Below are 72,089 nucleotides of genomic sequence, written 5' to 3'. Positions count from 1 at the left end.
CATTCACTTTATTTCATAGGGAAAACATTGAGGCATTACCTTCGAAGAAACAAAGTAATATGTCATAGTTACACCTAATGAGTTGTTATTGAATTTGTCCAGACAAATCAAAGGCTTCCTCTCATGTAGCTAGTAAATGCTGACCTTAACCATTATGTTAACTTGCCATTGATATCTTGATCTTACTGACAAAACTGAAAGTGCAAAGCATTATGTCAGTTCTGTGTTGAACTACTGAATGTGTAAAACATGAAAGAAGTAGACACTGTTGACTAGAAGTAATGTTTATTTTATTCTTACAAATGGCTACTTAAACATTTGTCATTTGTATAAAACCTTGTTTATCTTTTGATTTGTATCTTAATGAACTATTCCTGTTAGGAAGTGTCAGGTTTGTGTGTGTGTGTGTGCATGTGCAATATATTTACTCTGCTATTTTATTGTTTTGAATTTATAGAAAGTGGAGAAAATAGGTTTGCATCTGTCTGATCAATTCCTTCAGGCGCTAGTCCCCTTTAATTGCAGTACTGATTGCAGTAGGTATAACGGGACCTGTGATTTCATACAACATACCATGTCAACCTTCAGAGGAAACAAAAGCTTTGTAAGCAAGTGGTTCAGGTTACTGTTTATCTTATGACCCTATGAAATGTGGGTCAATGTGTCATGTGGGTCACATGTGTCATCAATAGTGACACGCCAAATATTCAGATTTCTTTGGCATGGCCTCTGAAAGTTAAGACAATTCTCTGAATCTTTATAGTCTTGAAATTTCTCCATGCACGTTTCCCTTGAGAGTGTGTTTCTTGTGTTCAGCAAGGTCAGATAAAAAGCAATTTTTTCGCCTATCTCTGGTTCCTGATTGACCTTATTGTTTTAGATAACAACAAGCAGAAGAATTGTGGAATACTAGGAGCTCATAATTTAATAAGGGAAATAAGTCATGGATAAGATCAGTGGCAACCCAAGACGGTCTGTTAGTGGCATATCTGAGACTGAGACATTAGAGAAGAGTGATTCTGGAAAGTGGATGTGGTAGGTGGTTGGACCTGTCTCAGCCACTTTTTAGCTACTTCCTTCCTGGTGACTTTGGGCACTAAATATAACCTATATAACCCTAAATTTCTTCATCTGAAAAATGGTAATAATAATAATATTCAACTTCATTAGGCTGTTTGTTAGGAGAAAATGAGACAGTGCTTATTTTTAGATAATTGTAAGCACTCAAAAAATGTAAATGAAACATCATGCCTGCAGTAGAGGAAGGAGAAGTTACTTTTACCTCATATAACTAGGGAAGAAGTCAAGAAAGAAAGAGAACCTAAATGTAGAACATGTAGGGTTTCAAAGATTGAGATGGTGGGAAATGCTTCTTAAGTGATGGATATCAGTGGTGTGAAAATGTAACATATGACCGCAGGAAAGTGAATAAAATATTTGGAGCGATATCTAATATTTATGTGTATCAGTACTTAAACTTTTCACCAAAAGACCCCTAAGGGCACAGGGGAATCTCTGACTCTAGAGAAGGAAACACCACCACAATCACATCTACCATTGCTACAATAATAATGAGCATAAGGGTGGGATGGGGAGGGTGGGAGGGAGACGCAAGAGGGAGGAGATATGGGGATATATGTATATGTATAGCTGATTCACTTTGTTATAAAGCAGAAACTAACACACCATTGTAAAGCAATTATACTCCAATAAAGATGTTAAACAAACAAAACAAAACAAAAACAAAACTAAACAAAACAAAAAGAATCGACTGAGCTCTGTGTTTTACATTCACTGTCTCAGCTGACTGCCAAAGTCTCCATGAGTTATTCTGGCATGAGGTACGGAAAGTGAGGCTCACAATTAATGTTAGTGGGTGGTGAAACTGAGACTCTTGGGAGTGTCTGGAGATTTGGTCCTGGGTGTCCAATTTTTTGGAAGTCTCTTGTTTTATTATTATTATTTTTAATCATGAAAATGTTGAATTGCACTTCATAGTATATGCATTTGTTTTTATATAATAGGTTTTAAAACACTTTCTTTGCAAATGTTTTCATCTGTCTACTTAGTAGGTTAATAGAATAACACAGACTGTCAATTTCAGAAGGTCTTATATTTTTTCAAGTGTCTCCTTTCAAGGATATTAGAACGTAACCTTGAGAGAGCTTCAAGCAGTTTTTAATTTGCTTGTTTGATGGTGCTTTTCACTATATCGTTTCTAGCCAAGACTCTTGATGCTTTGTTTGCAAAAAGAAATAAAAAAGTCTGACGCTCTTCCTTCAACGTTTGCATAATTAATCCTTAAATTTCATTTTCATGCAGTTATTAATTAAGGTTTTGTGATAACAGAATGCCTTTGTATAAGACTTTCTTGAAATTTTACAGTTTTTCAGTTTATGATTTACAGTTAAATGCTTGTCATGAGGAATCATGAATCTTCTCTGAAGAAAACTTATAAACAGATTCCTAAAGTTCAAATTTAGAATCACTTGAAATATATCTTCTATGAAATTAATAGAGGATAATTTTAAGGAAGTGGTTGTAAATATCTATATAACACAGTATTACATTCTAATTAATGTTATTTGCCACCTTAGAGAACAGTATTGTATTTTAGTTGTAAATAATTATATTAATCTCTGTAATGTGTGCTTACTACTCACAAATTATTTTCTGTTTATACTTTAACTGCAAAAACAAATGCTAGCTTGAATCAATTATGTTTAATATCTTGATTAGCAGTGTGTCTCTGAGAATTAACAAAGTTTGCAAGATTTATGAAACTCAGGAATACTTTAAAACTGCAAAAAGCTTTCATTTATTGATAGTCAATAATGGGTGGAAGTTAAGTTTAATCTAGTAACTAAAAACAGGCAAAATATGTGTCTAAATAGTACTGATTCTGGTTCTAATTTAATAAGAACTTGAATTTATGGAAATGTACCCCTTAATTTTGTGAGACTGTGTGTCCCTAGGCAAGTGAATTATGATTACATTTACGTGTAACATTTTATAGTATAGGTGTAGCCAGAATAGAGAGAGAAAAAAAATTTAAGGAACCATCATGCCTATGATACTGATTTTTTTCTCTGACGTGCAGCCAAAAATTTCCCTTTGTCTAAGAGGAAAATAAGGTTGACATTTTGGTTGTGATTACTTAGTCTGGAGAATTGCTTAAAGATAATACCCTCAAATACAATTTATTTAAAAATTAAACGTAGCACTTTTACTTTTAAAAATATGTTCTTTATGTGAAAAGAGTAAACAATGTGATGGATCAATAATTTCTGATAAGGTAGTTTCAATTCCATTAAACCTGAAGTGATATTCTTAAATAGCCTCTACTTTTGAGGAGTTTAAGTTTAGCAACATGTAAAAAATAATGTAAATAATTTACGTATATTACTTTGTTTATTACATTCTACATATATACTACAAGGGAATGTGTAGTAAGGTTGATTGAGATCAGGAAGTCTTCACAGAGGAAGAGTCAATATATGAATAAATAGAACATGAGGAGATATTAATTTAATGAATACAGCATATGCTAAAGCATGGAGAAATAAAATAATATGACATGTTCAGAGGAATGTGAATTTGGCATTTTCAGAAATTAAGGGGGGAAGGACTTGGTGGATGGACATGAGACTACAGGGCAATCATGTTAAAAGATGAGTAGTAAGATAATTATAATTGAAATTAACAAGAAAAATACTTGTAAAGATAATTGAAGCTTTATTATTTTGATGACAGAGTACCTTAGAAAAGTTTTTGGGTCAGCTTTGCAAGATAGGATAGTTCACACTACTGGAGTGGAAGACAGATTTTACTAGTAGTGAGCCAGGTAAGCGGCAAGCTAGTTAAAAGTTTAGTTTCACAGTTTAAATGGGAAATGCTATAATGCCTAACCTAAGAGAGAGGTGGTAAAGATGGAAAGTAGTACAGATTGAGGGCCACTTCAGTAAGATCTAGTGATTAAATTAACATGGCTTGTGAGAATGAGTCAATTGGCTTCCAGAAGTGTGACTTTGGGGAGGGAGAAGGATAATAGATTCAGTTTTGGACACACTGAATTTGAAGTTCCTCTGGAGTACACAGCCTATATAAGTCCAGGAGAAAATCATGTGTATGTGTTGTGACCTTGGAAAAAAGGACAGAACCATAATAGTATATTGGTGAACATATCATTCAGAGTCCCAACAGGAAACCAAAAGCACATTCAATAATAATTGGAATAATTCCTGGAGGATGCATTACAAAGAGATGGATTACAAAAGTGTAGGGAGGATCAAAGGAAACCAAAAGGATATTGCAGGAATCTGTGACTAACAGCAATAAAATTATCACAACTTCTAGACCTAAATGGATGAGAGGAGTTAAAGGTCACCTAAAGCGAGATGTAAAGGTATTTAAGGAATGCAGGTCACCATGAGAGAAACAGTGACCATCTGTCGAGGGACAGAGCCAGCTTGAGGAGACCTCACAGGAAGGGAATAAATAGCCTGACCTGATTCTCTTCTCTCTCCATGAACCCTTGCTGGTGATCCCCATTAACCAAACCTGGTCAGAAGAAGCCAGAGTACATGGGAGCTCATTGATATAGTCTCTATAGGTCAGCTACTTAGGGCATGGAGCAAGATAGAATTGGGAGTCAGTCTGGAAGAAAGAGGGGAAGATATCCATCATAGAACCACCAAGGGAGGCCTGCCACAGGCAGAGTACTCCTGCCACAGGCAGAGTAACAGAGTACTCTGTTATTACAGACATTAAGTTATCTGTAATAACTTCGTTATTACAGAAGAGCTTGATGTTGGGTTGCTCATGGAAAGTCTGACTGGTCATAATATAAAATATCATGGGGAGGCCAAGAAACATGAAGATAAGGCCAGTAGAGTGTATGTTGGATATTGTAGGTGGTGATCTTAATAACAACAGTTTTTGTGGGGTAGTGTGGAAAGAAGTTATATTGCAATGGGTCAAGAAGTGAAAGGAAGTAAGGAAGGGAAAGCAATGAGCCTAGTCTCCTTTTTAAAGACGTTTTGTGAATTAAGTTATAAAAGAGTGGTGACTAAAGGGGTCGACAGGATGTGAATTCCTTGAGGAAGTTTTCAAAGGATACACATTTTATCTAACATTTTAATGCTATAATTTTAGACTTGGGAATTTAAGGATCATACTTTAGGAAGGCAGCAACATCCAGACTAAACAAGGCTGTTATAATCCTCAATGGGGCATAAACAATTACAATGTATATCTCTTTCTTTTGAGTCACAAAGCATATGTGCCAGTACCTGGGCAAGATAGCATGTGAAGTATTAACTGATGGTGCTCTTAGCCTGGTTTTCTGGGCCATGTGTTGTCCCTTACTGATCTTGAAGTTAAATGGAAGTGTATATCTGTGAACACAGTCCACTGCTGAGAAAAGAGAATCGCCAGATCTTTTTAAGCACTAGGTTTCAAATGATACCACTGAGTGATGAGACAGTCCAGTGTGTAGAGATTTTAATAGACAGAGTAGTTCCCATCTTCCCTCCTCAATCCATATTACATATATACAAAAGCTCTGTGTACTAGTGAAAGTCAGTGTTGAACAGTGGTTCTCAGTGGAGGGTGGTTTTGCCTCTCCCAGGGGACATCTGGCAATATCTGGAGACATTTGGTTGTCAAGCTGGGGATGTACTACTATCATCTAGGGGGCAAAAGCCAATAATGCTGCTAAGCACCCTATAATGCACAGGTCTTTCATACACACAGCAAAGAGTTATCCAGCCAAAGTGTTGATAGTGGGGCTCTTGAGAAATTCTGGTGTAGAGTTCTGAGGAAGAAGAAGAAAGTGCAAGAGACATGTATACTGCCCCCTCTCAATGATTCATCTAAAGGAGGGGGAGATATTCCAGATATTCCTCATGTAGTTATGGGGTTTCAGAACTAGAAGAAACTGGGGTTCTATTTGACAAGTGAGTGTGTGAATGGCAACCCATAAAGATGTCCTACCACACTGAAACATGGATAAGGGAGCAAGAAAGATGGCAGCATGAGCAGGAGGTCTGGACATAAGAAGGATTTCAGATCACCCCCTGAATTTCTAGAAATTCATGTAGACACAGGGAGGCTGAGAGTAAGGATAATGTGTTTGCTAGTAACAAAAGACAACACAGACAGAGAATCTCACTGAAATCTCCATAAGGTAAGCGGTACGGAGCCACCAGCTAAGCATGTGGGAAGCTGCGGGGCCTGTGCTCTCACAAGGAGCAGCAAACACAGGGGTTCTCCTCTGCTATAAATTATCATCCCAGATCTAAACCAAAGACTCTTCTGCCAGGAACAGTTCAGGGCAGAGAGGTGGAGTTGTATCCAGTTCTAGCTGCAGGTCCCAAGGCAGCTGAATGAGCTTCTAGGAGTGTGCAGTCAGGGCCCAAGTGAGGCAATTAAGAGAGCCTTGCAAACACCTTGGGATGGACTTTAAACAGATGGTGACTGCTTTAAACAAACCAGAGCCAGAGAGAATGAAAACCTCAAGTGGTCTCAGTGAAGATGTCTGTATGAAGTAGGGAGGTCAGGGGCTTGGATTAAGTTGAAAGAAGTTCAATTTCAGAACATCTGAATTTTATTGACTTATATTCCTGCTATTTTAAATCCACTACACATTTAAAAATCAGTATTGGATATTCAATTGTTACATTCCCCTTATTGAAGGATTGACTTCCCTCTTCCCTTTTTACTAGGAATTAAAGTTATATATGAAAGCATTTTACATTTTGTGTTCATACCAATTTTAGAGGTACTTTTCTTGTACATATTATAATTTTCTATCACAATATATTTAGTGATTACACTATTCTGGGATTATCTTTTGACAATTGGCTACAATAGAATTTGTCTATGAGTGTTTTCATAATACTATAAAATCAGTACTCAGTTTAAAGAAAAACATCAGAAAATGAGGAATCTGTAAAAGACAGTATCACTGGGCACCTAAATTTTAGAAGAATATCATTAGGGGCACAGTTTTATTAAAGAACAAAATGCAGCTTGATTTTATGGAGAATTGGTAAATAAATGAAAAGATTATTTTTGTAAACCTTTTTGTCTACAGTAGCCATTTTAAAAGCTTATAAGAAGCTTATAGGAATACTGTGGTATATTTAGATAAATTCAGGGAGAAAACCAAATGGTGAGAAAATGTTTATCCTTCCCTTCTCCAGTTTCTTTTCTTATTCCCTTTAGGAGATTCCTTACTCATATATAACAATTTCCTGAATGCATACAAGTGGCCCTCTTTGCAGTCATCCTTGGCAATAGAGATTTCCAACTTTCTTTTTGGTCCCGCCCTCATCCACATTCACCTCAGTAACCTGATTCCCCTCCGTACTTTACACCCTGCACATAAAGCCATTCCCCATTGTTCTTTTTCAGTGATACACCTTATTGTCAGATTTCTACTGTAGAGAGAGAAAGGGCTGGGAAGAAGGAAGGTAAAGAGTTTAGAAAATGTGGGATAGGCAACAATGAAATGATGATTTTGAAAGGACATATTAGCTTCAATCTCAAATGTGCATTTCCCTCTCTAGCTCAGATCTGCCACTGCAAAAGATTTAAAAAAATAGGCTTTAGCTTAACTGTGGAAATTTTCTGGGTTTCAGTCTATTACTTGAGCCAAAAATCTGGGGATTTGGTCTGCAGCTCATTGTTTTCCTGTAAATATCCAGTGCCCTTAGAAACATCTGCTCACCCTGCAGTCCTCGAATGCCTCCTTCCTGGCATACTGTTCTGTGGCAGTAGCTCAGCTTCTCAAAGCCTTCAATGAGCACTTTGTTCCAGATTACTATAGGTGAAATGTGAATTGTAGATGTGTTATGTCTTGCTGGGTGTTGAGATTCTCCTCTTAGAATACTAGATGAACTTTTGGTTTGTTTTCAGCCCCAATTAGCAAGATGATTAATTTCAGATTTCTTCTTATTTAGCAAGATTGCTAAAGGTTAGACCACTGGGAGTACAACACTGGACTCCCCATGTAGCACGGTAGCCACTCCAGTGTTCCCTTCACAACCTCTTCATGGTATCATTTTTCCTCCCACTAGTCAGAATTCTTTATTTCAGAAACCACAGATGGTCTCTGGTGAATTTAATTTGCCAAGCAAGTTATTTGGAAAAAAAAATAAGCAGATATGATAGGAAATCTAGAGAACTAGGCTCAGAAAAACTCAAAAACCTAACTGCCTAGAAGCACAGGCAAGGTAATCTAAGGAAACATTCATGGATAGAGGGCCAAGGCTGCCACTACTGGACCTTGGATTCTGTCACTGGCTCTGAGAGGCTGCCTCTGGCACCACCTGACTACTTCCCTTAGACAGCCAGAATCAATTCTAAAATTGTTCTGCTTCCCTGGCATGAGCACCTGATGGAAGAAGCATAGCTTCCAGGAATCTAAGAGAAAAAACTGTCTGAGTTTTTAGCTTCCTTATTGGAAGGTGGTCTTAACATTTTCCCAAATTAATACCTTGGTGGATTCCCTCAGATATAAATAAGGGCAGTGGGCTGGAAATAGTCCAGTGCTTTTTCAGATCCACTCACCACTTTTTTACACCTGCTCTATGCCCGGAGATGTATAAACTCCATCAATCCACCTCTTATTATCTGGCTTCAGCTGGGGTCAGCCAACAGAAATACCAGGTGGGAGATCAGTAGGAAAGGAGAGAGATCAGGGTTTTTATTCCCTTGTCTTCCTCCCAACAGGGTCTCCATGGACTGGTTGCATCCTTGAGTGAAGTGTTAGCGTCTGCAGGGGGTCTTTCCAGTTTTCTCTAGCCTTCTGTGTCACTGGGATCCTACAATTGCTCCTTCCCTTTGCTCCTTCAAGTCTGTGGGTGGTGATGGCATGAGGTACTGCACTATCCCTAGTGGTTTCCTGGTACACTTCTCTCTTTTTTGTAAATTGCTCCTTAACGAAATCCTCCCCAAATTATCCTAATTTGAATCTGCCATCTGTTTCTGGCTGGGACCCCAAATGATACAGGCACCCTCAAAAATGGCAAATGTCCTCTCTAAAGGATATGGTCTAGAGCAGGGCTGTCCTGTGAGGAACACCCCATGCCTCCTCTCTCTTTTCTCCACCATGGTCCTTTTCTGCCTTCTGAAACTGGAAACCCCTCAAGAAAAAGAGGTAATCTCAGGACTATTTTACTGTAATAGATGCATGAAATGACTTAGAAAAAAGACATCCCAAAGCAAAACAATGTGAAATAGAGAAAACTGGGAAAAAATATTATGGAAGGAAGGAGAGTTTTCACTCTGGAACCTCTTAAGAAAGACACAAACTGGTTGTACCAAAACATTACATTATATTCTTTACTCATAGCATAGCACCTTATACTTGGGTGTGGATCTGGGCACTGGAAGGTAAGATGAGAACAGAGTATTGGCCATCATCTATTGTTCAGTGTTAAATGAAATAGTGCTTTGTACACTGCTTATGTGTACAGGCTATTATGTTGGAATGAGTCATGTAGCCAGTTAGTGAGCTTAACAGACTGATTGGCATCTATATATAAAATCAACATATTTTAAAATTTATAGACTTAGGAAGATGTCCATATGTTTAGCTTTCAAAGAGATACTGTGATTTTTGTGCCTCAGTGCCAGAATCTACCAATCTACCTTCAGTTTGGTAGCTAAATGACACTATCATTTTTCCATTTTATATATTATGTTGTTATAATGGTTTAACGCATGATTTTTTCCAGGTGTAATTTACTCTTGAACAGAGGATATCAAGAATCTAGGGGAGAGATTTAAAAAATGGGGAAATTTCAGACACCAGAACAAGGGGATAGTTGATACAATATATTTAGAGAGAGCAGTTTTGGGGAACTTTTCATCACACTGTATGTATACAATTCCCTATTTTGCCTAGGCATGTGGCTAGAGGTAGATTTCTCTACCTGGCATCATCGTACCCTTCCCAGCCTTACGAGAAAGAAAAGATGTTCCTTGCTGGAGCAGATGTAGCCAGTGCCCCTCCCACATCCCCTCTGTACACACATCTACACCCCGAAGGTTGCTTAATGTGAATGCCCTTGAACTCTCTGCTTGAGGACTTCAGTGTAGCTGTAAGGGCTTGTTCTATACACAAGGCAAGCTGAAAAGGCCAGAGAATTAATGCTCCAGACAATGACAGAGGGAGACTTAGTGGGTAAATACCTCAGATTTTTCACCCCTTGATTGGAATAATAGCATCTCCTCTGAGTGCCCTAATAGGATTGAGCTCACTTCCCCAAATTGGTAACTAGACTGATAACCCACCTTTTATCGGTTTCCTGCCCCTTCCTGTCATACTGTTCCACTCCCCTACTGGTACTTCCTAGGATAACCTCATAAATTACCTACACTTGAATCCTTGTCTTAGAGGCTGCTTCTAGGGGAATCCAAACAGACACTTGGTGCCAAAAATGGTAATGGTAAATTATGGGGTAATGGTAGTTATAAGGATATGGTATTGATTGGTATATGATAACTGCAATAGAAGCCTTATAGGATAAAAGTGACAGACCTGAGGCAGTCAACTATCAACTCCAGGATTGGTATGACATGAAGACCCTGTCTTCCAAGCATGGGAGGGCAAACTGCTGACAGCAGTACAAAGAGAGCTGAACTCACAGCCCTGGCAAGATTCATACACTGGTGTCAGGGTCCTGTTAGGGAAAGAATGGACATTGAGAGATGGGATGAAGATTTTCTGGTGGACACTTTAGAGGAAAAGTATCCACCAAATGAGTTACAGAATCTATGTAATATGTACAGTAGGCACTGGGAGAACATGCTTGAAAATGAATGCTAAAATGCTAGACTGTGATAAAGGATGGGGAGTGGAATATAAGACAGGAAAAGGCAGAGTTTATTGATATGAGACACTCTCCTGAGATTCAAGATTAAGGTCCTGGAAGAGACCCAGCAAACTAGTTCTAGTATTCTGTTGCAATGGTGCCCTAGCATTTGGAAGAAATGACAGCCCATGGTAAACGAGGTGGATTTGCCAGAACTTCCTTGGAAAATATTAATGAAGGGATTAATGGTTTCAGTAAGGTGGGTGTGTTAGAATGGCTTTACTATGTAATACTAGAGAATCAATCGACTATGTTCTCTGGTGGGGTTCAGAGAGTACTCCTTTATCAAAAGTAATAGGGAATGTGAGAGTAAAGGGCACATTAATATTGTTGAGAAGTAAGAGCTATCTTCTGTAGACAAATTTATGTTAGGGAATGAGAATGATGGTAATTGTAGAGGCCATGTAACAGTGCTTAACTTTCAGATATATGGGTGTAATTCTTGTAGTAGGCAGTAAGGTCAGAGTAACAACCAGAAGGCATTGATCTTTAGTAAATACAGGATATCTAATTCACTGGAGCCTAAAGTAACAGGAAGGGGGAAGCACCAATTCCTATGTATATAAGTGAAAGTAATAGAGAGTCCTCAATACGATACCATCCATTAGAGACCAGTCAGTCACTTGAAGGCAAGTTGATTGCATTGGACCCCTTATATACTAGGGGAAGAGACAATTCATCTTTGCTGACATTGGAAAGTATCTCCAATCTAGTTTTACTTTTCTGCCTGCAGTGACTCAACTAGCACCAATGTCCAAGGATTTGAGATTGCACATAACACTGCCTTCACTTTATGACAATGGACACTTGACCATGGGACTATTCTTATGGGACTATTCTATTCACCATAAACTATTCTTCAGAAACTTCCAGCCTGATAGAACTTAAACTGGGCCTCTAAGAAACTATTTCAAAGTTCTATCCATATCTCTGATAATGGATAATGTCCTTTTACTGATTTCTTTCCCTTCTCTGTCTTATTCCTTCACTCCCCATTGGTGTTTCCTTGGATCACATCAGAAATAAAATACTTGCACTTAAATCTGTGTCCCAGAGTCTGCCTCTGTGGAATTCCAAACCAAGAAACATAGCTGACTTAAAAAAATATATAACTAGATGATGTGTGACCTCTATCAGTTAGGTACAGATTCAGCTGCAAGTAATAGAAAATCATACAATTAAAATCTTAAATACACAAAGAGTTGTCTAATATAACAGCAGATTTGAAGGTCTTCAACCCAAAGCTGGTACAGTCTCTCAAGTATGCCAACAGGGACCCAGGATCTTTCTTAGGTCTTCACATAAACATACTATCGCCTCATGTCACAAAAAGGCTGCTATACCTGTAGGCCTTGCATCATTCTCCAGTCAAAAGACAGTAAGAAACATTGAAGGGAAAAGACAGAATCAGCAGGCATCTACCTACCTTTGTCAGTAGGACAAGTGAGAACATGGAAACCCTCAGCAGCAAGGAAATTTGGAAAGCTGGAGCTTGAGTAGTTGAGTTTTTAACTTTTACAGACTTTAAAATAAAGCCATGGGAGAAAGAGGATGACAAGGGAGGTTCAGACAGTCAGCCCACAGTGTTACCATATAAACAGGAAAACTCAGAATTTGTTTTTTAAAAATTCTACCTAAGTTCTAGTCTAATTTTTTCATTTAAATAAATAAATATAGTTTCAATGTTAGACTACAATAACTCCCTAGAATTTTTAAAATGAAAGCACTTAAAATAATGAACTATATTCAGTTGTAAAATTTTCATATTAATTTGGAAAGTATATATCAAGTACTTACTAATTGCCTTCCATGAACACAGCAGACAAGGTTTATGTTCTTCTTGAGCTTCTGCTCTATGTATGAGCTATTCAAACTGCCTGGTTGAAACAGAGTGACTGATATAAACTTTTTCTTCTTTTGGGCCATAAAAATATGTCATAAAAATTTGCAATATATTTTGTTCTAACTGTAAGAATATTTTTGCCCTCTTAACTGAAAAAAAATCAAAACTTATTTTTTTGATTCTTAAGATTGTCAAGCATTTCCAAATAACTTTTGATGCTTATGTCTCTCCAAATACAAAGGCAACCAAAATCTTTAACTTCAAAAACTGTAAATTGTTAAAATTTTAAAAAGCATAAAATCTAAAAAAAAAAAAAGTGAAGCAGAATATACCTGGTTCTGCCCATAGCCTTGAGTTATTGGCTACATCTCCACAGGCAACTGTTTCCTACAACTTGCCTCTCTGCTTTGTAGACTCATGCTTTCTGTTAAATAGCCTCAGATGAGAACTGACACTAAAATCTGGAGCATTCAATTATTTTTATTTTTTTGTGGCAGCAAATGATTTTTTCTGTGCCAATTTTGTCTGTTTGGCTAACTGTCCTACATATTTTTTAATTGCTGTTTTTATTTGCACTCATATATTTTCACACCTTCTAGAAGTAATGTAACAGCAAGATTTTTATCACCACAACTGGTGGACACCTGGGTCATTCCTCTGACCATTTAGAGAAATATCCCCAAGCTGTAACAAGGCTGATTCTATGTGCTCACTCACTTCACTCTGCAGCTTCTCTGAGAACTGTGTTTCTGTAGTTAAAAAATCACTATGGAAATTTTTCATATTTAAATGCATAAAAGTTAAAAACCAAAATAGTATAAAATTATAAATAATATATAAGTTTTACAGTGGTCTTTAATTTAGCAAGAATAGTCTTTAATTGTATCAATAGAATATTTTATTTAAAATATGTATTACAAACACATAAATATTTCTGGAAGTTTAACTTTTTTTAAATTACAGCATTTTATTGAGGTATAATTGATATAAAAAATTGTAAGATATTTAAAGTGTACATAGTGGTGATTTAATATACATATACTACATTGTGAAAAGATTCCCCCCATCTAGTTAATTAACATACTCATCACCTCACTTATTTATCTATCTTTGTTGCTGTAGTTGAGAACTTTTAAGTTCTACTCTCAGCAAATTTCAATTATATAATACAGTATTATTAACTATAGTTACCTTGTTTTACATTAGATCGTCAGATTTTATTCATTTTATAGCTGAAAATTTGTACTTTTTATCAATCTCTCCCTATCTCCCCGCATACTTTTCCCCCGTGCCCTGGCAACCAACAACTTGTCTACTCTATATTTCTATGAGTTTGACTCCTTTCTTCTTCTTCCTCTCCTTCATCATCATCTTCTTCTTCTTTTTATGACTCCACAGATATGTGTTACCATGTAGTATTAGTCTTTCTCTTTCTGGCTTATTTTAATTAGCATAATGACCTCAAGGTCCATCCATGTTGCAAATGACAAGATTTCCTTTTTTCTTATGGCTGATTAATATTGCCTTGTATACACATAAACAACATTTTCTTTATCCATGCATCTGTTGATGGATTCTTAGGTTGTTTCCATACCTTGGCTATTGGGAATAATGCTGAAGTGAACATGGGAGTGCATATAATCTCTTTGATATCATGTTTTCATTTTTTGGATATGAAAATCTCAGAAGTGAGATTGCTGGATCACATGGTAATCTTATTTTCAGTTTTGGGAGGAATCTCCATACTGTTTTTCGTAGAGGCTGAACCAATTTATATTCCCACCAACAGTGTGTAAAGTTCCCCTTTCTATGCATCCTCACCAACATTGGTTATCTTCTGTCTTTTTGATGATAACCATGCTAACAGGTATGAGGTGATATTTCATTGTGGTTTCGATTTGCATTCTCCTCATGATTAGTGATGTTGAGCACATTTTCATTTAACTGTTGATCCTTTGTATATTTTCTTTGGAAAATGTCTATTCTGTTCCTTTGCCCATGTTTCCCCCCCCCCCTTTTTTTTTTTTTTTTTTTTTTTTTGCCGTACACGGGCCTCTCACTGTTGCAGCCCCTCCCGTCGCAGAGCACAGGCTCCGGATGCACAGGCTCAGCGGCCATGGCTCAGGGGCCCAGCCGCTCCATGGCATGTGGGATCCTCCCTTACCGGGGCACGAACCTATGTCCCCTGCATCGTCAGGAAGACTCTCAACCACTGCGCTACCAAGGAAGCCCCTTTGCCCATTTTTAAAATTGATTATGTCTTTGCTATTGTGTTGTATGAGTTCTTTATATATTTTGGATATAAAGCCCTTATCAAAAATGTGATTTGCCAATATTTTCTCCCACTTAGTAGGTTGGCTTTTCATTCTGTTGATGGTATCCTTTGTTGTGCAGAAGTTTGTTTGTTTGTTTGTTTTTAGTTTGCTGTAGTCCCACTTGTTTATTTTTGCTTTTGTTGCCACTGCTTTTGGTGTCACATCCAAAAATCATTTCCAAGAGTGATATCTAGGAGTTTACCCCCTATGTTTTCTTCTAGGAGTTTTATAATTTCAGGTCTTACATTCAAGACTTTAATCCATTTGGAGGCAATTTTTGTGTATGGTGTAAGATATTGGTCCAATTTAATTATTTTGCATGTGGATGTCTAGATTTTCTGGCACTGATTATTGAAGAGACTGTCTTTTCCCCATTGTGTATTCTTGGCTCTTACATTGTAAATTAATTCACCAAATATGCATGAGTTTATTTCTGGGCTCTCTTTTCGGTTCCATTGTTCTATGTGTCTGCTTTTATGCCAATACCATACTGTTTTGATTACTATAACTTTGTAATAAAATTTGAAATGAGCATTGTGATGTCTCCAGCTTTGTTCTTTCTCAAGATTGCTTTGGCTATTTGGGGTCTTTTGTAGTTCCAAACAAATTTTATAATTTTTTTTATTTCTTTGGAAAATGCCATTGGAATTTTGATAGGAATTGCACTGAATCTGTAGATCACTTCAGTAGTATGGACATTTTATCAGTATTAATTCTTTTGATCCATGAGCACAGGGTAATTTTCCATTTATTTGTACTTCCTTCAGTTTCACCCATGTCATATAGTTTTTAGTGTGGAGAGATTTCACCTCCTTGGTTAACTTTATTCCTAAGTATTTTATTGTTTTTGATGCAATTATAAATACCTATTTTATCTTTTCAAAAACCAGCTCTTAGTTTCATTGATCTTTTTATTGTTTTTTTTTTTTTTTGTCTCTATTTCATTTATTTCAACTCTAATCTTTGTTATTTCCTTCCTTCTACCACTTTGGACTTATTCATTATTATGTTTCTAGATCTTTAAGGTATAAAGTTAGGTTGTTATTTGAGACCTTTATCTTTTCTTAAAGTAGGTATTTATTGCTATAAATTTCCCTCTTAGAACTGCTTTTCCTTCATCCTGTACATTTTGGCATGTTGTATTTCCATTTTCATCTATCTCAAGATTTTTAAAAAATTTATTTTATTCAAGTAGAGTTGATTTACAATATTGTGTTAATTTCTGCTGTACAGCAAAGTGATTCTGTTATATATATATATATATATATATATATATATATATATACACATTCTTTTTCATATTATTTTCCAATACGTTTTATCACAGGATCTACTGTGCTATGCAGTAGAACCTTGCTGTTTATTCATTCCATATATAATAGTTTGCATCTGCTAATCCCTAATTCCCAATCCATCCCTCTCCTACTCCCCACTGCCTAGGCAACCACAAGTCTGCTCTCTATGTTTATTAGTCTGTTTCATAGAAAAATTAATTTGTGTCATAGTTTAGATTCCACATATAAGTGATATCATATGTTATTTGTCTTTCTCTTTCTGACTTCCTTCACTTAGTATGATAATCTCTAGGTCCATCCATGTTGCTGCAAATGGCATTATTTTATTCTTTTTTATGGCTGAGTAGTATTCCATTGTACATATGTACCACATCTTCTTATTCCAGTCATCTGCTAATAGACATTTAAGTTGTTTCCATGTCTTGGCTATTGTGAATAGTGCTGCTATGAACATATGGGTGCATGTATCTTTTTGAATTATAGTTTTGTCAGGGTATATGCCTAGGAGTGGGATTGCTGGATCATATAGCAACTCTATTTTTAGTTTTTTGAAGAACCTCCATACAGTTTTCCATAGTGGCTGCATGAGTTTACATTCCCACCACCAGTGTAGGAGGGTTCCCTTTTCTCCACACCCTCTCCAGCATTTGTTATTTGTAGATTTTTTATTGATGGTCATTCTGACTAGCTGAGGTGGTGTTTTGGTTTGCATTTCTCTAAAACTTCTCAATGTTGAACATCTTTTCATGTGCCATCTGTATGTCTTCTTTGGAGAACTGTCTATTTAGGTTTTCTGCCCATTTTTTTATTGAGTTGTTTGTTTTTGTTATTGAGTTGTATGAGCTCTTTGTATGTTTTGGAAATTAAGCCCTTGTCGGTTACTTCATTTGCAAATATTTTCTCACAGTCTGTAAGCTGTCTTTTTGTTTTGTTTATGGTTTCCTTTGCTGTACAGAAGCTTGTACGTTTGATTAGGTCCATTTGTTTATTTTTGCTTTTATTTCTTTTGCCTTGGGAGACAGACCTAAGAAAACATTGGTAGGATTTTAAGTTTTTAACAACTTAACTTTGAATGCATTCTAAAGCTCTACATTTTTACCCCTCCTTCCTCCCTACAATTATTGTTTTGATGTCACAATTTATGTTTTGTGTATCCATTAAATATTGTGTATTTGTTGTATCCATTAAAAAATTGTGTATCCATTAAAAGTTATTATAGTTATTTTTAATACTTTTGTCTTTTACCCTGCATGCTGGAGTCTCAACTATAGTCAGATCTTTCATTTTCTTGACCTTTATGTATGAAATGGCTCCTGATCTTACTTATCTTAAATACAATCATGTTAAGTAGATACAAGCATTAGTCAACTTCATGAAATCTTCTGATGTAGTCATACCTATCATTTATTAGTAATTTTTCTCTTTATTTTGTAGTGAGATTGTTATATGCATACACATATATAAAGGAATGTGCACAGGATAGTTATATTATCTAAAAATTTCATTTCAAGTTGTGCTACAGGACAAAATTTAGTTATAAAAAGCAGTTGCTAGGTCTGGTAAGATTTAGAGCCACTGGTCTCCAGGAGTTTGCTTCTCAACTGCTTTTTTAAAAAAACACATAATAACAACTAAAAAATGTATGTATTTAAAGTCTCCAAGGTAATTATTTGATATACATATACATTGTGAAATGATTACCACAATCCATTTAATATATCTATCACCTCACATAATTACCAGGTTTTTTTGTGTGTGGTAAGAATGCTTAATATCTTCTTTCTTAGGAAAGTTCAAGTATCCAATACAGTAGTATTTAACTATAGTCACCATGCTGTACATTATATCCCCAGAACTTATACATTTGCTTGTTAAGTACTGATCTAGCACATTAGACATAAGGATCAACCTTATTAAGGAATCTTCTCTATGAACACTGTAAATAGGACACTGACAGCATTTCCTTTTTAAATTTTTTTCTTTTTTAGTCTTTGGAAACCAATCAAAAGAAAGCAAAAGTGAACACATTCTTATTTAGATATTAAAATGTTACCCATCTGGTTATAATGATGTCTAGGAACTCTTTATCCTTTAAAACTTTAAGTTAAAAAATTAAGTTGATAATGCATATCTCTCATTTATAAAGTAAAACTAGTAGCGAGAAACTTATCTATATTATTTCCATGTTTAAGAGAAACATCTTACAGTCACCTTCACTTAAATCCTACAAAAACCTTTCATTAATTTCTCATGTACTTTGCTTGCCTTTGTTTTAAAAGATTAAGGATGAGGACTGGTAGGCAAGCAAGGCATGGTGATATATACGGAACAAATTAGATACAGGAAAATATATTATTACCTTTGCATTCAAGGGCAATATGATCATAAGGATCTCTAACTTCTTTAGTTTGATATGTTTGAATCTCCTTATTCCACAATTTTTATTATATTTTTGCAAATGACCCTTAGGACTTCTTTGAGGTATAAACTTCTATAATTTCATGATATGTATGAACTATCTACATAATTTAGTAAATAAATTGGCTTCTGGTAGGCTATAAAATTTTTTACACAGATAATCTAAAGTCCAGCTACATAATATGTCTTAATTGAATCATAAGAATTCTTCCTTTTGATAGTGTAAATAAGTAGAATATATATGTGTCAACAATACTGCAAGTAAATGAGCAATTGTACAGTAAAAAATACAAAAAAATTTATATACATAAAGTACAATTGTAAAAATGTTATGGTCTAAACTGTGAATGAAACAGTCCATCTATTATGAGTTAACTGATTCCAGAAATCACAATAGTATTTTTTTAAGGGAAAAACAATACTTTTTAATATTTTCAATTTTTTCAAAGTGGGTTTTGAGGCTGTGGTGTTCTTTCAAACATGAGGAACACACAAAACACACAAATCAGTCAATTTTATTAGCCAAGGAATTTTCTAATGCCTGAACTGCCCTAGAAATTAACCTATTGTCAATATATACTCATCAGCACAATCTAACTGAAATTTCCACCTGATTTAGTTGATTAGTGTTTGTTAAATTAGTCCATCTATTTCATTTGTGTTGGCAGGAACACCTTCCTGTGTGCCATGTGATTGACAGAGTTGGTTGATGGAAAAATGAGCAATAACTCCTCTTAGCATCTCTTTAGCCTGAGACATCCTCATTTTCCATCTTTGCACTTTTTTGGGGGCCACCTATCTTGCTTTCTTAAATGCTCATTATGTTCATTAATAATACCAGGAGAAGCTTGGAACCCTCTGGGTACATTCCCTTCTCTCGTGAAGGCACTGATGATTTATACATCTTGTTTCTGAAGAGACTGAATGAGAGAATGGAATGCTATATATTCTGAATCAGCATTGATAAAGTAGTTCCAGAATTATAGTCTCTGCAACAGACAGAGTTTGGGAAGGAGAAAGCTTAGTCGTAGTATAGTGGCTGACAAATAAGCACTCCACAAATACATTGATAAATCACAGATCCATTAGGTCAATTAAAAAAATATTGGTGTTTTCTTGAGAAATACCTCTTCAATACTAACAATGCTTCACTGCCCAACATGGGATGACTCCAACAAAAAGTCCAAGGTCCACAGTAAATAGTCCTTCTGTGTTGGTAAAGAGGATGCTGTAACAAGCAGCAGGCATCCAAATCTCAATTAGGCTTCTGTGCTTGCCTTGTGACTGAGAGTTTGGAAAACTTAGTAGAGAAATAAATGGTTTATGTAATTTCCATTGGCCTTCACTACAGCCACATAGGTTGCCACATAAATTGACTTATTGTTGGCAGCAGCTGAGACCGGAAGTGGACTACCTATATTTGGACCCATGTATCATGTTATGACAATGAAATTAGGTAACAATATACACCAGTAATCATAATAGTCTTTTGCCTTAAAGCTAAAAACACACAATCCTTGAACTGGAACCGATTATTCTATTTACGTAATGCAATGAATGCTATTTCATCATGTCTTGTTAGGTTTTACAACCTTCAGAAGAATTAATGTCTAATGATTGATTGGTTTTATGCTTTTGCTGGCCAACTCATATTTTTTTAAGTCTAATAATTTTCAGGAGCATTTGCTGAAATTTCATAGCATAAAGTATTTTAAGCTAGGAAAAGAAAAAGACCAGAAAAGAACTTTGCCAAGGAACATATATTTTCTATTTGACCAGAGACATCTAGCCAGTGTGGCACAAAAGAAAAATGTCCCATATTAGTGCTTTGTTTCAAGACATATACAATCATAATGTCACATCTAACTCCCTTTTCCTTGATCTTGACATGTTAGCAGTGTTCCAGACAATAAGTTATTGAAAGGCTGTTTCATTACCTGACATTAGCCTCAGAGATACAGACCATCATCCTATATTTTGAGAGGAACATAAGATAGATCAGAGGACATTAATTTGATGGAGAAACACTCACCCAAGTTCTCCTAACACCGTGTTATTACCTGTTGCTGAAAAAGAGATAAAAAGTCTCCAAAATGACCCTTCTTCCACTTCAACAATCTAACTCCCAACAAATTACACTGCTATAAAAAGAATGACTAATTATGTTTCCACTAGGTACTATAAAGTGTCCAATTATGCGTCTAATTAGAAGGGAAGGACTGTAAAGTAATGGGTCTTTATTTAGAAATGTTGTTATTCTCAGGACACCTTCTAAAGTGGCTTCTGTGTTTTGTTTTATGTATTACATTTATTCTACCTTTCTGCAACTTGCTCAGATTTATCTCAATAGGACAAACATCTGTCACATCTTGCATATTGCTTTAAGCTGATGGTCCCTGACCCCTTAGGCAAATACAGACAGGTGGAAAACATACTGGCTATTTCACACAACATCTGTAGTCACTTTAGCCAGTCTTTTTTTTTATGGTTTATCACAGCATGGGAGGGCTGCAGAAACTAAACTGCTTCTCTCTCACTGTAGCAGAGAGGGAGAACCAGGTGGAATTCCATCCTCTGCTTGAGCAACTCTGCACCACTTAGCCTGTACAAATGCTGGCTAAGGAAAAGACCCCCTTGGTTACAGGACTGATCCTTAAGAGTTAGGAGAAAAGAGAGAAAAGGTAAAAAAAAAAAAAAAAAAAAAAAAAAAGGACAGTGTACTACGCCTTTCAATTAAGTCATTATCTTTATTCTGTAACTCCAAAGAGGTTTAATAAATGACCACACACAAAAACACACACACTCATGCACACACACACACACATTCATACACAAAATGTCTTTAGCAGCAATTTGACATGATTAATGAAGCTGCTCTGGCACAGCTTGAGGACAGCATATTAGTCACAGTTAATGACTCTTGCATAGCCTCCTCAAAGAGCAATATATCCTATTAAATGTTTTTTTAGCATAGAACCAGGAAAGACCTTAAAATATCCTATGGTCAATGACCCTATTTCCAATATTGGTGAGGGGATACACCCTAAAATAGCCAGAACTGATAGATGAGGAGGAGGAAAAGGAGGAGGGGGGAGAGCAGGATTTTTTAAGCAAGACAAAACAGTAATATAGATTCACCAAATACCCTTCATGACTGTTCTAGCCTATAATCATTATTTAGGTCAAGAAATATTTCCTTGTAAATGAGTTTTTACTTTAATCCAAGTAAACTACCTCTTGTGTAGACAACAATGGAAACGGAGAAAAATTGCTCAGCTATTCTCTTATGTATGTACTTAATATACTTGGAGATAGTTATTAAATCATCCTCTTGTCTTCTGTGCTATAAACTAAACTTCTTTAATCTTTCTCACTGAAATGAATTTCCATATTTTAAAATGTTATTATTTAAATTTTTTGAACCATCTAATATTTTCAAAGAGTGGGAAGGAGACTCCTCTATCACCTGGGAGTTAATTACCTATGTTGCCTTTAAAAATAAAGATTCTTGGGCACCACCAGCTACACGTGGGCACAGGAGATCTGTGGTTGGGGCCCCAAGTCTGTGTTTTTAACAAGAATCTTGGGAGATCCTCATACGCATTGATGTCTGAGCACCAGTACTCTAATTTCTCTTCAATTAAATCATCCAGATACCTTTTTCAGCAAGGCACAGAAGATACATGATCTCTAGTAAACTTTTCTATATCATAATTTCACCATATCTGTTTTTTTCAGTTTAATCAAAGGATAAATGTAGGCCCCTCCAATCTATTTATACCCTTCCAGCTTTTCATCAATTGTCCCTCATTATTCCTTCTGAAAGTATTTCATCTCTTTCTAGCATGTCCTCCTAATATGATTGCAAGGCAATTCCTATCATTTCTTATTCCTTCCTTTCCGGCCTAACCAACGTATATAACATCTCCTCCAGCCTCCAGGCACCTGTATTTCTCATTTCTTTGCCTTTACTCAGTTTCCTGTAACTTAAAAAAAAAAAAGTTATTGCATTTATTTATTTTTAATTCATTCTTAAGTTTATGTCTCCACATCATTATTTTGTTTTGTTTTGTTTTGTGGTATTTTTTGTGTGTTATGTGGGCCCCTCACTGCTGTGGCCTCTCCCGTTGCAGAGCACAGGCTCCAGACATGCAGGCTCAGCAACCATGGCTCACAGGCCAGGCTGCTCCATGGCACGTGGGATCCTCCCGGACCGGGGCACGAACCCGTATCCCCTGCATCGACAGGCGGACTCTCAACCACTGCGCCACCAGGGAAGCCCCATCATTATGTTTTGATTTCCCATCTATTTTGCAAGTATTTGGGACCAGTGCCCTATAAAACTTTCTTTATTTCACAGATCCTGACATGATTATTTGCATACACTTCTCATGTATATGTATTACCATCATCTATGAGACCTTTTAGAGGATACACAAGAATACCCTCTGAGGAAACACCAACCAAATCAGCTCTGCTTATTTATAAGCTAAGATATAAATTTTATACTAAGATATAAATTTTATACTAACATTCTACTCTTCCTTTTATACTACAGCCATTCCTTCTTGTTTCTCGCTAGTTATTTTCTGCTTAATCCACTGCTTCCTGGCTTAAGTTCTTACCATTGTCCCAGATCTACTTTCCCAAAGAACACCATCATTTTGCTAAAACCCATTCTTGGTCTTTCTTGTTCTTGATCACTTTTTAATATTTGCTATTGGTGACCATTTCCTGTTTCAAACTCTTCTTACTTTGTTTATGCACTATTCTTATCTCTCTATACTTGCAAACTGCTTTTCTTCCTTTTTTATTATTACACACCATCTTTGGGTTTACCTAAAGTTGAGTAAAGGCCTCCATTGTGTTTACCTTTTACTCCATTTCTTTGGCGAACAGGGTACGTTTCTATAATTCCCGTGAACATTTCTTAACCAAAAAACCCCAGGTGTTTTTCTTTGGTTATAGCCTTTCTCCAGCATTTCAGTCCTCCATCTCTACTGTCATTATATCTCTATCTATAATTCTATTTTTTCTTCATATTCTGTTGGATATTTATACTTGAATGTACACAGAACCTAAAATGGATAAAGCAGAGTTCATCATACTTTTCTGGAAGTCAGTTCTTTCTCTCTGTTTCCTTTTTTTTTTTTTTTAACTGAAAAATCAGCTCTCAATCACCATGTTGCAGATTCAAATTTGAAGTCATGGTGATTTTCTCTCCTCACTTCAATTATTATCAGAAGCTATTGCTTCCTTGCACCAAAGCTTGACCAAGTCATGTGCACTCTTGGAGTTGAATGGGAATTTGACACTTCTTTCAACAAATACTCTTTAAATATACTGTCAATATCTATATTGGGATGCAACTCATTTTCTATTATTAAGAAAAGTATATGTAGAGGGAGATTCACCTACTAGTTACCTTTCATTGCCCAAAGCAGCATCAATATTCTGTAAAAAGATGTGGTAATATGCTGTTACTCCAATTTTCTCATGTGATTTTTAAACTAGAAATTTTCTTGAAAATCCTACTTAAAGATTTAAAGTTTAGACAATAATTTCTTCATTGCTGGTACATCCCACATTATATGTTTTCAGAAATTTAGCCAATGGTGATCAAGGAATTTAAGCAGCTACATCACAAAATTTCAAAACATATATGTCACAACATTCTATCCCATCCTTGTGCTTTCCCCCAAATTTGGGAGTATTTTTTAATTTCCATATTAAAAGTGTGCTGTATATTTGATGAGACTGAATCAATTTACCTTTTTTTTTTGTTGTTCAGTGCTGATTTTATGGGTTGGCATCTTCAGAGGAAATAGAGTCTTAACTGACTTACCAATTAATACACCTTTGCTTCTTCCTACTCTACCTTCCTAAAAACCATTTTACACCTAATCATAGGGTCTCAATTATCTTCTTCAAATTTGCTTCTTAATCTGGCCTTTATGTACAACAAAACTCCCTTTTCATTTTATTACTAAAAATTAAATCTCTGTCTCATTTTTCCTCAAACACAGTTGTGTTAATTTCAACACCTGGTCTTTATTTGTGTTGCTCTCTCTGTTGGAATGTCAACAAATATTTATTGAGCAAAATCATTAAGAATATGGCCTTTTGAAGTCAGAAACAACTGGGATGAGCTCTCATTCTATCACTTCAGGGCAATGTGACCTTGCATTAGTAATTCAACCACTCTAAAATTCACTTTTCTCAGCTATAGCTTAGAAATAATAGTGCTTATTATATAATCACTATTAGATGAGAATATTAAATGATGTGACTTTTTTATTATTTGCACAATTCCTGGTACAAGTAAGTGCTCAACATTGTTAGCTCTTTATTATTACTAGTAGTAATAGTAGTGGTAATTGTGATCTGATAGTAACAGTAAGGTAATCATAGTCATGTGCAAAGCATTATACTAGATACAGGAAATACGCAGGAAAGGTGTTGCTCTTACTTTAAGGGAATCTACAGTTCACAGAGGAAAAAAGAAAATTAATCCAATACTTAGAATAGACTGTACTCCACACAGCAGGTAAGCCTAAATTAATTTCAACATCTTGAGAAGCCTCCTCAATGGAATGAGGCTGTGAGATAAGAAAATATCAAAATTAGTTATGTTAATTGGAGGAGGGGAGTGGGGAGAAAAGGGATGCTGAGGCTGAAGGAGCAGCGTGCATGAGGGCCTGAAAGTTGATGCATATTGGAGGAAAGTAAACAAGTTCTGCATCTTTGAAGCGTGGAACACCTGGAAAGTGAAATTCTCAAGAGAGTAATCCAGAGAGTCAGTACGATCCAGATCATGGGCTTCTTTAAGATTTATGAAAGAATTTGTATTCTATTGGAAGAAGATAAAGAAGGGTGTTGAGCAATGGAGTGACTTGATTGAATTTTTGTTTTTATATATTGTATTTGTTTCCTAGGACTGCTGTAACAGATAACTATAAACTGGGTGACTTAAGGCAACACAAATGTATTCTTACAGTTCTGGAGGCTAAAAATCTGAAATCAAGGTGTCAGCAGGCAGGGCCATGTTCTCTGTGAAGGCTCCAGGGAAGGATCCTTCCTTGCCTCTTCATATCTCCTCCTGGTTCCTGGCAATGCTTGGTGTCATTTGGCTTGCAGATGCATCCAATTTGTCTCTATTATCTCTCCACTGTCTTATCATATTCTCCTTATTCATTTTTTTTTTCTGTGTCTAAACTGTCCACTTCTTATAAGAATACCAGTCATTGAATTAGGGCCCTTCCCAACCTGGTATAGCCTCATGTTAATTTATTTCCAAATAAGGTAACATTCAAAGGCTTAAAGGTTAGCAATTAAACATATCTTTTGGGGGAACATAATACAACCCACAACACTTATTAGTATGGTGGTAATTTGGAGAGTTGATTCTAGCAAAACAATTAGAAGCAGAAGAATGGTTAGAAGGTATTAGCAGGAGAAAAAATTCACTGAAAATTCACTGAAATCCACAGATTCACTAAATTGAATTCTGGAAGCAGAATCAACATGACTTGCTTATTGATAATTATGTTGGGAGAGTGGGTAAGGTAGAGGAAGTTTATGATGATTCATGGCTTCTCATGTGGGCAAGTGGATGAAGGGCAACACTGAGAAGGGAAAGAGTGAAGAGAAGTTGAGAGACCATGAGAGCGAAAGACCCATGATTTCATTATCCAAGTACCTGGTCTATGTCTACAAGGTGCTAAGTGGCAGATACAGCAGTGAGTCACACAATTATAGGCCTGCCCTCCAGAAGCTTATGGCCTTGGCTAGTCACATAAGAGTTGATTTCTGCTTTAGTAGAAATCCCATAAAAGTTTAGGGTCTAAATCATACACCCACTATAATCATCAATGTTTTATAAAATTGCAGCTGCATCTGCTTTTCTATCTGTTGATTCTCTGTCTCTTCATTCTCTGACCTTAATACTTTCTCAAGCAAAGATTGTATAATCTTTTGGTGTGGCAATTTTCTAGTTATAATTCATCTGCCTATGAAATTGCCTTTTGTATCACCTGATCTTTACTGTCTGCATTTCCCTTCTTTCTTGCTATACACATGGATTCTGACCCTATGATGATTCATTCTTCTCAATTGACTTTCTCGTCTTTCCTCCCAGCTAATGAGATTAAATAAAAACCTGCTTCAGCCTATGCAATTTATCCAATCCTTTACTCCCAGCCAATGATCTTGTCCCTGCCTTTAGGTACCTGGCTGGGAGGTACAGCTCAGTTTGTACCATTATTCATTGATTCCAGAGCTTCAGAACCACATACAGCTAAATAAGAAAGACCTATTTAGGGTCTTTCCATTGGCCTGGCATTTTTCTCTGCTTGTTCTTCATCATACACTCCCAGGTTTTTCTAGATATCAGATTTCATTCATTCATCAAACACATATTGAGTTACTGTTTCATTTTAGTCATTGTATGTGCTCTGGACAGTCCAAAGCCTAATGTGAAGTTCCTATTTTCAAGGAGTTTAGAATGGAGATAAAGACGAGCCAACTCACTAGTATTACAAAAGTGTGCAATGAATGCTAAAGATTAAGGAGAGCATGCAGGTCGAGTACATATTCTGAACTGGCCAGGGGATGGGAGACAAATCAGAGAAAGCTTATCAGGGCAAGAGATAAAGAAGTTGGATCATATAGTTCAGGTAGGAACTATCCATGAAAGTGGTGTGATGGGAGGATGGATGTGTGGGAGTGAGGATGATGTTAGGGAGAAAAAAGGCACAGGATGGGTAAACAGCAAATATAAATGTCAGGATGTAAGAGAGAACATGATCATTCTAAAACTGCAGAAGTATGTGCTGTGTGTGCTGTCAAAAAGTAATAGTAGGAAGAGATAAGAATAGACAGGTAAGTAGGGCCAAGTCAAGATTTGTATGCTTGCATGTCTTATCCTGATCTGATGTCTCATATGAAGGACTCATTCACTGTCAGCTGTTTTTCCTGCACTGAGCCTACGTCCTGACATTTCTACCTTCCCTCATGGTTCTCTAACATCACTCATGTAATTTCCTTTCTTTTAATGTCTGTAGATGTATGTGACTAGAGATGTGTTTTAAAATGTAGGTTTATGCTAGGTTATGGGGTCCTTATGAATGCCATGGGCCATGCTGAAGAGTCTGGCAGCCTTCTTGTAGACAATGGTAAAACAAGGAGTATATTGAGTATTTGAATAAAGTGACATTGGCTCTGTTTTAGGAGGTTGACAAAGTGAGACATTAATTGGTGAGGATGAAGTCAGAGGGGATAGACTAGTTGAAGGCCATCTCATGTAGTGATTGAGAACATGGATCCTGTGCATTGACTTTGTGCATCTGAATTGACTCTCTCATATAATAGGGATACAGTCTAGGAGGTACCTCACTTCTCTGTCCCTCAAAATAGAGATTATACTGGTAATACCTGTTTCAAAGTATACTTGTTGATGATTAAATGAATTAATAAAAGTAAAGCACTTATAGTCCTACTAGACACATAGAAGTGTCTAAAAAATCCTTTATTATGTTACCAAAATAGTCAGTGAAGGTAAGGATCCACGGTGGTACCGAAATGATTCATTTTTAAAACAAATCCTTCAAAGCTGTATTTATGTAGTAATAATCCAGGTAGTTTATATCTGGTGAATTAAAGTAGCTATTGGTTTTACATTTGTATTCGTTTGCTAGGGCTGCCGCAAACTGGATGGCTTAGAACAACAGAAATGAATTCTCTCACTGTTCTGGAAGCTGAAAGTCTGAATCAATGTGTTGGCAGGGCCATGTTCCTTCTGAAAACTGCAGAAGTATCCTTTTTTACCTCTTTCAGCTTCTGAGCTAGATGTCCCTTGACTTGTAGAAGCATAACTCCAGTCTTCACATGGCATTCTCCCTATGTCTTCTTGCATTGATTTCCCTCTGTATATGTCCAAATTCCTGCCCTCCTCCTTTTTCATGAGGACACATGTCATATTGGATTAGGGTCCACCGTAATTAACTCATCTTAGCTTGATTACATCTGCAAGGACCCTTTTTCCAAATAAGGTCACATTCTGAGTTATTGGCGGTTAGGACTTCAATGTATCTTTTTTGGTGAGAACACAATTCAACCCATAATATCCCTTCTGTAATTATTGTAAAATATAAATATTTCTAAAATTTTGCCATTGAGCTTGAGTTTTAGTAAATAAACAGCATTATCACTAACCAACATTGTACATGGTTTTACTAACATGGGCTTTATTAGGTTATTGGCCTAGAATTAATAAACAGTGCAAGATGTTTTAAATAAGGAAGTAGTAAAGAAAATTAATGAAATTATTTTATTTTTTTTCTATCAACAAACCCATAAATTTAATTTGTGATCCATTATTTAAATATTAGTGAAACCAGAATACTGCTACTGGATTTTCAAATGTTAATTGATAGAGACTAAAAAAAAAAAAAATTATGATAGGGAAAATATTAGATCTGAAATTAGTATGGGAATTTTCAAAAACAACTTGCACTTTCAAAGAATTAACCTTGTGCGCTGCTTTACCACAAGAAACACGTTTATATCTAATATAACATGTTAAGAAAGAATGGATGGTTCATACATTCAACACATTCTCTCATAGAAAATAATGTAGTGGTATATCTAAATTCATGTCCACATTACTCACATTAAAATTGCATTGATGAGGGGCTTCCCTGGTGGCATAGTGGTTGAAAGTCCGCCTGCCGATGCAGGGGACATGGGTTTGTGCCCCGGTCCGGGAAGATCCCACATGACATGGAGCAGCTGGGCCCGTGAGCCATGGCCGCTGAGCCTGCGCATCTGGAGCCTGTGCTCTGCAACGGTAGAGGCCACAACAGTGAGAGGCCCGCATACCGCAAAAAAAAAAAAAAAAAAAAAAAAAAAAATTGCATTGATGAAACTGGAGGAGGAAAACAGTAACTGGCAATTGGAAAAATACATTTATAATGATATTTAACACCTATGTGCCTAACAATATATCCGAAAAAAAAGTCTCACTTTTGAATTTGGAAGGTTTATAGAACAAGGAGGGAAGTATTTATCTTTTAGATATTTATTAGGACATGCAAATAATGAATGAATAATGCAATCATTGAAAAATAGTTTCAGAAATGGGAGTAGTGAGTGCAAAGACATTAAAAAACCTAAATGAACAGATTTTTTTCTTCATGTGCTACATTACACTCACACTATATTGATTTTTGTTTTGTTTATTTTTACTTGAGGGAGAAGCATAAAGAAATTGAAAATAAAATTGACAGTTTTATCACATAAGATTCCAATATTTCTTCATGTAAAATAAACAAACAACCCCAGAGATGGTCAATACATAATTAACAGGACAAATTTTTTTTGACAAATTACTAAAACTTATATTAAGGATTATCTGAAGAATGATGATAATGAAAAAAATTTTTTAAAATATTTCATGAAAAGGATTAGATGTAAGACAGATGAGGAAGTATTGGTGGCCTTGCTTTTTCAAATACAAAGCAAGGATATGAGCAAAATATGCAATCCTCAGGATGTGTACTTTAGGAAAATCTTTCACTGAAGGATTAAATATTGGCTGCCAGAAATTGATTTGACATTATCAGAAAATAGTGTTCATATTGAGAACAAATAAAAAGCAAAAGAAAGAACAAACATTTAAAAGGTATCTACTGGGCTTCCCTGGTGGCGCAGTGGTTGAGAGTCCGCCTGCCAATGCAGGGGACACGGGTTCGTGCTCCAGTCCGGGAAGATCCCACATGCCGCGGAGCGGCTAGGCCCGTAAGCCATGGCCGCTGAGCCTGCGCGTCCGGAGCCTGTGCTCCGCAACGGGAGAGGCCACAACAGTGAGAGGCCCGCGTACCGCAAAAAAAAAAAAAAAAAAAAAGGTATCTACCATATGAGACACTTTATATCTGTTATCATAATGAATCTTTGTAAGAATTCTGTGAGGTAGGTATTATTCCCATTTGATGTATGAGGCAAAGAAAGCATAAGTAGCCAGCCCATTGTTATATAACTCATGAGTAGGGAAACAACCAAATACTTTCTCAGAGTCTGAGCCTTTCCTACTGTAACATAAACAATCCCCAAGAACCAAACTTATTTTTCTAAAACTTATAAAAAATGATGTCACATTTTTCCTCCAATTAAATTTCTGAAGGCCTAGTGACTTCTGACAACTATTCCCCAAGACAACACTTAGTTGTTTTAGAAAATGGTGGTCCATGTCTTTGGAATAAAGTAGGGTACGTTAGCATAGCAAATGACAAGGAATAATATACTTTATTTGACGATGTTCATGAGAAAGTGCAATTATGTCATAGCAGCATCTTCATTTCACCATGTTATTGAAATGGCAAGTTCACAAATATGACCATTACTCTCAGAGACTGGGCTCAAGACACTGCATTTGGGCCTTCTGAGGCCAACTGAGGATAAGTCAGAAGCCCTTCAGGGAAAGCTCTCCCACATCAAAGTGCTAAAACCACACTAGTTCCTCCCATAGATTCCAGCTTTCCTTATGCTGTTTCATTAACCTCACACTCCTACAATTTATAATTTTCCTCAGTGTCCCATTTCCATATTCCTTCCCTCTCCCTTATGTTGAGTTTGCCTTCTCTTACTATGAAATTAATCTATGAGCTTAGTTTGCCCCTGCTCGGTTCAAAATGTTAAGTGGAAACAGTTTGGTTAATGTACTTTATAGAGAAGTGACCTTATTCATACTCAAATTATTTCAATGAAAAATTCTATGGTTTTATTATTTTGTATATGTCAAATGTAAATTTATTGGAATTGAATCAATGAAAGAAGAGATGAAAATAAAGAAACTGCAAGTAACACATTAACTATGGTTAAATTGTTATTCTAATACTATGAAATTAAAAGTTCATAGCAAACCTTTTGAGACTAACTTGAAGCCAAAAGTGTCAAGGTATGTGGGAATGTAGATGAAAAAGCTTTCATTAGAATTAATGGCAAATGATTTTTGATCATAGGTCAAACAATTTAAACACTTACCTGGTTTTGTATTTTTACATATGCAATTGGAATGGTGGCCAGTCTCCAAGATGTTTCATAAATAAACTTGTGTCTGAGTATTCATGCCTATCGATTCATACCAGTTGAATCAGGGATGATTTGAGTGGCCAGTGGAATACTGCAGAAGTGACAACATATGCTTTCAAGGCTAGGTTATAAGAGGCATTGTAGTTTCCTCCTTGGTCTCCTGCTTTGCTCACTCTGGGGCAAGCCAGCTGCCATATCATGAAGACACCAGAGTAGCCCACATGGAGAGGAACCAACTTGGCAGTCTTGAGAGTAAAACACTTTGGACGTGGCTCTGCCAGCACCAGACAAGCCTTCAGATGACCGCAGCCCCAACTAATGTCAGACTGCAACCAGAGAGGCTCTAATACCTTTCTGAATTCCTGACTTGCATAAACTGTTAGAGACAATAAGTATTATAATTTTCTTTCTTTTTTTTTTTTTTTTTTGCGGTAGGCGGGCCTCTCACTACTGTGGCCTCTCCCGTTGCGGAGCACAGGCTCCGGACGCACAGGCTCGGTGGCCATGGCTCACAGGCCCAGCCGCTCCGCGGCATGTGGGATCCTCCCGGACCAGGGCACGAACCTGTGTCCCCTGCATCGGCAGACGGACTCTCAACCTCTGCGCCACCAGGGAAGGCCCCAAGTATTATAATTTTAACCCACTAAGTTTGGGATGATTTGTTATGCAGCAACGGATAATTAATACAATTGGATAAAGTGATACAGCAACAACAGAAAAAGAGGAAAACATCTCAATTTTCTGCTTTTCCCAAAAGCCATGTTTTAAATAATCTATAATGATTTCCTCTAAGAATAATAATTGAAGATGATTAGTTTATATAGTAGCTAACAATTATCAGAGAACAGAGATACCATGACATTCTCAAAACTCCTTCTCAGAATTCGATAGCTGGAATAGTATTTTAGACTATATTTTTTTAAAGTCATACAACAATAAAACAAAACTCACTTGTTTATTTATGTAATCAGTAAATATTAACTGAGCAAATATAGGTGCTGGCCAGTATGTTAAGTACTAGAGGTAAAGTAACAAATGAAACAGCTTCTCCATGAAGTTCACTCTATATATCAATGAATTTTAATGTTCAATTAAAATTAAATAGGGTCACATTTATATTTTTATCTTCTCATGTGACTTACAAAAATTATATTTTCTGTAGTTTTCTATTAGTCAGTGAAAAGTTTTCTCTCAATTTCACTGGTTCCCATGAGGAGCCAGTTGCTTTCTCAGTATGGAGAGAAGAAAACTCAGTAAAAATTTCAAATTTCTTTGTTTTTCAGAGAAATTATGGAGTTATAACTGGATCTCAGTTCATTAATTAATTCATTCATTCCAGAAGCATTTATCAAATATCACCTAAATATTTCCACACCCTTAGATATATTATTATATTAAAAGATGCAGAAATGACTTAACTCTGACAGTTCCTTATCATCAAAAAAGTTTAAATATTTTATTATACTTTATTTTATAAATCTCTGACAGAAAATATAATTAAATGTTTTTATTGAAAATATATAAAGTAATTTTTAATGTTTTAGCATTTAATGAGATCACAGGATGAAACTGTATCAGAGAAATGAGATGCTACTACATCCTTTTATTTTAAAATGAATATTTATTTAAGGAGAAAGTAATTAGAAGTGTTTGGAGAGATCAATATTTTATTTTCTGTAAAAGAATAATTGAATAAGGGATATTGAGGAGCCTGGAATATAGTGGTCAGTCAATAATGAATTTTATTAATTAATTTTGGCTTCATAAATGGAGTCAATATTTACCTCTTAATTAAAATTATTATATAAATTGCTATTATAGATTTCTGTTATTCTTTACAAAACTGTATATACATTTGCCTGTGGATTGTGCTGTGTATTCGAATACAGATACATTTCAAGCATGAATTATATTATCTGAAGAGTCGTGGCTAGAAGAGAAATTTTTTCCTAAAAAGTGTTTTTTGTTCCCTTAACACTGATCCAACTTAATTTGAAACAATGCAAACTCAAACAAAAGAATACTTTAGAATTCACTTTCAGGCTAATAGTTAATTAGCAATTTTAATAAAGAAGTGGATTATTGGGTGTCTCACTCAAGTGCTTTAGGATAATACCAGAAACAGAAAAGTTGAATTATAGTCATATTAGAACAAAATTTCAAGAAATTATGTTTAAGGTATCTCTTTGTTTTCCCAAGAGGCCTGAAATTGTTACTTTTCAGCAAAATGAACCTAATGATGTGCCTTTTCTTTCCCTAGTGACTTTCTATAGTTTAATTAACTGACTCAGGTCAACTATCTGGTTCATCAGTTTTTGAACATCTGAGACTTGCTCTTAAATCCCCTTTTGAGAAATGAATTCCTATTACAAGGACCTCATGGGTGTGTATGTGTGGGGAAATAATTTTGAACAATTAGGAATTAATGATGACCTTGTAGGGGATAGAAGAGGACATGATCATAAAAGTTGAATATACATCAGTAGGAATGAGTAATGAACTCCCATTGGCATAATTGGCTAGCATTAAAATGGAGGTATCTACAATTATTATGATTGGAAGTTTCTTGAGGAAAAGAGGAAAGTACTGGAAGGTGCAACTCTAGACATTACTCTTGAAATCTCATCAGTGATAATTTGGAAGCATATATAAATAAAATTGTTAGAGGTGAAATCTAGAAAACTATTCTAATGGAACAAAAATAGAAAAAATCACATTGAAAATGGAAAAACCAAGTAATATTACTGTGTATTGGACACAATATAAAGAATAGCAATCTACAGTTTGGGCTATGCGTTCTGATGACACCTGAGTTTAACTCATTGCTCTCCCACCACTTAACTGTGTGGTCTTAGAAAAATTGCTTCTATATGCCTCCAAAGATGAGTATAATATTAGTAATTACTTCATAGGCTTAATATAAGTTAGATATAAGTTAATAATAATACCTACTTGTCTCACTTATCTTTTGCTGGTTAACACACAAACCATGCCAAAACTCAATGACGTAAGAAACAATTTATTTTCTTATGGTTCTGGGGATTGACTGGGATTAGCTGAACAGTTCTCATTTGGAGTCCCTCATGTTCACTGGGACTGCCACCATTTAAATGCTCAAGTGGGCTGAATGTCTAATGTGGCTGACCAACATGACTGGTGGATAATGCTGAGTCTGGGGGCTCAAACTGTTTATGTGATTTGGGCAAGCTCCATTATTTGCAGGACTCTGTGCAAAATGAAAGTGCAGGGCTTCTTGTTAAAAAAAAAAATATATATATATATATATATATATATATATATATATATATATATATATATATATGAATTTCAAAACACTGACAGCACAGGTTGCATGCTTATCAATCTAGCCCTGGGCTTGGGCTTCTCAGAATATATATGGGTGGATTCTGAGAAGCAGCGTCCCAAGAGCACTCATTCTAAAAGATCCAGAAAGAAGTTTCCAAGCTTCTTATGGCCTGGTGAGTCACATTTCTATTTGTCAAAGGTACAACACAAAACCAGGCCAGATTTAATAAGAGGAGAATTAGACCCCATCTCTTGATGTGAGGGGCAGCATGCCTGTACGGGGAGAGAAAGAATTGATGGTGTCCATTTTTGGATATTATTACCACATGAACTTGAAGAACTTTTTATAATTTTTAAAGGTGATAATTCACATTGGATAGTTAGCAGAGTGCCTGTCCTATAAAAATGCTTATATAATAACTGTTATTATTGTCCCAGATTATAAACTTGGTCAAAAAACTAAAGTCCATGGCTTTGTATATCTGATCTATATTTGAGTTAAAAATGTACATATTATCCGATCTTATCTTCACTATTCTATGAAATCTGTTTTGCAAAAATGTTAGAAAAGCTAACAATTACTGCTGTTAGATTCTGTAATGACTAAAACACATTCTTAAGGTAATTATTAAAGAGTTTACTGTTAGTCTCAATGATAATAAGGCTTCTCTTTTACCTGAAGGTGTTTTGCAGAAGTGGAGAGTTTAGCTTTGACTTTTCTGCCTATTAAATAAACATCTGCCACCTGTAGTCTATTGTCTTGCTGCATTTATCACAGATGAGTGCAGCATAAAAAAATGAAAATAAATTGCTTTAATATAATACTCTTTTCTCACACTTTGCCATAAAGTGCCACATTCCTTGAGTGCATCTTAGCTAGTGTGTAACTCGGGATTCCAGGTTATAAAAGCTTTTCATAATCTTTAGTCATTTAACACTACCTACATCTCATCTGATGGCTTTTCTTTCTAGTTTGTGCCAAAAGCAATATAATTTTTCAATTAGAAAGCAAACATACTTTTAAAAATGAGATGCTGTTTCTGACATCCAAATTTTATTTATGTGTACCAAAAATATTCTAGGAAACCTTGTGTATAAAGATAATTATAAGTGAAAAGAACTGCTAAATGATCATCCAGGACACCACAGAACAGTTTATTCTGTTGTGTTAAAGACAAAAGAATATAGTAATTACGAAACTATGTTTATTCTGCTGTGCAAGGCCCCCAGAAGTCACTGAGAAAAACATTTTTAGAAATAAGTACACAATAACATCAACCAGTGTTGAAGGAGGGTGTAGAGCAGGATCTAAGGGAATCTATGATTTAATTTAATTTAATTTAATTTTTTAATTATTATTTTTTAATGTTTATTTATTATTTATTTATTTTCTTATTAGTCATCCATTTTATACACATCAGTGTACACATGTCAATCCCAATCTCCCAATTCATCACACCACAACCACCACCACCCCACCACTTTCCCCCCTTGGTGTCCATATGTTTGTTCTCTACATCTGTGTCTCAATTTCTGCTCTGCAAACCAGTCCAGCTGTACCATTTTTCTAGGTTCCACATATATGCATTAATATACAATATTTGTCTTTCTCTTTCTGACTTACTTCACTCTGTATGACAGTCTCTAGATCCATCCATGTCTCAACAAATGATGCAATTTCGTTCCTTTTTATGGCTGAGTAATATTCCATTGTATGTATGTATCACAACTTCTTTATCCATTTGTCTGTCAATGGGCATTTAGGTTGCTTCCATGACTTGGCTATTGTAAGTAGTGCTGCAATGAACATTGGGGTGCATGTGTCTTTTTGAATTATGCTTTTCTCTGGGTATATGCCCAGTAGTGGGATTGCTGAGTCATATGGTAATTCTATTTTTAGTTCTTTAAGGATCCTCCATACTGTTCTCCATAGTGGCTGTATCAATTTACATTCCCACCAACAGTGCCAGAGGGTTCGCTTTTCTCCACACCCTCTCCAGCATTTGTTGTTTGTAGATTTTCTGATGATGCCCATTCTAACTGGTGTGAGATGATACCTCATTGTAGTTTTGATTTGCATTTCTCTAATAATTAGTGATGTTGAGCAGCTTTTCATGTGCTTCTTGGCCATCTGTATGTCTTCTATGGAGAAATGTCTATTTCGGTCTTCTGCCCAGTTTTGGATTGGTTTTTTTTTTTTTTTTTAATATTGAGCTGCATGAGCTGTTTATATATTTTGGAGATTAATCCTTTATCCGATGATGCATTTGCCAACATTTTCTTCCATTCTGAGGGCTGTCTTTTTGTCTTGTTTATGGTTTCCTTTGCTGTGCAAAAGCTTTTAAGTTTCATTAGGTCCCATTTGTTTATTTTTGTTTTTATTTCCATTACTCTAAGAGGTGGATCAAAAAATATCTTGCTGTGATTTCTGTCAAAGAGTGTTCTGCCTATGTTTCCTCTAAGAGTTGTATAGTGTCCCATCTTATTTAGGTCTTTAATCCATTTTGAGTTTATTTTTGTGTACGGTGTTAGGGAGTGTTCTAATTTCATTTTTTACATGTAGCTGTCCAGTTTTCCCAGCACCATTTATTGAAGAGACTGTCTTTTCTGCATTGTATATCCTTGCCTCCTTTGTCATAGATTAGTTGACCATAGGTGCGTGGGTTTATCTCTGGGATTTCTATCTTTTTCCATTGATCTATGTTTCTGTTTTTGTGCCAGTACCATATTGTCTTGATTACTGTAGCTTTGTAGTATAGTCTGAAGTCAGGGAGTCTGATTCCTCCAGCTCCATTTTTTTCCCTCAAGACTGCTTTGGCTATTTGGGGTCTTTTGTGTCTCCATACAAATTTTAAGATTTTTTATTCTAGTTCTGTAAAAAATGTCCTTGGTAATTTGATGGGGATTGCAATGAATCTGTAGATTGCTTGGGGTAGTATCCTCATTTTCACAATACTGATTCTTCCAATCCAAGAACATTGTATATCTCTCCATCTGGTGGTATCATATTTAATTTCTTTCATCAGTGTCTTATAGTTTTCTGCATACAGGTCTTTTTTCTCCTTAGGTAAGTTTATTCCTAGGTATTTGATTCTTTTTGTTTCAGTGGTAAGTGGGAGTGTCTCCTTAATTTCTCTTTCAGATTTTTCATCATTAGTATATAGGAATGCTAGAGATTTCTGTGCATTAAATTTGTATCCTGAAACTTTACCAAATTCATTGATAAGCTCTAGTAGTTTTCTGGTAACATCTTTAGGATTCTCTTAGTATCATGTTATCTGCAAACAGTGACAGTTTTACTTCTTCTCTTCCAGTTTGTATTCCTTGTATTTCTTTTTCTTCTCTGATTGTTGTGGCTAGGACTTCCAAAAGTATGTTGAATAATAGTTGAGAGAGTGGATATCCTTGTCTTGTTCGTGATCTTGGAGGGAATGCTTTCAGTTTTTCACCATTGAGAATGATGTTTGCTGTGGGTTTGTCATATATGATCTTAATTACACTGAGTTAGGTTCCCTCTATGCCCACTTTCTGGAGAGTTTTTTTAATCATAAATGGGTGTTGAATTTTGTCAGAAGCGTTTTCTGCATCTATTGAGATGATCATACGGTTTTTAGTCTTCAATTTGTTAATATGGTGTACCACATTGATTGATTTGCATATATTGTAGAATCCTTGCATCTCTGGGAAAAATCCCACTTGATCATGGTGTATGATCCTTTTAATGTGTTGTTGGATTCTGTTTGGTAGTATTTTGTTGAGGATTTTTGCACCCATATTCATCAGTGATATTGGTCTGTAATTTTCTTTTTTGTAGTATCTTTGTTGGGTTTTGGTACCAGGGTGATGGTGGCCTCATAGAATGAGTTTGGGAGTGTTCCTTCCTCTGCAATTTTTTGGTGGAGTTTGAGAAGGATGGGTGTTAGCTCTTCCCTAAATGTTTTATAGAATTCACCTGTGAAGCCATCTGGTCCTGGACTTTTGTTTGTTGGAAGATTTTTAATCACAGTTTCAATTTTGTTACTTTTGATTGGTTGTTCATATTTTCTAATTCTTCCTGGTTCAGTCTTGGAAGATTATACCTTTCTAAGAATTTGTGCATTTATTCCAGGTTGTCCATTTTATTGGCATAGAGTTGCTTGTAGTAGTCTCTTAAGATGCTTTGTATTTCTGCAGTGTCTGTTTTAAGTTCTCCTTTTTCATTTCTAATTTTATTGATTTGAGTCCTCTCCCTCTTTTTCTTGATCAGTCTGGGTAATGATTTATCAATTTTGTTTATCTTCTCAAAAAAACAGCTTTTAGTTTTACTGATCTTTGCAATTGTTTCCTTTGTTTCTATTTCACTCATTTCTGCTCTCATGTTTATGATTTCTTTCCTTCTGCTAACTTTGGTTTTTGTTTGTTCTTCTTTCTCTAGTTCCTTTAGGTGTAAGGTTAGATTGTTTGAGATTTTTCTTATTTCTTGATGTAAGCTTGTAGGGCAATAAACTTCCCTCTTAGAACTGCTTTTTCTGCATCCCATAGGTTTTGGATCATCGTGTTTTCATTCTTTTTTGTCTCTAGCTATTTTTTGATTTCCTCCTTGATTTCTTTGGTGATCTCTTGGTTATTTAGTAATGTATTGTTTAGCCTCCATGTGTTTGTGTTTTTTACGTTTTTTCCCCTGTAATTGATTTCTAATCTCATAGTGTTGTGGTCAGAAAAGATGTCTGATATGATTTCGGTTTTCTTAAATTTACTGAGGCTTGATTTGTGACCCAAGATGTGATCTATGCTGGAGATTGTTCCACGTGCACTTGAGAAGAAAGTGTAATCTGCTGTTTTTGGATGGAAGGACCTATAAATATCAATTAAATCTATTTGGTCTATTGTGTCATTTAAAGCTTGTTTTTCCTTATTAATTTTCTGTTTCAATGATCTGTCCATTGGTGTAAGTGAGGTGTTAAAGTCCCCCATTATTATTGTGTTACTGTTGATTTCCTTTTTTAGAGCTGTTATCAGTTGCCTTATGTATTGAGGTGCAGCTATGACGGGTGCATATATATTTATAATTGTTATGTCTTCTTCTTGGATTGATCCCTTGATCATTACATAGTGTCTTTCCTTGTCTCTTGTAACATTCTTTATTTTAAAGCCTATTTTGTCTGATATGAGTATTACTACTCCAGCTTTCTTTTGATTTCCATTTGCATGGAATATCTTTTTCCATCCCCTCACTTTCAGTCTCTATGTGTCCCTAGGTCTGAAGTGGGTCTCTTGTAGACAGCATATATATGGGTCTTGTTTTTGTATCCATTTACCAAGCCTGTGTCTTTTGATTGGAGCATTTAATCCATTCACATTTAAGGTAATTATCGATATGTATGCTCCTTTCACCATTTTTAATTGTTTTGGGTTTGTTTTTGTAGGTCCCTTTCTTCTCTTGTGTTCCCACTTACAGAAGTTCCTTTAGCCTTTGTTGTAAAGTTGGTTTGGTGGTGCTGAATTCTCTTAGCTTTTGCTTGTCTGTAAACCTTTTGATTTCTCCATTAAATCTGAGTGAGATCCTTGCTGGGTAGAGTAATCTTGGTTGTGGGTATTCCCCTTTCATCACTTTAAGAATATCATGCCACTCCCATCTGGCTTGTAGAGTTTCTGCTGAGAAATCAGCTGTTAACCTTATGGGAGTTCCCTTGTATGTTATTTGTCATTTTTTCCTTGCTGCTTTCAATAATTTTTCTTTGTCTTTAATTTTTGCCAATTTGATTACTATGTTTCTCAGCATGTTTCTCCTTGGTTTATCCTGTATGGGACTCTCTGCACTTCCTGGACTTGGGTGGCTATTTCCTTTCACATGTTAGAGAAGTTTTTGACTATAATCTCTTCAAATATTTTCTCTGATCCTTTCTCTCCCTCTTCCCCTTGTGGGACCCCTATAATGCAAATGTTGTTGCATTTAATGTTGTCCCAGAGGTCTTTTAGTCTGTCTTCATTTCTTTTCATTCTTTTTTCTTTATTCTGTTCCACAGCAGTGAATTCCACCATTCTGTCTTTCAGGTCACTTATCCGTTCTTCTGCTTCAGTTATTCTGCTACTGATTCCTTCTAGTGTAGTTTTCATTTCAGTTATTGTATTGATCATATCTGTTTGTTTCTTCTTTAATTCTTCTAGGTCTTTGTTAAACATTTCTTTCATCTTCTAGATCTTTACCTCCATTCTTTTTCTGAGGTCCTGGATCAAATTCATTATCATTATTCTGAATTCTTTTTCTTGAAGATTGCCTATCTCCATTTCATTTCATTGTTTTTCTGGGTTTTTTTCTTACTCCTTCTTCTGGTACAGAGCCCTCTGTCTTTTCATCTTGTCTATCTTTCTATGAATGTGTTTTTTATTCCACATGCTGCAGGATTGTGTTTCTTGCTTCTCCTGTCTGCCCTCTATGATTTAAGTTTAAACAGTTTATATTTTTTATGAGTGGCTAAGCTATAGACCTTCATATTCAATTTCCAAGAGTACACTCTTTCTGAACTTTGCCCTTTCCTTATACTCCCTGGACTCCTATTCATTTTTATTATTTTTTCTTATGATATCTCACCTCACAGATGCCTTATATACCATAGGCACCAGCATAATAAACATAAATTACATATAATATAATTGCACCCCTTAGTGAATTTCTGAACATATTTACCACCCCCAAAGTCAATCTCATGCTCCCTCCAGAGATTAAACTAATCTGTCTCCCCACAGTGACAACCAGTGTCCATATTTGTACCAATATATATTAGATTTCCCTGTTTGTATATTTTATATAAATGGAATCAGACATATGGGCTCTTTTGTGTGAGGCTTCTTCTTCTGGTCAAATTTATATTTGGGAGATTCACCCACATTGTTGCATACCCTAATAATATTTATTCTAATTGCTCTATCATCTTCCATTGTGTGAATATACTGTGACTTATCTATTAGTTCCATTGTTACTATGCATCTAGGTTGTCTCCAATTTAAGGCTTTTATAAGTAGTGCAACCATAAACATTTTCTTACATGTCTTTTGGTGAACATCAAAACACAATTTTAGCAGTAGAACTGCTGAGTCACATGATATGCATATGTTTAGTTTTAATTGATGCTAACCATTTTTCAAGTGGCTGTGCCAATTAAGACGTTCACCAGTAATGTACTAGAATTCCAGTGGCTCTACATCTTTGCAATCTTGGTATTTTGTCATTAATTTTAGTCATTTGGGTCAGTGTGTAGCACAGATGACTAATGAGGTTAAGTACTGTTCCATATGTTTATTGGCCATTTGGTTAATCTCTTTTGTGAAGTGTGTCCCTGTGTCCAAGTGATTTGACCATATATACATAAGAAATATAATTATTAAGAAGGATTATCTGTATTTAAAAATTAATTTGTGGGAGTCTTTATTGATTTATAAGATTTAAAAATATATCCTAACTATTAATGTTTTGATGGCTCTATGTATCATGACTATCTCCTCCCACCTGTTGGGTTGTTTTATTGTGCTCTTAACAGTCTTTTTAATGAATAGAAGTTCTTCAAGTTAATACAGTCTAGTTTAATATTTTTTTCTCTTACAGTTATCATTTTCTGTGTTTTAAGAACACTTTGAAGATGTTCTATTTTCCTCTAAATGCTTTATTTTATACTCTCCAGACATAGATCTGAACACTATCTGGAATTAATTTTTGTGCTTTGTGAGAAGGAGGTCCAGTTGACCACACATCATTTATTAAAGAGAGAATACTTTCTCCACTGTAACACAGTGTCAACTTTGTCTTGAATCTGGTGCCTATTATTTACAGGTCTGTTTCTGGACCCTCTATTCTGTTTGTTCTTGTATCAAATCTAATCTGTCAATTAACCAAATATATTTTTATTAAAATAACTTCAATCATTTAACAAAACCATAATGTTTTTTCCTTAATAAAAATAATACATTCGAGTGAAGTTACTATAAATTCAAATTCTACATTTTTAAAATTAATTTTTATTGGAGTATGGTTGCTTTACAATGTTGTGTTAGCCTCCACTGCACAACAGAATGAATCAGCCATATACATACAGATATCCCCTCCCTTTTGGACTTCCCTCCTATTTAGTTTACCACAGTGCATTAGGTAGAGGTCCCTGTGCTATACAGCATGTTCTCATCAGTTGTCTATTTTATACATTATATCAATAATGTATATGTGTCAATCCCAGTCTCCCAATTTCTCCCACCCCACCCTTTTCCCCCTTGGTATCCATACATTTGTTCTCTTCATCTGTGTCTCTGTTTCTGCTTTGCAAGTAAGCTAATCTGTATAATTTTTCTAGATTCCACCTATATGCATTATTATATGATATTTGCTTTTCTCTTTCTGATTCACTTCACTCTGTATAAAACTCTCTAGGTCCATCCACATCTCCTACAAATAACCTAATTTCATTCCTTTTTATGGCTGAGTAATATTTCATTGCATATATGTACCACATTTTCTTTATCCATTCCTCTGTTGATGGACATTTAGGTTGCTTCCATGTCCTGGTTATTGTAAACAGTGCTGCAATGAACATAGGGGTGCATGTGTCTTTTTGAATTATGATCTTCTCTGGGTATATGTCCAGGAGTGGGATTGTTGGGTCATATGGTAGTTCTATTTTTAGTTTTTTAAGGAACCTCCATACTGTTCTCCATAGTGGCTGTATCAATTTACATTCCCACGAACAATATATGAGGGTTCCCTTTTCTCCACACCCTCACCAGCATTTATTGTTTGTAGATTTTTAATGATGGCCATTCTGACCAGTGTGAGGTGATACCTCATTATAGTTTTTTTTTTTTTTTTTTTTGTGGTACACTGGCCTCTCACTATCGAGGCCTCTCCTGTTGCGGAGCACAGGCTCCGGATGCACAGGCTCAGTGGCCATGGTTCACGGGCCTAGCTGCTCCATGGCATGTGGGATCTTCCTGGACCAGGGCACGAACCTGTGTCCCCTGCATTGGCAGGCAGACTCTCAACCACTGTGCCACCAGGGAAGCCCCCTCATTATAGTTTTGATTTGCATTTCAAACTCTACATTTTGAATGATATCTTGTATTGCTTCTCATTTAATCTGAAATGTATACCCCACCGCATGAAAGATTAATATGCCACAATGTGGCATTTATTTAACTTTTATTCAACAATTACAGCATGCTAAACATCAGGAATGAAAAAAGTAACTAAGACTTGTTTTCTGCTCTCAACATGTCTTGAGAGGGAGAAAGGTATATAAATAGATCAAACACAATATGAAGTGATATGTTATTTCTGTGAAACAAACATCTAACAGTGTAGGGTTTGGTGGGAATGGTGACAGCTGAGCTGGACTAAAATTTGGAGGAAAACCCCATGGCATTTCTCAGAAAACTGGATGGAGGCCTGCAAAAGACTGAGTTGGGTTCAACCAGTTTACAGTTTTCTAGAACAATAAATTTACAGAACAACAGGGGAAAAAGTTGATGATATTGAAGGAAGTGTAATTTTACTGGCATCAAAGTACCTAGTTAAGGAGGTGAACAGAAAAATACTGCTGATAGGAATAAAATAGAGGGGCCCAGGGAACAGAAATCCATATAAGAACAAAGAAAGGTGCAATGGGAATTAGAGAGAGAGAGAGCATGAAAAAAAGGTGGTATGATTTGGTTGCAGAGTGAGGTTATTTGAATGCAGATTGTGGGTGAATGAGTAATTCAAGTCATTGCTACAGGAGTGGGGAATTTCAGAGGTGTTGAAATGAGGTCACTAGAATTAAGGAAGGTAATTGAAAGATTAGGGTACCGGCTGGGTCTTACAGACATTGAAGTAATTCAGGATCATGACACAGCATGGAGTGGGAAGAAAATGAGTGATTTTGGTACTAAGGTCCCCAGTAGGTAAAAAGAACAGAGATTTTTAGCTGAGGAGAAGAGGGTGTTTTTGTCAGATGTCATCCACCTCCACGTAGCAGTGATTTTGACATAATCATGACTAGGTAATGGCTCAGAAATGTTGTTGAAAAGCAAGAATGGTGCTCTCTTCATCTAACAACTCTGAAATGAGTGGACTCTCTGAGAATGTCTTCCAACTGAGAGCATTATACGGGGAATTGTATCCTCAGGAAAAGCCAGGTTTCTGTTAGGCAGGAATGTAATAGGAAGCCACTGAGGATGACTGGTATTCCTTCTGGTATAGTTAAAAGGTTTGGAAGAGAAGAAAGCAGCAGTTGGAGTCAGTCACATCAGGGAAGGATCTACTCTTACATGTCTCCTTCCCACACAGTGGGAAGGAGACATGTAAGAGGGCAGATACAGAAGGAGAAGGGTGTTTGTGAGGTAAAGTGGAATGAGCAGATTTCAAGGATTTAAAAATAATTAGACCCAGAAATCCCTTGGAAAATTAACCATGGTAGATGTCCTGGGGTTTGGTTGTCCCTTCTATAGGTATTCCAAGTATAGTGATCAGAATCCTTGATGAAAGAGTGAATGCACTATCTCAGAAGTTTGGATTTTATTCTGTATCAAAAAAAACAGGATTTTAATCAGAAGAATAAATGAAGCTAAAGGAGAAAGACTGATTGCAGGAAAATCAGTTAGAATAATCAGTAACAATGATTTAAATAAGAGAAGACAAAGACAATGATCGTTGAGGTGGAAAGGAGAGGCCAGATTTTACAGACGCTTTAGAATTAGATTCAACAAGATATGTTCTTGGATATAGTTAAGGGATTCGATACGGGCAGTTAGAGAGAAGTAGTAGTTGAGGTTTACCTAGTTTCCAGATTAGGCGTCTGAGTGGATGCCAGGCAAGAGGATTAAGTGAGGATAACGGAGGAGGCAGTGCATATTTAGACTGGGTATTTAGGGCTGTCTTTTTTATGCTTTCTCAATATCCATTGTCTCTTATCTAAAACAATTCCATATATTTCTTGAAGAAGGATCCTGCCTCCTTTTTATAGTCCATATTTTAAATTGTAGCCAACTCCACTGCCAGTACCAGAGACGGCCAATTGCAATACGGGATATTCTTGCCCATACTGATGGAAATATTAGTAAGGGAGAACCTCTCTTTGGTTTCTAAGATGCTGAGAAGAAATGATGCAAAACTAAATCTGCTGGTCACCCTAATGAATGGATCCAGAACCAAAGACAGCTGAGATCTGAGATGGGAAAAGCAGGAGAGTATGATAAAATTTTTCTGAGATCCTAAATGCAATTATTTCTGAAGCTGATTAATCCTTGGAGTTTTCTGAAACACAGAAACAACATTTTCTCTTCCCTTCCCTTTCCTCTTCTCTTCTTTCTCCTTAAAATTGCCATTTTTTCCCCTTCTTGCTATGTTAATAACACAGAGTCTTGACTAATATAGTTGAGGAGGGAGTATAGGGACAGATATTTTTTCATTAGAAATGTTAAATTGGAGGTGCCTGTACTAAATCTAATAGAGACGGTTAGTGGGCAATTACAACTAAAGAGTCTGAAGCTCAGGAGAGAAGTCAGGGTCAGAGATAAAACAAAAAATATATATAAAAGATTTTGAAGTCATGGATACAGAAAGTTTACCCAGGATGTACAGAGAAAGCAAGAATAGGAATGTCCCTGGTGGTGCAGTGGTTGGGAGTCTGCCTGCCAATGCAGAGGACACAGGTTCGATCCCTTGTCCGAGAGGATTCCATATGTTAGAGCCCGTGCGCCACAACTACTGAGCCCATGCACCACAACTACTGAGCCCGAGTGCTGCAACTACTCAAACCCACGTGCCTAGAGCCCATGCTCTGCAACAAAAGAAGCCACTGCAATGAGAAGCCCATGCACCGCAATGAAGAGTAGCACCCGCTCACCACAACTAGAGAAAGCCAGCATGCAGCAATGAAGACCCAATGCAGCCAAAAATAAAAATTTAAAAAAAAAGAGAAGAAGGCAAGAATAGATGCAGCCCAAGAATAGGATCTCAGAAAACTCCATTATTTGGAGGTCAGGTCACAGATCATACAGAAGAGATAGAGAAGGACTGGCCAGGGTGGTAGACAGTTGAGAAAATTCTGGACATAACTGGCGTGTGGGAAGCAAGTTTCCAAGACCAAAGTATTTCTGGAATCTAGAACAGTGCTACTAAAAGTCTCCCTAGGGAAATTGTTTCTGGATAGTGACAACATGAACAGCTGCCCTAGAATGTAAACCAACTAGGCACACTTTAGTTCAGCTAACTTTTGTTTTTGATTTCTTTTCATAACAAGACTTTGTCCATGTGAAGGAAGTGATGCGTTGATTTGCATCCTGTCACAGGCTTCTTCTCAGACGCAACAATAGTTCTCCAATTGTACTTCGAGCAGCTTTGTTCTAACACTGATCCCTCTGCTGAGATCACGTCAGTATATGATACATATCATTGGAAATACAAATAGATTTGAATCTGAATTATTGTATGGAATTTTAAACATGAATAATTGATAATAGGGAATGAAATAGACATATACAGATATGCGTCATTTAGAGATAAGGACTTAGGGACTCTTTGTAATGAAGGGATTTCCTGATTAATTTTGAAAAACAAAATTATTAACAGTAAAATGCTTTTGTTTAAAAAAAAGTCTTACTTTGAACTATGATGTCCAAAACCTATCACTAGGGCTGTCTGTGGAAGCAGGAGAATGGGTGGGTCTGGAGATGCAGAGTGTGGTCTGCTCAGGAACCTCTTCCCCTCTGTGCTACTCCTTAAGATTCCAAAGTGGAACCAGAGGATTCTACATTTCACAGTTTGATTGGAAAACCACTGGGGTTGACAGTAAAAAATGATTCACTTTTAATTCTATGTTGACTCTTGACTTTTGCATTTTCTGGTCCTGTGACCTGAAGAAATGCCACTTAAGTTTCTTGAAGCTCAGTTTTCTAATCTATAAAACTGGCACACAATAGCAATTTTAAGAAGTGCTTCTGATTATCTAGTTAGCTGATATGAGTGAATGTGCCTTGTGCAGTTTAAGGACTTGGTAAGAAAGGACCTCTCCAGTTCTTGCTACAATTCCCTGTGCTTCAGGGAGCTCTGGCTGCAGAAACCATGGCCTCAAAGTTGGTGCTTGAATATCTCAAGTTCAGTCGCTCCCTGAAACCTGGTTGTTCCTAAGCAAGTGAATGAGAAGAATGAAAAACAAGCACCATGTTCCAGTGAAGTGTTGTAACTATGAGCAGGGACTCATGTGTGAGGGGTCAGTGTCCATACGTGTTCACAGCACTGTCAAGGGTATCACTTAAACTTTCAGTCCCTGATTTTCACTGCAAAAGGACTAACATAAAAGAACGTAAACTCTTTTTTTTTCCTTTTAGAGATTTTATTTAGAATTCTAGACCTTTCAACAATCTTTTTGAGTCTCCTTTATGTTTTTTCTTTTCTTGATTTCTATCTCCCTTCATTATCCTGTTTTTCCTTATCATTTGCTTCCTCACTCCACTTGTTGAACTTGTATTTGAAGGGAGATTGGTACTCATGAATGTGTATAGCATTTTTTATTTGAAATTTAGATATTGTACACACATATTTCCTTACTTGTCATGTGTCCTTTTTGATGAAAAATGGCATTACCAGGTTTCCTTACTTCCCTCTTTCATTGTCCTTTGCCCCAATCAACATTGTTTCAAAGGAAAAATCCCTTCAAATTTCAAAAATTGAAGATGTAACATCCTTAAGAAAACGTGAAAGAAATGACTTATCTTTTGAAGGCAATCTTCAAAGAAAATTTGCAAAAGTGTATTTCAGTATTGACAACAATACTGAAGTAATAATTCTAAGAGTCATCATTAATTAAACACTTACTCTGTATTAAGCACTCTTCCAGGAACTCTTAATTCTCATAATACCCATATGAAGGTGATACTACTATTATCCTCATTTTACTAATGAGCATATTAAGGCAGAGAAAGGTTGAGTAAGTTTTTCAGGGTCACACAGCTAGAATATAGGGAAATAGGATTTAAACCTAGGCCATCTGACTCCAGAGACCTGCTTTAACAGAATACTCTCTTTTTTCGTTTAATAGATCTTTATTGGAGCATAATTGCTTCACAATACTGTGTTAGTTTCTGTTGCACAACAAAGCTAATCAGCCATATGCATACACATGTCCCCATATACCCTCCCTCTGAGCCTCCCTCCCACCCTCCCTATCCTACCACTCTAGGTCATCGCAAAGCACCAAGCCGATCTCCCTGTGCTATGCAACTGCTTCTCACAAGCCAACTATTTTACATTCGGTAGTGTATATAAGTTGATACTACTCTCATTTCGCCCCAGCTTTGCACTCCTACCCCATGCTACCTTGAAATAAGTTTGTCCGATGATGAGTGCCTATTGCTCCCCTTTCCAGGATAAAGATCAAAAAGATATAGTTAAGAAGAAAGCATTTGCACTAGTCTGACTCCTTGGTAAATTTGTGGAAGAGTGTATAGAATAGATGGTGTCATTTTCATCAATTCATATAGTCTTGGATCCCACACAGGAGAAGGCATTAGAGGACTCAACAGATTGTTCCCTAATCATCCAAATCCATGTAGTTTCTCATGAATAAAAGTTTGTAATCTTTTCAAACTACTTAGGGATTGGCAGCTGGGTACACTATTAATTCCTTTTGAAGCATGCCACTTAAGATGGGCCTTAATGAATGTAGCATTTTATTTTTAATTAAAATACTTAGTTCAGGGAGTATTTATTAATAATTCTAACAGCAACAGATGGTCTGCTTATGTGTTGTAGCAGTCTTTACCCAAAATCAGTCAAAATAATTAACAAAATGTAAATTATTAAACACTTAAATATGTATTATGTATCATTACCATTCCCATAACATATTCTAATCTTTTATGAGAAAAAACATGACAGTTAAACAATAATCTATAGAATACTGCATACCAAATGTTCAGAAAACTAGATTTTCTTGTTTTGTTATGTTAAAAATATTTGTGTTGGTAGCATTTTCTAGTATTCCTGCTGCCTAGAAGTGGAAGTAAAGCCAAAGCTAAATAAACAAAATTTTTCTTTGGTAAGAACATCATATACAGTGTTTTACGAAAGAATTGCATCTAATATCTGACAAGAACCTGAAAGTCCAGGTCTGTCATTGGATTTTTTGTTGGGACTCTGGGAAATGTCCTTATCCTGTCCATTCATCTGCAGTTTGATCCAGCTGCTCTGAACCTTAGTTTCTTTAAAGTGCTTGAGAATCTTTGGCAGAAAACAGCCACTGGTGTATACAGGTTTTCTCTCTCTCTGTCTCCTTTACCCCTGGCTTCTCATCCCACACACTTTGTGTTGCCTCTAAATCTACCTCTTTGACTCTTCAAATGAATGGTATTGTTTTTATTTTCCTCATGTTCTTGGGTCATCAAAGTGAGATGCAGTTTTGGAATCCCATATCTTTGTGATCTTTTAACTAAATAATGATACTTAAAATTACTTTGAGAACCAGAAGACAGAAAATCAGTTCATGGTTGGTGGTTTGGCAATGCTCCAACATGCACCAATTTGGTGTAACATTTGGGATAATGTGGGTCTGTCTTGGAAATTATGGAAACCATGAGTTTCACAGCACAGATTCTGAAAACCATGCTTTGCTGTGGAAACAGTGTATGTATACACAGGGACTAAGTAACCCCGTTTTAATTCAAGCAGTATTTAAGTTCAAAATTTAATTCAAGTATTTAAATTCAATATTTTAACTCAATTTATATTTAAATGCTATTCTTCCATGTTAATGGCAAAGGTGAAAGGTAACTTAAAGGTCATTCCAACTGTGTGACTTTGAATTTTGTCTTCTTGGACAATTTATTGAAATTTTCTAAGCCCTGATAGATTTGTTGTAACTATTAAGTGAAAATTCCTCGCCACAGTGACAGAATAGAATAAGAGACTAGCTAGTCCATCTTCCTTCTTTTGAAAACAGATGAAGAAACTAAGTTCCAGAAGGTTAATTGATTTTTCCTGGATCACCAAATAGTTAGAAATGCCAGAAGTAGAAATGATATATCATGGATGCCAGGTCAAGGTTCATTTAATAAGACACTTATGATGTTTACTTGCTGGGAAAGGACATTTATCTCTCAATTTTCAGGTTATATTTTGCTACTTACAGTCACATTTGTGTCCACAGGAAGAACAACATCAGTAAATTAGTTTTCGAGAGTGTAGATGCACATTTAAATTATTTGCTTTAAAATGTATCAAAAATTATTTTAAAAATATCTAATTCATAATTTTTCTGGTCAGTTCTAATATTTGCAAATATTTAATGGTAAATGATATTTTCATAAATTTAATTTTGCTCTTTACCTATTGTCAGTTTTTTCTTTTTAATTTAAAACTACCAAAGAATCACAAAAACAGTTACTCTATGGGTTTTAACATCTTAACAATTTAGTACCCAAATGAAACAGGTTTTCTTACAGTTTGACCAAATACATAAATCAGCAAAACCAATTGTGATACTTTATTATAAATGAACAATTCTTTGAATTTTTTAGTCATTGAAAACTTTTGTTTTGCCTTCTAGCAGCTGTCTTCTACAGGAACAGCTACTAATACCTATATATAACATTTGTCAGGTTCTTTTACAAGCCATATAAACTACAAATGCTGCTTTAAGGGAAGTTTAAAACTGTACATATATCTATATACCAAATAGTTAAATTACTTTGAAATTTTTTGGATAGATAGGTAACAATTCACTGAAGCAATTATTATTATTATTTTTTTTGCTTTATAACAAATTTAATCAGTTATACATATAGATATGTTCCCATATCCCCTCCCTTTTGCATCTCCCTCCCACCCTCCCTATCCCACCCCTCCAGGCGGTCACAAAGCACAGAGCTGATCTCCCTGTGCTATGCGGCTGCTTCCCACTAGCTATCTACCTTACGTTTGGTAGTGTATATATGTCCATGCTGCTCTTTCACTTTGTCACAGCTTACCCTTCCCCCTCCCCATATCCTCAAGTCCATTCTCTAGTAGGTCTGTGTCTTTATTCCTGTCTTACCCCTATGTTCTTCATGACATTTTTTTTTCTTAAATTACATATATATGTGTCAGCATACAGTATTTGTCTTTCTCTTTCTGACTTACTTCACTCTGTATGACAGGCTCTAGGTCCATCCACCTCATTACAAATAGCTCAATTTCATTTCTTTTTATGGCTGAGTAATATTCCATTGTATATATGTGCCACATCTTCTTTACCCATTCATCCGATGATGGACACTTAGGTTGTTTCCATCTCCGGGCTATTGTAAATAGGGCTGCTATGAACATTTTGGTACATGTCTCTTTTTGAATTGTGGTTTTCTCAGGGTATATGCCCAGTAGTGGGATTGCTGGGTCATATGGTAGTTCTATTTGTAGTTTTTTAAGGAACCTCCATACCGTTCTCCATAGTGGCTGTACCAATTCACATTCCCACCAGCAGTGCAAGAGTGTTCCCTTTTTTCCACATCCTCTCCAGCATTTATTGTTTCTAGATTTTTTGATGATGGCCATTCTGACTGGTGTGAGATGATATCTCATTGTAGTTTTGATTTGCATTTCTCTAATGAGTAAAGATGTTGAGCATCCTTTCATGTGTTTGTTGGCAGTCTGTATATCTTCTGTGGAGAAATGTCTATTTAGGTCTTCTGCCCATTTTTGGATTGGGTTGTTTGTTTTTTTGTTATTGAGCTGCATGTGCTGCTTATAAATTTTGGAGATTAATCCTTTGTCAGTTGCTTCATTTGCAAATATTTTCTCCCATTCTGAGGGTTGTCTTTTGGTCTTGTTTATGGTTTCCTTTGCTGTGCAAAAGCTTTGAAGTTTCATTAGGTCCCATGTGTTTATTTTTGTCTTTATTTCCATTTCTCTAGGAGGTGGGTCAAAAAGGATCTTGCTGTGATTTATGTCATAGAGTGTTCTGCCTATGTTTTCCTCTAAGAGTTTGATAGTGTCTGGCCTTACATTTAGGTCTTTAATCCATTTTGAGCTTATTTTTGTGTATGGTGTTAGGGAGTGATCTAATCTCATACTTTTACATGTCCCTATCCAGTTTTCCCAGCACCACTTATTGAAGAGGCTGTCCTTTCTCCACTGTACATTCCTGCCTCCTTTATCAAAGATAAGGTGACCATATGTCCATGGGTTTATCTCTGGGCTTTCTATCCTGTTCCATTGATCTATATTTCTGTTTTTGTGCCAGTACCATACTGTCTTGATTACTGTAGCTTTGTAGTATAGTCTGAAGTCAGGGAGCCTGATTCCTCCAGCTCCATTTTTCGTTCTCAAGATTGCTTTGGCTATTCGGGGTCTTTTGTGTTTCCATACAAATTGTGAAATTTTTTGTTCTAGTTCTGTGAAAAATGCCAGTGGTAGTTTGATAGGGATTGCATTGAATCTGTAGATTGCTTTGGGTAGTAGAGTCCTTTTCACAATGTTGATTCTTCCAATCCAAGAACATGGTATATCTCTCCATCTATTTGTATCATCTTTAATTTCTTTCATCAGTGTCTTATAATTTTCTGCATACAGGTCTTTTGTCTCCTTACGTAGGTTTATTTCTAGATATTTTATTCTTTTTGTTGCAATGGTAAATGGGAATGTTTCCTTGATTTCGCTTTCAGATTTTTCATCATTAGTGTACAGGAATGCCAGAGATTTCTGTGCATTAATTTTGTATCCTGCTACTTTACCAAATTCATTGATTAGCTCTAGTAGTTTTCTGGTAGCATGTTTAGGATTCTCTATGTATAATATCATGTCATCTGCAAACAGTGACAGCTTTACTTCTTCTTTTCTGATTTGGATTCCTTTTATTTCCTTTTCTTCTCTGATTGCTGTGGCTAAAACTTCCAAAACTATGTTGAATAAGAGTGGTGAGAGTGGGCAACCTTGTCTTTTTCCTGATCTTAGTGGAAATGGTTTCAGTTTTTCACCATTGAGGACGATGCTTGCTGTGGGTTTGTCATATATGGCCTTTATTATGTTGAGGAAAGTTCCCTCTATGCCTACTTTCTGCAGGGTTTTTATCATAAATGGGTGTTGAATTTTGTTGAAAGCTTTCTCTGCATGTACTGAGATGATCATATGGTTTTTCTCCTTCAATTTGTTAATATGGTGTATCACGTTGATTGATTTGCGTATATTGAAGAATCCTTGCATTCCTGGAATAAACCCCACTTGATCATGGTGTATGATCCTTTTAATGTGCTGTTGGATTCTGTTTGCTAGTATTTTGTTGAGGATTTTTGCATCTATGTTCATCAGTGATATTGGCCTGTAGTTTTCTTTCTTTGTGACATCCTTGTCTGGTTTTGGTATCAAGGTGATGGTGGCCTCGTAGAATGAGTTTGGGAGTGCTCCTCCCTCTGCTATATTTTGGAAGAGTTTGAGAAGGATAGGTGTTAGCTCTTCTCTAAATGCTTGATAGAATTCGCCTGTGAAGCCATCTGGTCCTGGGCTTTTGTTTGCTGGAAGATTTTTTATCACAGTTTCAATTTCAGTGCTTGTGATTGGTCTGTTCATATTTTATTTCTTCCTGATTCAGTCTTGGCACGTTGTGCATTTCTAAGAATTTGTCCATTTCTTCCAGGTTGTCCATTTTATTGGCATAGAGTTGCTTGTAGTAATCTCTTATGCTCTTTTGTATTTCTGCAGTGTCAGTTGTTACTTCTCCTTTTTCATTTCTAATTCTATTGATTTGGTCCTTCACCTAAGGACCTTGATGTTTCCTAGCCATTCAATCCTCATATAAGACTTTACTTAACATTCCCAAATTTCTGCATTGACCATATATCTTGACTATATATAAATGTATATATATGTACACATTTAATTATATGTATATATATATGTATAATTTTATTTTTTTAACTGACCTTTCTGTCAAAGTGTTTTTGTTTTTTTACATTCTTCAGACTGGATTTGATTCCCTACTGTGTGAGCAGAGAGACCCTAATCTGTCTGGATGCTGAGCAAGTTCTCTGCACATAGTTGATGGTGAAGACATGCTTGTTGGGTGAAAAAATGGGTCATCAGTAAACAGGGCACTTCAGTACTTTCCAATTCTAATTCAAGTCAACAGAGGAAGGTAGAGATATAAAGTTCTCTTAATATGGAATTCACTGAGAAGAATAACAATTGTTTTCCAGGAACGCTAAAATAATGGAGGGTTTGAAAATCCTAGCTGAGCATTTAAGCCAGTTATAAAAACCTTAGATTTTCAACCAGCTTTAACAATCCTAAAGAAAGTGTGTCCCAGGAGATGAGAGTTAAGGATATTTACCTAAGCTGTTACTTTGAATTTACTGAATAAATCATTCTTCAAAAGTAACCCGGAGATCTTTTTCTTAGCTACCAAATTTGTCTTCATTGTCTCATTGGGAACTAACTTACAGATGTGGGGATTGGCCTTGGATGGACTTGGTAATTTTGAGTGTGTGATTGTGCTGTCCAGTGGTAATTATGCCATATGAGAGCCTGTCTGATAGGTTCTACACAAGCCAGGGAACACTGGATCCCAATTTCATATGTTAAGGGGAGGGGGCAGCAGCAATAGAATTCCTAAGGATATAAAGGCCAAGCTTTGCCAGTCTGGAGGGCTATGGGTATCATATTGGTGGATTACCTTCATTGTCCAGCTTGTAGCTATCATGGGGAAAAATTAATTAAAGCCCTCTCAGAACTTATACATATGTAGGGTTTAGAATTCTGCCAAATAAATGCCTCCTGTAAAGAAAGTTGGCAACTTATGGCTTAGTAAAATCAAGGGATACCAACCCCTCAGAGATAGCACAAGCACAGGTGAAACTGTGCCATTTAGGGTCTTATATAGACCACTGCCTTCATTGTAAACTATGATAAAAAGTATCATTCTCTAATACAAATATATTCAGAAAACTCTTTGTAAAGATACTGTTTATTGTGTATAAAAGCCAGTCTCTCTTTTTTATTGCTAACAAAATCTTGTTTAAGTTATTGTATCTAGAGGCCTCTTGAATTGGGTAAAAAATGAGTCTGGCCCTGTTTTTGGGTGGGTGTCTGTCCTAGTTTTGGCCTGTGAAATATAAGAGCATGTTCACTAGAGGCTCCTGGGAAGGTTTATCTTCACTGATAAATCTTTTTTATCCCCTGAGTATTGGGATGGTTTGTTATACACTAACAGATAACCAGAATAGGGACTGATAATAAATAAAAGAATGTTATATCCCTGGCAAAATATTTCTACAATTTTGAGAAAACTTGAAAAGGGAAAATACTTAAATTCAGTTGGAAAGGTCAATTTTGGTCCATCATCTGGTTCTCTTTATAATGAATTCATTCAAAAGAAACACCATATATCTACACTACATGGATTAAAGGCTGTTCAACATGTGTTGATGGGATGTGCATAGCCCCAATTTTTCTCTTGTCTATGTCCAGTGGATTTAGACAGGTTTGCCTCCTGATTTTAGAATATTCCTTCTTTCTGTAGTTCTAATCAGTGACGCAACCAGCAACTTGAACATCACTATAAAGATTTCCTTTTCCTCCTCCAGAAAGTTCTTGCCCTTGAGCAGGATTCAGTAGAAGCCTGCAATATTTGAAGCAGTCACCTAGCAGTTGTTTAATGTGGATGACTGTGCCCTGCAGGCATATACAGAAGGAGATGGAGCAGGTTGTCAATTATTTCTGCACTCAGGGCTATGGACTAACAATATGCTTGAGTGAGGCAGAGGTTACACATCAGCTGCAACCCCACAGGCAATCCAAATCTGCCATTAGTGGTGAGGAAATGAGAGTTTCAACAAGGTTGGGTTTCCTTGGTAGTGAGTTCCTAGTGAGGCAAACTTGGACCAGGATATAACAGCTCTTGTTAAGTCAGTGCATCAGCTAGAAAACGAACAGGGTAAGGTATGGCAGCAACATGTCATCAAATTATAGTTCAAACTCCAAGGTCTATGTGTTGTCAGGCCTTTATGACTCTGACACCTGCATCTTACTGACAGCACATGCAATCTGAGATTTCTTGCACCTTTTGCTTTCTCTGGAACAAAAATGTGGCATAAATTTACCTTACTGCAAATCCATAATACTGCCATTTTGTGAGGTTTAAACCATGGAAATACAGAATGGAGTGATTAGGGCATCTAATGAGAAGCCCCAGGATCAGACTTTGGTGATTAGGGTAGTCAATGGTGAACACATTTTTTTAGTTATAGAATGAGGTGGTGAAGACATCAGCCATAGATGTTCTGTGGGAACTGTTGGTAGCAGGGACCCTGATCTAAGAAATTTTGAGGTTAAATTAGTTCCAGGGCAACAAATAACAAAGCAGTCCACGAGGCAAAAGCCATTTTTCATAAAAATCATTAATTTATCTAAACAAATGAAATCACCTCTTCACTGAGAATGTTGTGCTCCCCTACAGCAGGCTATGAGGTGGTCTGTCCTGTTATTCAGGTGTTTCTTCTGATCCTTCCCATGTCAGATGCAGAAAAATTAGGGATATTTTGTGGATAGATCTGATGAAGTGATAAATACAGTTCTTTCTACTTTTAGATCTTCTGAACTATTTATCATTCCTCCCCTTCTTGACTTTGAACTTGGGTTTGGGCTGTTAGCCATGGTCCTACCAAGGTTTTAACTTCTTTGTCACTCCTTTCTCTCTACCTCTTCTGCCCTTTTCCTTGGTATCCTTAAAGCAAATTTTAACTAACTTCGGAATTTGGGAAGTAGATGAGAGGAAACTGTCCCTGGCAGATTGCTTTTCTTCCAGATTTCTCATTTGGAGGACCATGGAACAAAAAGGAATTAAGGAAACAAAATCACACAAATATATTAAAACATTGTTTTTCTGCTTTATCAGATATAGTGGTGCTGGGCTGCACCCTGCAGGCCTGCAAGCTTTATAATTGCACAGCCTTGAGACCAAAAAAAGAGCCCAGAGACACTGACAAAGACATCAATGGTTTATTGGATAGGAGATCTTACATGTCTGAAGCAAAAGGTCCTGGAAACTCAGAAAAGTTGGTGGTGTAGTTTAGTTTCAGGGCCTAAAAGATAGAGAGATGTTGGGTAGATTCCAGTAGGACTATGAAGGCTTGAGAACCAGGAGCACTGAGGATAGGGGAAGATCAATTTCTCAGCTTAACAGTCAGGCAGAGAGTGAATTCACCCTTCCTCTGACTTTTTGTTCTGTTCAGGTGCTACATTGATGAGGGCCATCTGCTTTACTCAGATAACCAATTCAAATGGTAATCTCTTCAAGAAACATGCTCACAGACATACCAAAAATAATCTTTAACCAAATATCTAGACATCCCATGGCCCAATCAAGTTGCCACATAAAATTAAACATCACAGGGTGTGACTGAGTCTTGTTCCCCATCACTTAGCTTTGTTCTTCACTATTAATCAGAAAACTAAATCAGTAAACATTTTTACCTTTTTTTGTTTTTTTGGTAGAGGACTCTGATGGTCAGTTTTATGTGTCACCTTGAGTACGCTACAGTCCAGTCTGTAGTTATTTAATCAAATAATTAATCAAGATATTGCTGTGAAAGTATTTTGTAGATGTGATTGAAGCCCATAATTAGTTGACTTTAAATAAGGAAGATTATCAAGGACTGGGTAGACCTGATTGAATCAGGTGAAAGGTCTTAAGAGCACAACTGAGGCCTGATTGAATCAGGTGAAAGGTCTTAAGAGCAGAACTGAGGCCTGATTGAATCAGTGAAAGGTCTTAGAGCAGAACGGACGCTTCCCTGAAGAAGAAGAAATTCTACCTGTGAACAACAGCGTTTGTTTGTGCTTGAGATTTTCCAGCCTGTCCTTCCTGAGGACCTGCCCTCCAGATTTCAGAGTTGTCTCGCCAGTCACCACAATCATGTAAGTCAATTCCTTTCAACAAATCTCTTAATATATAGCTCCTGCTGGTTCTGTTTCTCTGGTTGAACGCTGACCGATACAGGGAAAAAGGGGTTGATGGGTGTTGATGGTGTTGTCTTCCTGTGAAAAAATTTTTGTGTCTGAAATGCCTTCAGGCAGGCTTTGGGTGTTGGCCTTGTAGGTTATGAGCTGTACAATTCTCAGTAGTGCCATTCATATATATTATGCTGTAAATGCCACTTCCTGGGGGTTTTCAGTGTGATAGCCTTGGATTCAGTGCTTTCTATGAAGTGGTGAAAATGTGGGAATTTGAATCACTATAAATGTCAGTTCTCTTGGGCTTTAGACACTTGATGCTGGTTGAATGCTCCTCCACCTATGCATGAAAGCAGCCCACGAGTCACCCAGGTCTGAGAGAATATTATTGAATCTACCTGTTGGAAAAACTGTAGTGGATAAAGGATGGGCCTTGCTCGTAAAGAATTGTTGTCATTGAGGTTACATTGTTGTGTTCCTAAAAGCATGATATCTTTCAGATAGAGGCTGTAGAGTATGGAAGAGGGGTACTGGAAATTGGGTTTCTAACTCTGGCTTTGGAATATAGCATAAGTGAGGTTTTACTGAAGGATTGGTGGTCTGATCACAAATGTAACCATTGCCAAGGAGATTGTACTTTCCAGAGCCTCTGAGAGTTACTGTTCCCTTAGAGTTGAAGGACCGTGTTTACTGAGTAGAATATAAGACTGTTTATCCAACAATTTCCTTGTATTTGCAACTTTTTCTTTTCCTATATTTCTTCCTCACTTCCCGATTTTTGTAGTTTCATTTAAATGATTCAGCAAAGAACTCACAATTCTGATAAATTATTCTGATAAAAATGGGATCGATTGGCTTGTTTTAAAGTTTCTATATCTTTGTCAGGTCATCAAAGGAAGTTTTAGTTAAGATGTTTAAATAATACATCAGAGTACCCTATAACATAACATAATCTGGAAGCACTGAACTAGCCAAAATAGCTGTAAAAAAAAAAAATCTAGCTTTTAAATTCTACCAACAAATGTCAGTGTTGCAGTGTCAGATCACCCAACACCACATGTGTGACCCCATGGTATGCTGTCTTTTTAAAAAGCATGCTCTCTTTCACTATCCCCAGTCCTTTTCTCCATCTGCCTGCTGACCCATGAGGCTGTCTTAACATCCCCCTCCGTGGAAGCCTCATACTTTCTTGGCCAGCAGAAAGTAACACAATGACAGCAGTTTCTGTGGGACTGCAGAGGAGGGGATGGGAAACCTTGGATGCCCTGTCTTTTTCTGGACAGCTAAAATTAAGATAGAGGACAGCTCCGGGAAAAGTCATGCCCTGGAATTTTCAATTGGTGCACAGCGGTTTAGAGAGTGGGTGAATAAATGGGCAATCTCTTTCAGGGCAGTTTCCCTTCTGGAAGAAGGGGTAATTTGTTTTAGGGTCACATGCTGGGCAACTATCTGCATAAGAAACCCAAATAGTTTCTGAGCACAAGCGATTCACCAATTCACCGGAATCTTGCAACCATTTTCTCAGGAAGGTGAGTTTGTAATGAATCAGTCCGTCAACAAACTGATCAAGATTGTGTTCACCCTAGTAGTCACCGAAAGTGTGTTCTGGGGGGTAATTGCTTCCTTTGAGAGTATACGAGGTTATTCACGGGCTAATTTTCATCTGAATGTCTTCCACATTTCCTGACATGACATTTAACTAGTGTAATTTCTTCAAAAGATCATGTAGGCAGTTGTTAAGAGAACCCAGTGCCTGTTTACTGAATTATCACCTGAAACAAAATAACATTTTTTTAAAAAGCAGCAAAAATTTTAGTTTTATCTCCCTCTCATCCCACCTCCCCAAAATGACCTTTGCTTCACACTAAGTGGAGTGAGAGAGAAATAATTTTCTAATAAAAAAAGGAAATCAATCATCTTTTGAAAATCAGCTTAGGCTCAGTGGACTCTAATTATTGAGTACATATGACTGCCAAGAAAAACATCTGGGGAGTATCACTGATATAATTAAATGCATTGATAGTTTTTGAAAATAATTAAATAGCCACATAATTTATCTGATATACATGTGTTATGAACCAAACTTGGGTCGGCTTGCCCACATGCAATAAAGCCAATCCACTGACATTGGGCTGTGGTGAAGGAAAGTGAGGGTTTTTTTGCAGGGCACCAGGCAAGGGGTCCGGGCAGCTAGTGCTTAAAAGGCTTGAACTCCCTGAAGGCTTTCAGGGAAAGGTTTTTAGAAACAGAGTGAGGGGTCTTCCCTGGGTGCAGTGGTTAAGAATCCGCCTGCCAATGCAGGGGACATGGGTTCGAGCCCTGGTCCAGGAAAATCCCACATGCCACGGAGCAACTATGTCTGTGCACCACAACTACAGAGCCCGAGTGCCACAGCTACTGAAGCCTGCGCGCCTAGAGCCCGTGCTCTGCAACAGAAGCCACTGCAATGAGAAGCCCCCGCACCGCAACTAGAGAAAGCCCATGCGCAGGGATGAAGACCCAATGCAGCCAAAAATAAAATAAAATAAAAAAAAAAAAACAACAGGTTGAGGGAAGGGGTGTGTGTGTGATCAGCACGTGGACATTCTGATTCGTTGATGGTGAGGTAATTGGAAGTCAATATCATTAACCTTCTGATTCCAACTGGCCTGGGGTCTACGTGTTGTGGGCAGCATACAGTTAACTTCTTCCACCTGGTGGGAGTTTCAGTATCTGCAGAACAGCTCAGAATATAATCTATAGCCCTTCAGGAGGAGCTAAATGTCCTTGACTTTGTTTAATGGCAAAACTATTGTTATTTTGTCTCGCTTGACTGTTTTACTTTGTTTCTGCATTTTCTCACTTCTCTGATTAATTTTTTTTTTTTTTTTTTTTTTTTTGCGGTACGTGGGCGTCTCACTGTTGTGGCCTCTCCCGTTGCGGAGCACAGGCTCCGGACACGCAGGCTCAGTGGCCATGGCTCACGGGCCCAGCCACTCCGCGGCATGTGGGATCTTCCCGGACCGGTGCACGAACCCTTGTCCCCTGAATCGGCAGGCGGACTCTCAACCACTGCGCCACCAGGGAAGCTCTTTTTAAAAAAAAAATTATTTATTTTTGGCTATGTTGGGTCTTCCTTGCAGTGTGAGGGCTTCTCATTGCAGTGGCTTCTCTTGTTACAGAGCACGGGCTCTAGGTACACGGGCTTCAGTAGTTGTGGCACGTGGGCTCAGTAGTTGTGGCTCACGGGCTCTAGAGCGCAGGCTCAGTAGCTGTGGTGCACGGGCTTAGTTGTGCGGCGGCATGTGGGCTCTCCCCAGACCAGGGCTCGAACCCGTGTCCCCTGTATTGACAGGCGGATTCTTAACCACTGTGCCACCAGGGAAGTCCTCTGATTAAATTTTTTTTGATGAAAGTTTTTCTACAGACAAAAGGCAGACAGAGGACATTGGGGGTGGGGTAGGGATTCTGTTCGGGGAAGGCACCACAGGCCCTGCTCAGTTACACACGTTTAAGGCTAAATTGTATTAAAGTCAGTAGACATTTCCCACAAACATACATGTGGATGCCGAATTTTATTTTGGGGTTTGAAATTTATTAGAACCCCAGATTGACATTAAAAGTCTCCTGTGTGGTAAGAGCAAAGTTTGTGTTAAAGCTCTGTGAACTGAAATCGTCAAGTTTCACGTAGCTTTAAAATTTTACACAGTAACGCTTGTGGTAAGATGAAAGCTGCGTTCTGTGACAGCCTCTGTGGCATTGTGTCTCCAGTGCTCCACTTCTAACAATTCAGCTTGGTAACTTCTGTGCCTCTGTAGGGAACTCAGGAAATCTGTCTGATGGAACACTTTAGGAGGCCCACATCCAGGTTAACTGATCAGAAAACGCTTATAGATCTTGCCAAGCTATCAATTAACTTTTGAAATGCTCATTCTGTCAAAAAAAGAAATTGTCATAATGATAGAGAAGACAGTTCGTCTATGTTCCTGTCTCAAAAAGTTTATTTGTTCACTGATGACCTGAAGACCATTCCTAAAAAATGGAGCTGGTCAAAGGCAATCAAGCGTACCTCATTATATGGGGGGCAATTCAAACTTTAAGGCAGCTGACTACTCTGTTCAATAATAGCAATCTCTTTAATCACAGGTCGATAGTGAAATATTTGTTGCAATGTTTCCAGAATGATTTGAAGCCAGCTATTTGGAGAGCACTGATAATCTCAGGGTAATCTGAGACATCCTTATATGAGGTGTCAGGGTGCCACACTGAACAATGTCTCTGATACGCATCTGTGGATCATAAATAATAAAAAGCTGTTTTAAAGGTTTCATAGCCCCAACATAAAATTACCTCTCACTAAAAGCAGGACAGGGCAGCACTCAGTGGGGGGGAAGAAGAATGTGATTTTAGAATACAGCAGTGAAGATCAGAACATGGTAAAAGCCCAATTATATCAAATTTGAAGGACCTTTAAAAACTTTTTTTGTGAAAAGTAGATTTTTTTTTTTTTTTTGCGGTGTGTGCTGTAACTTTTGCTCTGACTTTTGTTAGTGAGCCTTTTATTGTATCTTTCCCCCATATTACTAAATGTGCTTCAGTTCTTCCAGGACAGGGATTATGGGCTTTTATAAATCTAGCTGATCTCATCCAGTGAATTTATTAAAAATTAAATTTTTAGAAAGATGTATTAAAAAAAGTGATGGGTCAGTTTTGATGAAAATTCTATCTAAATTATTGATGAGTTTTCAAAGAAACAAGCTTAATAGCCTATTATGAAGCATATTTGAATGAAAAGACAGAAACAGTTACTCACAGAAATTGTCTAGCAGCACTTCACAGACAATTGCACAAATTATCCAAAAGCAACCGTGACATGAGCTCCATTCCATTTATAATATGACATAGATGATATGGCCCACTTCTTACAGGGCCATATCTCAATTATTTTAAATAGAAAACTTTAACAAATGCACTCAATTAAAGCCCAGTTTTAATCAGTTGCAACCTGGCCAAGGCAATGTCACTGTTTAAAGTAGCAAAAACCTTCCTTCAAACAATTATTGGACTTGAAAAGATCACATGCATGGGATGAAGCTATAATTCTAAAACACTAAAGGTGCTTCTGCAGAAATATCTAGTGGCAAACCTGCCTTAAACAACATATAATTGTGAAGAAAATAACTTTAGTGGGCTCTGACATGTTACCAATGGGCCATTTAGAAATGGCTTCTAGTAAGTTTATAAATGTCATTTTTAAAACTCAAGATTCTAGACTGTGACAAATTATTGTATAGAATTATTGTGTTTTATATGTCCCTGATCAGTAAGATTAATGGTTTATAGCTGGTAGAGCTTCAAGATATAAATTTCTCATGGAATCTCAAGGAATGCATTATGGCTTTGAATTAATTAAAAAAAAAATGATAGGTGGTAATACTGGTATGTTCACATAAATCTAAATTAATTTCATATACTTACAGTAAAACATGGTTGCAAATACCTGCCAGGTGTTTAAAGATCTACATATCACATATTAACTGAATCAATTCAACCAATCATTTGGAGGATATGTAAAAAAATCTTCAGAATGAAACAAGAATCCTCCATGTGTGCACAACACAATGTTTTACAAATAAAAGTGTCAGTCAGGTTATAAGAAGGATGCTAATGATACTTTCATAATTTAATGGTTCTTCTTGATTGGCTTTTCATTTGTAATACACATATCACAAAGATATGAGGGTCAGAATTACATGAAGCTGCAAGAAGCATACTACAGTTTATCAAGGTATGTGTGAATGTGTGCATGTGTGTACATAATTACATGTGTATGTATGTTTAATTTAGTATTCAATATCAGATTCATATTTATCTGCTATGCTCTGGTGCAATGGCCTGATTGTTTATGGGTCATTGCACTGGTGTCTGCTCTGATTTAATTACCCTAATAGATATCAAATATTTTTAATATAATTCTGTGTAAAACAAGGTGATCAAGTGTTGATAAGCAGCAATGCTTATTACTCTAATACATTTTACTGTTTATGTAAAATTTCATTATTAACCCAAGTAATGAAGATTTGGGGAAATAGGTTTATAAGCACTAGATAAAACAAGGGAGTCATGTAGCTTAATGAAGAGAAGGCTTAGAGTTGAAAGTATTTAATGTTCAAAGTATGATAAACAGAAGCTGGATATATACACATACAATAGGTCGAAAAGAAACTGGTATAACTGTCAGTAGTACTGAGGAATTATATAGTGTACCCTTGCTGAACCTAGGGGTTGCTTTCAACTTGAAAAGTTCTGTGCTTGGTGAAAAACCACAATTCAAAATATCAATATCTTTGAGAAAATAAAAAGTTAAAGATCACATTTGAAAATCTATCTTTTTGTAAAGTTTTTGAACTGGACGTATATAGCTTGAAATTTAATGTCTTTAACATTTGCATTCTCCTTTATTTGGTTTTCACAAGAAGTAAACTGTTTAAATAATGTCTAGTTAAAATGAAAAATTCTGGCATTTTTTGCAATGTCTAGCCATGCCTGCCTGTCCGTCAGTCTATCTATCTATCTATATCTATCTATCTATCTATCTATCTATCCATCTATCTATCTAATCTATCTATCATCTATTGAATGAGAATACATTGATCTCTTCTCTGGCACAAGTCCCACATTGATCTCTTCTCTGGCACAAGTCCCTGCTTTCTACAAGTACTAATCACTGATCGCTGTAATATTTTTGTATTTAAAAGGATTATATTGAACGCAAATAATTTTTAAAAGAATCAAATATTTAAAATGTCAGTATGTAAGTATAAGACAGTTGCTTTTTAAGTCATAGTTGTTGAAGGTTAAGCGTAACTCAACTCCACCCCCATCTTAATTTTTTTCTTTAGTTATTTAAACTACAAATTAATAAGGCAAAGAAGGAGATATGATGGTTTAATTGCTTGCTTCTGCTGTGTGCCATACAAAACTTTGGTAAAAATTAGTTGTTCTTGCTTACATTTCATGTTCTTAAATAGATGTTTACTATCTTTTTCCTAAATTTACCATTCTGGTGCCATCTTGAAAAATATAAAAAGAAAAAAAAAAGCACTGTTGAGAAAAAATTCTATTGTGGGTGACTAAATGCTGACTCTGTACTGGAGGGTATTTACTCCCTGTCTTAGCTTTTTGATTACAGGCTGCCACAGATTACACTTTATAATAGATTTTTTGATATTGGGTTGAGCTATTAATCTAATATAAACTAATTTGTTACTGGATAACAGATATCAGAAGGCTAATTTTACTAATGTTTTAAAATTATATGATAAATGAAAATTTCCAGATCTCTATAGTTATTCATTAAGATGTTTTATAAAATTACTTTGCTGATGTGTTTATATATAGGAAAAGTGGTATGTTTTATTCAGTGTACCAATCTAGTTGCTTAGAAATTTACCCCAACCCTCTTTCTCTCTGAACATAACCTGGTGAAACTTTTTCTCCTTTATAGTTATTTCATCTCAACTAAATAAGTTTCTAGATTGACATGGAACATTAGGAAATCAAAAAGAAGATGAAGTTTCACAGTCAGTATTTGATTTGATATTCCTTTAAATTTAAATCATGACCCAGCTGAATCCCTGAAAGAGACTGGGTTTTTTTTAATCCCAAGTTGCCTTCTATTGAGTTGCTCTGTGAACTGACTTCAGAAGTATCTGGGAACACAGAGGCAGGTGCAGAAATGGCTTAGAGATTGAGGTGGAGGCTGGGTTCAAGTTCTTCTTAGGCTCCTCTGTGAGCAATGGGAAATAGTGTTTCCATAGTAATTAAAATCTCTACCTGTGGAAAGGAAACATAATGAGTTGTCATTTCTACTCCGTGAAATTTCTCCAATCAGTTACTTTCTTAGTGAAAGAATCTGGCCTTCTGATTTATTCAAAATAGAAGACAGGATGTCAGTTTATGTGCCAACAGTAGGTCTCCAAACCTGTATCTTCTTTAAAAAGCCAATTTAGATTGTGACTACTATGTAACACATTTGAGTTAGGCTCAGAGTTAGAAGAATGAAAAACTAAAGAAACCAACTCTAATTGATTTTATAAGTAATCATACATCTAAACATCAACCATCTTTCTCTCCTTTAGGAAATGACTGCTTAATTTGTCCCCCTTTCTGTGCTGTTTTCTCTAAGAGATCTCTCTGAAATTATATTTTCATGTAAAGTTCACAGCACACTTTAATTTCCAAGAGCCATGCAGAGATTTCATATATTTTCAATTGTGTAATATTCTCTCTGTAAAGCACTTTGATGTCTAAAATTTGGACCTCAGGGAAGTTAAAATATCACCCATCAGCATTCTTGAGGACACAGAGGAGGCTGTGAGGGGTTAATCTCAATAACTAGGACCAGTAATCCTACACTTGGACAGACTTAAATTGAATTTTAGCCATCTGTATACATGTTCAGCTTTGAGAGGAAGTTTTGTGAGTTTTGTTTTTGTTTTAACCACATGGGGGATGTAGGCAAAGACAGTGGCTGAAATGGAATCCATTGCATCAAATGGCTTGTGTGCTGATTGAATTTAAAATTGGACTTTATTCCCTGATCTTTGCTTCAGAGATGTGCGAAGGGGGAGGCAGGTGTCTTGTAAATAATAAATGTGAATCAACTACAAAACATGGAATGGGGGGAATAAAAACTTCACTGTTCATTAAAAAACAAAACAAAACAAAACAGAAAGAAGATGAAGAATAGGAGTCTGTGTAACATAAACAGTCTTGGCAGTTTCCAGAAATCAGCTTTTGCACAATGAATCCAAATATCAAGATGCTTCTCTGTTTCTAGCTTTCACTAAATTTTAACAAGAGGGTTGGGATAACCTCATTTGAAAAACAACCCTAGCATCTCTAAAAAAACATTTTCCCTTTATTTACCAAGACTTCTTTTTTAAAAAGTAGAAATAAAATACCTATCTTCCGAAAGATTCTTTGGCAAATAGGATATATTTGTAGTGTGACAGAGGGAAAAATGTTTACAATGTGCCCTACCAGTCAAGTCCCACTTAAACATTTGCAATGCAAGTTCCATCCATACTTTAAGAACATTTTAGTTAACTTAAATGATTAACTCAAACTGCATTATTTTAGAGAGAAAGAGATAAGGCAGCCAACCTCAGACTCAGTAGGACAAGGCATCATTCTGTTGCAGTGTAGCAGATCCAAACATGCTATTTTCAGTATGTGTTAAGACTTTCCTTACTTTGGTTTTTCCATCAAAATCATACACTAAAATTTGATATCCTCCTTTCAAATAAGGGAAATTCCCTGTTGTCTTGAAGAAAGTTGTTCTTAGCCATCTTGAATTTAAAGAGGAAAACTCCAACAGCTGTCAACAAATAACAAACACACTGGTTACTTAAAAATTCTCTCTTGGGTATTGTCCAAGAGACTCAAGGGACCCGGGGAAATAGAGTACTTTAAGAGAAACAAGAACATACTTCAGAGAGAGAGATGTATTGAATTTCTTCCTGAATGTTTTTATGTCTAGCCTCTGTTGAAATAGGGAATAGGGATTTTAACAGCTGTATCTTATTTTCATGGTGGATCTTGGTTGCATAGCCTTCAACTGATAAAATCACAGGAAAACTGGGCATTCTATTTGATTGGAAAAAAATAAAAGAAAATGAAAAAAACTAAAAGCATAGGGTTGATGGGGAAAAATCGTAACTAGAAACTAAGTTCCCAGTAAGGGTACATCAGGTAGGATCCAGGTCCAAAGACAACCAGGTACCATATGTCCTGTGATTTATTTTGTTGGCTTGACAACAAATTATTGAGTATATACTGTATGCTGTGATGCTGCAGAGGAGCATAGATTTAAATGATGAAGGAAGAAGCAAGAAATGATCTTGAAAAAGGAACTAGGGATTCTAATGATGAACAATAATAATATCAGAAAGAGTGAAGCTAAGATATTCCCCAGAACTGTTATGCAAAATAAGTAAATAAGTATCTTTGATACTTATTTGATAATAATTTTATCAGATCATACAAGCAACATATTTATTATAGAAAACCAAAAAAGAAAAATAGAATATAGACACACAGATAACCATTATAAATATCTTAGTATGTTTTCTTTCATTCTCATTTCTGTGTGTGTTTGCATGAATGAAATAATAAAAGATTGCTTCTCCTCTATCCTTCTTTGTCATGTTATCCCATACCACTACTCAGATGGCAGGGTTAGCTTTAAATACCCCCTGCCCCAAATGTGAGGTTATATACAGCCTAAAATATTATGTTACCTGAAGTGCAAAATGGAATTTGAAATATATTATAATCTTGAGAACAAAGCTTTTATTTGCAAGTACGAGGCTTTGAAAAGACAGAATAGGATTCCTAGGTTCCAAGAAGGCAGAGTCTGGAAGACATAAAGTGAGAGTTATAGTTACCTTAAGAGCTCTTTCCTTTCCACTATGATATAAGTACAGCTAATTAGAAGGGGACAGGATATCTCAAAGCATGACAACAGAGCACACGGTATTGCTACTGTCCTCTTCTAGCATTAAAACTCTAGATGTGAGTGTGGTGGAACCCTGAGCAGAAGGCTTGCCAGGGTAGAGTTATGAGGGCTACAGGGCCATGAGAGTTTTTATATACAACCCAGTACCTAATGCCATATGAGACATGGCAGGTGAGAGGTCTGTATTGAAAGTCTTGAGAACTCCAGGGAAAACAGCGGAAGCTCCCTGAGACTCAGGTTAGAAAGAGATTAGAAAAGTCTAAGGGGTCAGCCAAGTAGTAGAGGACTGCAGTTATGATTTGTCAGACTCAGAGTAAAAGGGTTTTGAGTTCAGAAGCTGTCATGGGGCCATGGACAGTTTCAGTAGAATGAAAATTATATGTGTGGCATTTCAATACTATTATTTACTGAAGTGTTAATGTTAGACATTTTAGATTTGTTTTTAATTTTACCTACAACAAATACACATTGTATTTATATTTTAGTGTGTCTTGTACATATATTTTAGTGTCTCACTGATGAGTTTATAATGATAAATTCCTAAAAGTGCAGTTACTTGATCAAGAAATATGATGATTTTACGGATTATAAATTTCCTTTCAGAATAAACATACAAATTTTTTCTCCAATTGACATTGCCTAACAGTTTCTATGTCCTTTGTCCTAACACAGGACAATAGCAGTTAAAATTATTTAGCAATTTGAAAGGCCAAGACATGACAGTCTCTTTGATTGCTAAAAGATGCTAAAGCCTGTAAAGTCATGGTTAATAAAATGTTGGGAGAAACCTCTGAGAACACGTGACTGCTAGTTGTTGACCTTCTAACTGGACCCGGACCATAGGAGACACCCCACTCCCTCCCCTGCCCTTGGAATGTGTATTCCTCTTGCCTTGCCTTTCCCAGACGCTGTCCCAAGGATACAGCCTTGAGATAATAATGTGGTGTTGAGACTGTCTGGATGGTTTACACGACTGAATCCAGTTAAGGTCTCTACATAAACTTTTAAGATTTGGTGAACGGGTGTAGAGATCTACCCATCTCGCAACTGCCCAAGACAAGCCTCACAGATAAGTTCCCTTGCTTATTAAACCTGCCACCTGCCAGTCTGGAGTGACCTGCTCTTTCTTCCATCTATCTCTGCCTTCCACATTTGGGGGCCTATTTCAGATTAAACCTGGGAAGCTCCCAAGGAGGTTGCAAACCAACAAATGTTATAGATTTTCTAAAGTTTTCTTCTGGTTCTTGAAGTAAAACAAAATTATCTCCTAGGGAAGTGTTTGCTTTGCTTCTCAGGTTAGCTCTGTTCATGTGTCTGAGTCAGCCTCTGTTTGCTTATACATAATAGAGCAGGGGAGGCCTATGTTCAGAAATGGAGTTAAAATAAATTAGCTCCAGGACTATGTGAGTCCCTGTTCAAATGTGTCCATGATGAAAGGAGAAGAGAAAGTTGAGGTCTGTTGGAGTCTTAATTTGCCACACTAAAGGTCTAGTTGGCTGAGGGAAGCAAGACGGGAGCTTCAGCTGTATGTGTCTGTCCGGAAGGGATCTTCATTGCTGTTCTGAAGATTTCCTTTTTCTTTTTGTTGCAGTAGACTGAAGTTAGTTAGAGGACTGCACCCCCTTTTCTACTTGGCATTTTGATGATAAAGGGAGAAAATTTACCACACGGACTAAGACTCCCAGTTGATCCAGAATTTAGGATACACGTATTAAGGCTTTTCCTTCAGAGGATTTTCTGGTTTATATTCCCATCAGCAATACATGAAAGTGTCTTTTTATGTACACCCTTACATATTTCAGTGTGCAGTATGAGAGGCAAAAATTATATGTCATAGTTGTGTAAATACAGATTTCACTGAATGGAGGTAGTTAATATCTCATATGGTTTTTATTATATATATTTTCATATTTGTTATCCTATATGAAAGATATGTAACATTTACCTCCAAAATTAGCAGCTTAAAACAACAAATATTTATGCTCTCAGAGTTCCTGTGGGTAAGGAATTCAGAGGTAGCTTCACTGGGTGGTTATGGATCAAGAACTCTCAAGATGGTGTAGTCAAGATGCTGCCTGGGAAGAAAGTATATTCTGTTGTTTTTGCATGGAATGTCCTATAGATATCAATTAAGTCCATCTTGTTTAATATATCCTTTAAAGCTTGTGTTTCCTTATTAATTTTCATTTTGGATGATCTGTCCATTGATGAAAGTGGGGTGTTAAAGTCCCCTACTATGACTGTGTTACTGTCGATTTCCCCTTTTATGGCTGTTAGTATTTGCCTTATCTATTGAGGTGCTCCTATATTGTGTGCATAAATATTTACAATTGTTATATCTTTTTCTTGGATCAATCCCTTGATCATTATGTATAGTGTCCACCTTTGTCTCTTGTAATACTCTTTGTTTTAAAGTCTATTTCGTCTGACATGAGAATTGGTACTCCAGCTTTCTTTTGATTTCTATTTGCATGGAATATCTTTTTCCATCCCCTCACTTTCAATCTGTATGTGTCCCTAGGTCT

This window comes from Hyperoodon ampullatus (assembly GCF_949752795.1).
Source record: "Hyperoodon ampullatus genome assembly, chromosome: 5".
NCBI classification, from domain to species: Eukaryota; Metazoa; Chordata; class Mammalia; order Artiodactyla; family Ziphiidae; genus Hyperoodon; species Hyperoodon ampullatus.
The sequence above is the reverse complement of the archived record's forward strand: the minus strand, read 5'-3'. Positions refer to the sequence as shown.